The sequence below is a fragment of the Pelophylax lessonae genome (assembly GCF_965119305.1).
Source record: "Pelophylax lessonae genome assembly, chromosome: 7".
Taxonomy (NCBI): Eukaryota; Metazoa; Chordata; class Amphibia; order Anura; family Ranidae; genus Pelophylax; species Pelophylax lessonae.
Window position 1 is genome coordinate 132,414,447 of NC_138774.1, and position 72,089 is coordinate 132,486,535.

Below are 72,089 nucleotides of genomic sequence, written 5' to 3' on the forward strand. Positions count from 1 at the left end.
AATATGACTGATAACCAGTCCACGAAGAATCCGCTAGTGAATTACGAATATTCATGGAAACTAAACGATGTTCCATAACTGTGGAGGGCATAGGAGTCTGTGACGATCCACAGATGGCAAAAGGGAAAATAAATGCTCCATTTGCAAACGAGAAAGGGCATTGGCAACCTCATTCACCTTACCCAGAACATAGGTAACCTTAACCAAAATGTTTAAAGAAAGGCACTTAAAAACTAGGTGACGTAATAATGCAATAACAGGTGGAGATTTGGATGACAAACAATTTACCACATATAAAATCCCTTTATTATCAGTGCTGAAAAGAATCCGCTGATTCATAAATTGTTCACCTCAAATTTCAATAGCCACAATTAAAGGGAACAATTCCAGTAATACAATATTCTTACAGAGACCCTTGTTAAACCAATGAACAGGCCACACATTAGCACACCAACGGTTTCCCCAGCAGTGGAACTGTCTGAGCCTGCAGCGTCAGTAAATAAACAAAAGTCTTTGTCCAAAATAAAATCAGATTGCCAAAAAGACCTCCCATTAAAAGCATTTAAAAATCTGAACCAAACCAACATATCTTCCCCCAAAGTAGCTGTAATTCTTACATGAGAAAAGGGGTTTTTAAGACCAGAGATGGCAATATATAATCATCTCAAAAAGATCCTGGCAACAGGTAAAATACGAGTAGCAAAAGCCAAAAGCCCCAATAATGAGTGCATTTCCTTCAATAAAACTTTCTTATGGCATACAAAAGAGCTCAACAGACAATGCAGTCTATCCAATTTTGCAGGGGGGTAAACAAAATTCTTTAATCACTCTATCAATAGTGATGCCCAAAAATTCAAGACATGTAGTTGGCATAACAATTTTTTACAGAGCTAAAGGTGTACCAAACTCACAACATCAAAAAGGAACTTAAAACCGATTCGCAATTCGAAGAACCCGCAGGACCTAAAAATAAAAAATCATCAAGATAATGCAATCAAAATGGAGACCCAGACCTAACTGACACCACTCATTCCAAGAAACAGCAAATTCTTCAAAATAGAAACAGGAAAGGGAACAACCCATACGGAGACACCTATCAAAATAAAACTTACCCATAAACTGAAAACCCAAAGGATGAAAACACCGTGGATGTATAGGACGATGCAAGAAAGCAGATTTAATGTCTGCCTTGGCCTACAAAGCCCCATCACCCAACAATCTAATCTTCTGTATTGCCATCTCAAAAGACGTGTATGATACAGAAGCCAATCCATCATCAATATGATCATTCAAGGAAGTACCAAGGGGAAAAAATAAATGATGGATTAAAGGAAAAGAATTAGGTTCCATTTTAGGAACCAGACCTAAAGGCGATAAACGAACATTTTTGAAAGGAGGATAATCAAAAAGACCAGACATCCTCCCTTCAGAAATTTCAATAAATAATTTATCATGAACAATAGAAGAAAATGTTGAAAAATTGTTTACCAAAGTACAACCAATACCACTATATTCAGGGATGAGAAAACCGTCCGAAAAAACGTCAATGAGAAGGTCCACCGTCCGACGGTTTGGAAAACAACAAAGCCAAGGAAGCATGCTTGCTATTTTCACCGACGTTACTGCTTTTTTAAAATTCTCCCGTAAAGATTGCTGTTGATTAACTGTGGATAATATACGAAAACACTTAGATATAGGATGAGCACCAGCACAGCTTGCACATTCATGTTTATATTTGCAAGTGTTAGGCCACCTGCATTGGCTGTCATTAAACGCAAAACATATACCCTTTTTATATAAAACATTAGGAACTGAAGACACATTACCTGAAAGTGGCTTTGTGAAAGCAGGTTTCTATGGAAGGAAAAGGTTAAGCCAACGACCCACGTCTTTTGAACCCCACATTAAACCTGGATAAACAGACAATTTTTGCCGGAAAGCCTCATCATAAGCAAACCAAGAAAAATTGCCAAAATTGCGATAAGCTTCTTGAATGATATCAATATGTTGAAAAAGACCCGTACTCTTGTATGGATATTTTTCACACAGTGCACTAGCGTAAATACAAAAACCTTGTAACCAATTAGAAAACGACTTGGTCGCAGGCTTACGTTTTTCATCATCAAGCTTATCTAGCTTATCAGATTTATTTAAAAACTCTCTAGATTAAGGCAATAAAGACAAAACCTCTACAAAATCACCTTTCCAAATTTTATCCTCGACACTAGAAGGCAAATGGAAACCTAACGGGGACAATAAACAAGGCATAGATCCTTTTAAACAAACATCTGGAACAGAATTAAATTTACTAGATAGAGGAGGCTGTGTATTAGAAAGCTGTGCAGATAGAGGTGGACAAGAATTAGTCCAGGCAACTGCTGATGAGTCCCCTGCAGAAACACAGACTGGCACATTACTATGAGAAGAAGAAATAGGTACAGAGGGAGGAGCAGTGACATATTTAGATGTAAAATCAGAAATACATTTTGTAAAAGAAGAAGACAGCTGAGTAAGCAAAGCCACATGCTCCAACTCACCTCCAGCCGTTTCCAACCATTAAACATTCGTGCTGGGCTGTAGTGAAGTGCAGTGCACAGGGATAACGGCTGCTGCAGAGTCCTCAGCTGTAGATGAAGATGCAGTTGATGACGCAGGAACTTGTCTAGCAGAAGCAGTTAAACTGCCATCACTGACAGCGGACTAAACCGAAGGCTGTGCTCGATGTCCTGGAGGGGGATGGGAACGTACCGGTGGCCCGCCTCGGGTAGAATTTGAATATTCGCCAACTGAATATGATCCCCTATGGGTCCTCTTGTTAGACATCCGAGCCGGAGCAGATCTGGCCGGAGAGGGGCTGTAACGATGGCACTGGAAGAGCATCCTCTTCACAGGCAAAGCTTCTGAGTCAGCTGCCCCGGAAGGAATTGATGAACTTCGACCTGAAAGCGGAAAAACTTCATTCAGCTCCGCGTCAGATGCACACAGAGTGCAAGACGTTGAAGCTGCCGGTTCCTCCACGACATTCTCCGCCACAGGAAAAGGCAGTCCCAGTCCAGGGGGCAGAGAAAGACATGACCCAAGCCAGTCCTCACCTCCCGCTGACTCAGCCCATTCAATCAGCAAATGCAGGAGATTTTCCATTAGAAGAAAGCCAGCTGAATCTAAGACAAGCACTGAAAAGTACCAGGTACATATAGCTCAGCACTAAGAAGTGCTGCTGGCGGTCTTCTTCCAATGACTCTCAAAAACCCTGGGGAGCTGTTCCTAGGGGTCCTGGGATTGGGATAACTGAAACTGGATTGGCTTATTAAAACTAACCAATGTTATGTAAGTTAATAACTGAAATGTTTGCTCTGACTATTATAACTGCCACGATCCCATAAGGAAAAGTGGGGCCTATACAGGCATACCCTCCTTTTCCTCCTTTTCTTTTTGCTAAACCTATCAGGGCCTGGAGGTTTATAAAGCGGTAAATTAAGGGAGACTTTACTGATTTCTGCATCAGAAAATGGCAAAGACAAACCCTCAAGCTGATCTGGGGTCACAGTTGGGAGGTGTATAGTGTTGAGGAAATGTTGGATGTCTTCAGAATATGGAACTAATTGTGGATTGAGATCGTTCAGCTTGTACAACCAAGCATAGAAGTCACTAAATCGATTAGCAATATCATGAGGGTTTTTGCCAGTGCCAGTGGTTTTGTATATAAAATACATTTTTTTATTTATAATACTATAGCTATTGGCTCCCGCTGCTGTCAATTACAGTCAATCAAGATAGAGCAGGGGGTGGTGCTGAGCTGCACTTTCTGTGTCTTAAAGACACAGAAAGAGAGGGCAGGCATGGGAATGAGCATGCATGAATGCCCCATAGAAAGCAGCTTCCTATGGGGGCATTCGGGAAGGGGGAGGGACCCTGAGCGCCCTTCAGGGGACCCAAGAAGTGGAGGATCAGGGTTGCTCTGTGCAAAACCACTGCACAGAGCAGGTAAGTATGATGTGCTTGTTTTTTTGGTTTTTTTTCCTTTTACATTTTTCCTTTACAAACACTTTAATAACTGCTATCCAGCTGTCAGAAAGCCTGATAGGAGGATTGGTGCTTGGATGTTGAGCAGAAGGTTTAAGACCCCAGTTGAAGTTGTTTGATTCCATCTTTTGGGGGTAAGAATAGGAATCATCTTTTTTTTGGTACAAAATTCGAATTTTTCTCAGCAAGCCCCTTTATTATGGTATTTTCTGATGTCTGAGGACCATGGTGATTGGAAAAAATGACTGTCTCCTCTAAGCTTTATGTGCTGAAATACCGGTAAACAAGGATAAGTGTGCATATGGATCTTGGAACTAATTTTGAGAGCTAGCAGCCAACAATAATCCCTCTTTAATAGGAAAAAGTGTATGTGTGCTAATACATCTCTGGGCACTGAAGCAGGGTGATGTTTGGGCTTAAACTCTGTGAGCCTGATTGATTGGACTCTGTGAGCCCAATCAATTATAAAATATTGAGGATTTTGTGAGGGCAGCAGCATTTGTAGCAATTGTTGAAGAAAGAGTACCAGTTCATTGTTAGTAATTGACTCAGGAAAACCCTTAAACTTTATGTTATTTCTTCTGGCCCTAATGTGATCTATTTGGGATTGTATATATATATATATATATATATATATATATATATATATATATATATATATATATATATATATATATCACTGATCTGTGTAAATTCATCTATAGATCTTATTTTAGTGAGAGCAGCATTTGCTTCAGTGTGTGCTCTGAGGCAGGGTTGTCAGACGTAGGAAGAGAATCCAGGGAGTCTATGGGGGTTATTTACTAAAGGCAGATTCACTGTGCACAACAAGTGCACTTCAAGTGCCCTTGGAAGTGCAGTCGCTGTAGGTCTGAGAGGGACATACAAGGACAATAAAAAAACAGAATTTTTGTTTAAACATGATGATACGTGATGCTTGCACACTTGACAGAAATCAGCAGTGCTTCCCCTCATTTCAGATCTTTCCCTCAGATCTATAGTGACTGCATTTCCAAGTGTGCTTGCAGTGTACTTATAGTGCACAGTGGATTTGCTGTTAGTAAATCAACCCCAAAGTCTGTCTCCTCCTTGTCAGCTCCTGAGTGTGTAGCCCAGTGCTGTTTTTTACATACAAGTACCCTGTTGCTTAGAGAGGAGGAGGGGGAGTGTGCTGATCGTTATTATCTGTGCCTCATGTTGGTCTGAGGAACAGATGTTGTCCCCTCAGTGTCAGATGGCAGATCGAGGCTGTCTGGTGCTGAAGGGTTGTAGAGTGGTATTCCATTCTCTGATGCAGCTCTATCTTGGAACCCCCTCTCTAAGGCTCCATGCACGCAGTTCTCCTGGCAGAAAAAAAACACTTATATAGAGCATTTTTTTGTACAGAGTTTAGATGAGTTTAAGAGTTTTGTGGGGGTTTTTTGCCAGTAAACTTCAATAAGAAATGCAAAACAGAAATTTTTTTTTCCTGCCTCTAAACGTTGAGCTTAACCACTTCCAGACTACCCGCCGTCGATTTACGTTGGTACTTTGACGTTAAATACCAGGGTTATGGCAGCAGATAGCTGCCATAACCCTGGTATTTTTTTTAAATGGCGGGCGGTTCTCTTTCGGATAAGAGTGGTCCTAGTGGCAGATTCACCGATTGATCACCCTTATGGTGTGGCGGGAGAGGTGCCACCCCCCCTCCTGGCGCTTCCCAGTCGTTTTCCCCGTTTACCAAACCCCCAGGCAACGGGGAAAATGATCCGGTCCATGCTCCTCCCAGACAGGAAGTCAAGTGAGGGCAAGATGGCCCCCACTCGACTCTATGGTCTTGGAGGACCGGAGTGACGTCAAACGTCGTCTCCTAGCAACCAATTTAAAGAGACAATTTTTTTTCATCATGAAAAAAATGACCCTCTTTTTTTTGTTTCTTCTTTTTTAGTGTAGATGTGAGGTCTGAGGTCTTTTTGACCCCAGATCTCACAATAAAGAGGTCCTGTCATGCTTATTTCTATTGCAAGAGATGTTTACATTCCTTGTAATAGGAATAAAAATAATCACAATAAAAAAAAACTGTGTAAAAATAAAAAATAATAGATAAAATAAATATGAAAAAAAAAATAAAGCGCCCTGTTCCTGTTAGCTCGCACACTGAAGCGAACGCATACACAAGTCCCGCCCACATATGTAAACGGTGTTCAAACCAAACATGTGAGGTATCGCAGTAATCGTTAGAGTGAGCACAATAATTTAAAGCCTTATACCTACTCTGTAAGGGTCCATGTACACTGCAACTTGTAAACGGCCGTTTAGGAGCAGTTGGGTGTTTTTTTCAGAAGCCCCTGAACCCACCCTCATGTTATCTTATCTGTCCATGTACACAGGGTCATTTACAGTCATTTGCAGGCAGGTGAGTTCAGTGACATTTTTTGGAAAGCAATTATTTGCGTTCGAACATTTGTTTCCCGGCATTTCAAATGCAAAAACGTGACCAAACGCGATGACCCGCGTTTAGCGCTCGCGTTTTTCCATTTTAAAGGGGAATGATTTTTTGACCTCTAGAAACGGTTCTAAACGCAAACGCCCACTAAACGCGGGTGCAAACGCGACACAATGGACGTTTTAAACGTCCTTTAAATTCCAGCATTCAAGAAACTTTTTAAAACGTCCCGTGTACATGAAGCCTTACTCTAAACTGGTAACCTGTAGAAATTTTTAAATTGTGGCCTTTCCAATTTTGTCGCCATGCACAATTTTGAAGCATGACATGTTGGGTATCTATTTACTCAGCGTAACATTAACTTTCACAATATAGAACAACATTGGGCTAACTTTACTGTTTTCTTATTTTTTTAATTCAAAAAAGGGATTTTTTTTCAAAAAATATTGGTTTGGAAGACCGCTGCGTAAATATGGTGTGATAAAAAATATTGCAACAATCTTCCTTTTATTCTCTAGGGTCTCTGCTAAAAAAAAAGTTATAATGTTTGGGGGTTCTAAATTGTTTTCTAGCAAAAAAAAAAATGATTTTAACTTGTAAACAACACGTGTCAGAAATAGGCCCGGTCTTAAAGTGGTTAAAATATGCCTGTAATCGTCCTAATGTGCATAGACACATAGGATAACTGAGCTGCTATTGTAGGCAGAACACAAAACTCCTGTAGAAGCGGTGATTTTTTTTTTCCAAAAGCGGTGATTTTTAAGCATAGAGCCCTATGCTAGCCATACACAAGCCGATCCGTTCAAAGCTGGTCCGTTCGTCCAGTTAATGGGCACAAATAGAAAATCGGTTTTAACTTTTCAGAGCTGAAAAATCAAAGGAACCATTTGGAAAATTATGCCGAATGAACGATAAATTGAAAGGTTAATGTGCTTCTTGCCCGAACGAATTGCCCTAGGCATATGTGACAAAACAGTATGCAATAGGGTGCAGCACCAAAAAATGAAAATACAATAAAGAAACTCAGTCCAATAAAGGAATGTCCATGGATAAAAGAGGTGATCCCCACACCAAATGCCGTGAATCTTGAGAGCACATGCCATCCCTGTGTCAGGAGAAAAACCAGATTACCAGAATTTATAGGCTTTCCACACACAGTTTCAGACACAGTGGTGATGTGTGCTCTCAAGACTCATGGCATTTAGTGTGGGGATCACTTTTATCCATGGACATACCTTTATTGGACTGAGCTTCTTTTTTGTATTTTCATTTTTTGGTGCTGCACCCTGTTGCATACTCTTTCTTTGTGGGTCACAATCTTACCTATTGCTGCTAGCTGCTTTCATTTTACTCATTTATCAAGAGCAGATATTATTTTTGTTTTATTATATGTGACAAAACTAACAATAAACATATTAATTTATGTCCATTTAATGATTTATCGATCAAAATTTGGTCATTACATAATGGCAAAATGGTTTGCTCTCACGGCCGAGTGCTCGTTATTCAAAAATGGGTTTTAACGATTTTTTGGCTAGTGTATGGCCAGCATTAGACTTAGGGAAGATATCTGTATGGTTCCAGCTGCTTGTTTTTCTTTTGTGACATACTGGGCAGGTGACAGTGGTATTCCTCTGCGGTCTGGAGATGCTGTGAGGTGACAGGTGCTGAAGTGAGTTGCTGTTTCCTATGCAGCACAGAGATTATTTTTATTAAGAGTTATGACTTATGGTTAAGTTAGGGTCTGGTGCTTATGAAAACATTTTAGTACTATCTTTTCTACATAAGGCTTTTTTTTTATCTGAGAGACCATGTGAATAGATTTTGCAGATGATGAGCAAAGGGATAGAGACAAATCTGTAAGCATCTTAAGGTTAATCTTTCTGTTTTTACTATACTTTAGTAAACTTTATACTTTAGGATTTGCTCAGTGCACTTAGCCAGGGTCGCTGCATTGATCCATGCTAAGCAGGTGGGTAACAGGTCCGTCTCTGCTCACTATACAAAGACGGACCTGTCAGAGTTCCGCTTTCTCTATGGAGAGATCGGATGAAAACAGACAGCATGTTTGTTTTCATCCGATCCCATCCGATCCGACCCGCTGGACGGATGACGAATGTATCACCATCAGTCTGTTTTAAGCGGATCTTGTTGGATCGGATGACAGACGGGTGTTAGCGGACACATTTCCACTGACATCTGCCTCTCCATAGCGGAGAATCGGTGGCCCGATCAGGTCCACCTGAAAAACGGACAGGCAGACCTGATCAGTCTGATCGTGTAAAAGGGGACTTATACTTTAAAGTTTAACTCCACTTTTGTTGAGAAAAAAACATTCCCCTCTGGGTGAGCTATGTACAATACAAGGATTTTAACAAACTTTTTACAGATTCCTACCTTTTATTATTCTGAAGATATTACTGTTTGTTCCTCTGTGCCTGTGTGCTGAGTGGGTCTATTGGGAGTAATTTCCTAATTATCTATCAGCTGTGGCAGCTGCAGGGCTCTAATGAGAAAAATTGCTGGGCCTGCATCCCTTTAGACGTGTTCCTATTGGGAGTATCTCATCAAAAATGACATTTTTATTGCAGGGATGCCAGAAATCTGACTTGTATCTTAGGCAGACTTCTGGGAAAATTGGTGAGCTAATCACACAAGCAGGAAATTATGTTTCTGGGGTGTGGTCAGTACACATTCTGCACAAATTAGCCATATTGCATTGCATTTTTAGAAAATTACAACATCTGCAGATTGAATAGGAAAGGTAATTTAAAAAAAAATTCAAATACAATATGATTTGTGTCCCAGTTGTATACGCTATATTGTTTTTATCTTTATTTGATATTTTTTTCCCTATGAAAGTGGAGCTACCCTTTAAATCATGAATGCTAACAGCAGTATGCAGGCAGTATATGTGGCAGCTCTGCGTTAAAGCCATCACTTTGCTCTTGCATATACAGTATGTGCATAGCCGGCAGGAAGGTATTAAAATATAATGAAAGGCTCCTATGTGACACTCTAAACAAGCATGAAATCCTGTTTCTTTGCATTGCAAAAACATTATAACATACGAAGGAAACTGTTTAGTGGCTCTAGAACATATATTCAGAACATACATGTCATTAAATGTTTACATTGTATATGAGATACAGCAAGTTGGTGTTCCAGCATCACCTGCAAGTGTGTTCCAGGAACATTACATTGCATAGCATGATGGAGTGGGAACAGCTGGTGCAGTATGACAAAATCAGGTTTAAAAACAGAACTTCAACTATAGCCACAGCCTATCTGTAGTGTATGCTCTCTGTATCCAGGTTTTATTTTTCCTATTTATATAAAATCTTTGCTTAGGAATAAAGTGTATATCAATGGCACAATACTGACAGAGCATACTCATTTTTCTAAACAAGATTCATCATTTGCACAAGACAAATTAATATAACCCATAACATTTGTAATATGTCAAGAACAGCATATAGCATAATACTGGGCTTTAAAGGTGCAAATCAAAACAACATTTTATTTATACAAAGATTTTTATTAATATAAAATTTTAAAAAGACATACATATAAAATGGGGCATTCACAAAGCATTAATTGGGCGATTTCTCCATATAAATCTCTACATGTTTTTCTGTATCAAAACAGCTTCCTCAAGGAGAATTTGGAAAATGCTCTCCTATTTGGAGAAACACATATTAGTAATAATTACAATCGTAGCAATCGCCATTTACTACAATAGTTATATATCAAAATATTAATGGTGCTTCCATGTATGCAGTCCTCAAAGGAAACCAATCCACTTGGCAATTTGCAAATAAAGAGAGTTTTGTAATATGTGTGCACCATCAGTTTCTATTTGATTTCTTTAATCAATCAAATGTGATATTCCCTTAGTATCCAATCCAAGATAAAAACAGCCATTATTTTGGAAAAAAAAAAAAAAAAAAAAACAGCCATTAAAATTATTTGACCATAAGAGTTAAAGATCATTTGCCAATAAAGAAAATAGCCTATAAATACACTGTAATCTGAGAACATTCAACCAAAAGGGTAAATATTACAAGGGAGACATCTGCAATGTGTACACATACTATAGAGATTCCTGTGAAAATGTCAAATGAATAGGTGTTCTGCCGAGTGAACCTACTAATTGTTGGGGAGCTGACACTTACCGATGTTCTAGCAACTAGTGGCTCATTCCTGCTTTGCACATTCAGCTGACAGGTGAATGTAAACAAAGAGATAATGATGAATAAAAAAAACACAAAATAAAAAAATGACATGGGGGTCTCCCCCAAATCCCATACCAGACTCTGATACATATAAGACTGTGATCTGAGCATGCAGCCTTGCTGGAAATCCAGGGGAACCATTGTCAAAGCACCTTATTCCAATGTTAATGAGAAGAAATATGAATGGGAAAGCAGGCAGCTATTACTCTAAATAATAATAATAAAAAGACTTCAAGAAATATCCAGAGACCTTGTTTGGATAACTATTTGGCCACGGCCTTTATTTATTGGTTTTCAAACAAATATATCAACAAATAGAATATCAACTTCACCATCAAAATTTTTCACATAACAACATATTGAAACAAATAAAACCAAAACCCAGCTATCGAAGCTCGGGTTATCTTAAACATTAATAATTGACCATAAACTTGTCCCCCTTTATAAAAGGTGACCCACCACATAAATCTTAGGCCGCCACATAACTAAGGGAGGGAGGGAGGGTCGCTCCGCTGCTGATAGCCTCCTGAGGTAACTGGCTGCCCCAAGCCCGCGGAGCCCCCTTTTTATAGGGTTTTACCCCTTTCTAGAATATTCTTCTATTACAACCAATCAGATTAAGAGTACCACACAACCGACCCTTTCAAGTCCCCTCCCACCCCAACTGGGAAAAGGGGGGAAACTTGAAACTGTCTAAAGCTGCCCATGAGGAAAAAAGGGGAAAAGGGGAGTTCTTGAAACCCCTTCCCCTTTTTTCCCATGTATTCCCCACAAATATTACCCAGTGGTTGGTAGGGTCTTTAGATGGGGAAATTGGAATCTGAAACCCCCCTTTAACAATAAGGAGCCCCCAGACCCCCCCCATGTGAATAATTATGGGTAAACAATATCTTTACTTATTTACATTATCCTTACTTATTTACTAAGTCACCTGACCTAGTTATTATTCATTTCACATATTTATGTTTTTGTTTTTTTTTATATATTTTTTTCTTTAGGATATATACTTTATATTGTCGTGAGATATTTGACTGAGCAACGCCTAAATATGTACCTTAAGTTCATAAGGGTTTATAGCCTTATTAGCGTAGCAGCTGGTCATATTGTACACAAAGTTAATTTAAATTGGGTTTAGATCCTAGCATTGGTACACAACATCTAATTGTCAGACCTCTGCCACTAAAGTAAATAAGGCAGCAGAGGCTCCTCAATGATGTCATTGACCGAATGTGGATATGACCTTATTTGGTCAATGCAATGGCGCCATTGACTATGGTCATTTCTGTGTTTGGTCTATGATGTCATCTAGGAAAGGCTGCTACTTAGTTTATTTTAGTGGATAAGGGTCTGGTATGGATTTTGGGGGGCAGACCCTACACTTTTTTTTTTTGCTTTTTGAGTGGGTCTCTTTCCTAAACTGTAAAGGGTCTGGTATAGAATTTTGAGGGAAACCCCATGCAATTTTTTTTATCAACACTATCCTCACCTCTTTGTTTATATTCATCTGTCAGCCAGGAATCACATGCTGACAGCTGATTGTGCTCAGCAGGGATGAGTCGCTGGTTGCTGGGAGCAGGTGACGGCTACCTAACACACAGGAACCTCAAGAGCCATAAGCAGGAAGCTTTCACATTTTGCAGCAGTAGTAACACAACTACTGAATGTTTCAGCTCCTGCTGCAGCAACCATTTATTCAGTCATTCCCTAAACTTCCCCAAACAGTATATAAATCTGCAGCTTATGAATATTATGCACACTACAGAGATCTCATATTATTTCTCTTTCTGGTCGATTTTTTTAGCCTACAGAGTTAGGCTCTTTTCTCTATTGATAGAATGTGTGTTAACTCTTGTGATCAATCATTTTAAGACTTTTGTTTTAGGAATCACTGCTCATACAGAAATGTGCAGACTTCAGCTTAAAAAGCACATGAAAAGAATCTTAGAGCTCCATATACTGTCTGTATATAAAAACACTAAATATTTATATGCAATATTTTGTAACAAATATTTAAAAAAGGTCCTTACAACTAAGCAGCTGTGTCTGAAATGTGTCAAGGTTTCTTATCTTTTTAAAAATTGAAAATAGGTGATACACTCATTAGTGAGGTCAGGCACTGATGTTGGTCGAGAAGGCTTGGCTCACAGTCTCCGCTCTAATTCATCCCAAAGGGATTCTATCGGGTTGAAGTGCAGGCCAGTCAAGTTCCTTCACCCCAAACTTGCTCATCCATGTCTTTATTGACCTTGATTTGTGCACTGGTCCAAATCATTTGGTGGAGGGGGGATTACGGTGTGGAGTTGTTTTTAAGGGTTAGGCTTGACCGCTTAGTTACAGTGAAGGGAAATTCTTAAGGCGTCAGCATACCAAGACATTTTGGACAACTTCATGCTCCCAACTTTGTGGGAACAGTATGGAGATGGCGCCTTCCTGTTCCAACATGACTGCACACCAGTGCACAAGGCAAGGTCCATAAAGACATGGATGAGCGAGTATAGATATATACTGGAATTGTTATTTATTTATCTATTCCTTTTTACAGCGCAAGAAAATATTTTTTCAAACACTGCAGTTATAAGGTACTACTATGGTAAATTAAGATCATAAGTAACACTGCACAATACAATGTCATGTATCTTTCCAATGTATTCAGCATTCTTTCTTGCTCAGCTAATCCCCAATTCCCCCGCTCAATTTTTAAAAACTGCTTTATTTGTTATAGACAAAGAAAAAAATGGTTAAAGATGATTCAGGAGACTAAAAAGACAGGTAGCATCATATGCATTTATCATCAAGTTCATTTGCCAAGCTGTGCAACAATCCTTCTTCTGGGGTTTAAGAGTGGCTCTGTGACCAAATTCATGTTTACTTTTACCATTCTTCTCAATATTAAATGTTCTAGGACATCTGTAGCCGAAAATCCCCAGCATAGACAAAGGCTTAGAGAATAGCTTCTTCTTTTTTGTTCAGAATAGATTGAGTATTCCTTTTTTTTTTTTCATTGCTACCTTTTATGTCATGGTGAGAAAAAAAAAAGATGGAAGTGGAATTTAAAAAAGTGTCACTTGTCAAGTAGCATAATTCTTAGAACCACTTGTCAGCTTCTGTGACATCTTTCATCAGATTCTCTCCGGGAAGCAGAAGTATATAGAGGTTGCAGACGCTTGCTTAAAAGAACCTTTTTGCATATAACAAAGGCTACAAGTACAGCACAGGAAGGAAAATGACAAAGAGAATAAGTGCAAATATTAAATTCAAATACATAATAAACTGGAAACATTTGCTTAGAGAAAATAATGCTTGTGGAGTCCTAAAAATGAACTTACACCATTGCTAAATGTGCTGAGAGGCCAAAATGGCAAAACATCTATCCATATTTTTGATCAGATGCTATATAGACCACGGTTGGTCTGCAATTTAAACGGTCATCAATGAGAAATTAAAACTGTAAAGCCATCGCTTAGCAGAAAAAGTAAAGAAAACAGCAGCTAGTACTAAAAGGTCAATAAACCAAACTTTACTTTTGCTTTGTTTACTTTTTTGTTTTTACTATTTTAGGTCATCAATGAGTACCAGCAATATTGGATAACAGAAGAAATGCATTTCTGTGAAGTTATTCCTCATGCGATAGTTTCACAGATTTAACCACTTAAGCCCCGGAGGATTTTCCTGCTAAAAGACCAGGGGGTATTTTGCGATTCGGCGCTGCGTGACTTTAACGGACAATTGCGCGGTCGTTCGACGCTGTACCTAAACGAATTTGACGTCCTTTTTTTCCCACAAACAGAGCTTTCTTTTGGTGGTATTTGATCACCTGTGCGATTTTTTGATCACGCGCTATAAACAAAAAAAGAGCAACAATTTTGCAAAAATAGCAATATTTTTCACATTTTTTTATATGAAATTCCCCAAAAAAAATGTAAAAATCAAAATTTTTTAACATTTTCAGCCAATTTGTTTTATCCTACCTATGTTTGGTAAAAAAAAATCACAATAAGCGTATTTTGATTGGTTTGCGCAAAAGTTATTGCGTTTACTAAATAAGGGAAAGATTTCTGTCATTTTTGGTGTTTTTTTTTAACGAGTAATGGCGGCGATCTGCGATTTTTTTGCGGGACTGCGACATTGTGGCAGACAGATCGGACCCTTGACTGACATTTTTGACACTTTTGGGGTTACCAGTGACATTTCTACAGTAATCAGTGCTATACATATGCACTGTTACTGTAAAAATACACTGGTAGTGAAGGGGTTAACTTTATTTGGGAGGGAGGGGCTGTGTGTGTCCCTAGGGGCGTGCTTTCTACTGTGATTGGCTGTGGCTTGAGCTGTAAGGACACTGATCAACGGATCTACATAGTAGATCCATGTGATCAGTGTCTTTACAGCGAGGAGAATGACAGAGGGCTTGTTTACACAAGCTGCCTGACATTCTCCCTCTCCCCCGCCGATCGCCGAGTGACCGGCGGACATCGGGTCCGCTGGTCACACGCGCGGGGGGGTCCGTGACCGCGCGGGAGCGGGAGCGCGCCTCCGCGGGCGCGCGCTCGCTCCCCAGACCCTCCCAGGCTAGTGACGTCAATTAACGTCACTCTGCCTGGCAGGGGCTGACCGCCGCAGTAAATTTACTTGCGGCGGTCGGCAAGCGGTTAAGATAATATACGGCCATATGGGACTCCAATGTTTGAAACTATTAAATTTGAGTTTATGGCCTCTTTGATCATGTAGCAGAGCCTTACGGCACTCTTTATCTTTTTCAGAGCCATTGTCATTATGCTTGTCTACCTTGTTATTCCTAATATGCAGACCCATGTATGTTATATCTTTGTTATGAAGTGCAACCACTGTATATCTCTAAAAAATATATATATTTTTTTTTTTTTCATATATATGTTGAAAATGATCTGTACTGTTTTTCATGACTTTCTAATAAAAATCTTTTGAAAACAAAAAGATAATATACGTCCGCATTTTACATAATATTTTTTCCAGTATAACATGTTCGGGTAAAGAAGGCCAATAACACATCCCTCTAGACTAAACAAATATTTAACCATTGCAGTATAATAGGGCCCCCACTGCAAGGTTTGTTTTGTCACATTTGACTAGCTTTAAATCAGTTCTCCTGGTATAAAATAATTGTGCAGAGGAACTCACTACTATACTTATAGACCCTTTCTGCTGTAAGAGGTCTATTTATGAAGACGAGTGATGAAGGCACAAAGATTTGGGAGAGCACCTTCTGAATATTACCTCTAGGTTTGGAGAATCTTACTGAAGAAAGAATTTAAATACCCCATTCCAAAATGAAAAAAAAAGGTGTGGGCTCCCCCCAAAAATCCATACCAGACCCTTATACCCTTATTGCAGCCTGTCAGGTCAGGAAGGGGGGATGAGCGAGCGCCCCCCCCCCTCTTGAACCATACCAGTCCACATGCCCTTAACATGGAGGGATGGGTGTTTTGCCCCCCACCCCAAAGTGTTTTGTCCCTATGTTGATGGGGATAAGGGTCTCTTCCCCACAACCCTGAGCTGTGGTTGTCAGGGTCTACAAAAAGTGGGCCCCAGGATCCTGTCCCTCTCGCTATGTGAATGGGTATTGGGTACATAGTACTCTGCGCATTCACTAAAAAATTGGCAAAAAGTAATAGACACAGGAGACAAGTTTTTGACAATTCCTTTTTAAAAAAATTAAAAATAGTGTCCCTTGGCGTAAATTCATTGTCAATCATGCCGTCTGCCACATCACCGACCAGAAAAAATTACAAATAATTTGAAACTCTCCTGCCTCCTGGGAGGCCTCCCGCAGAATGCATCCTCTGCGCTTTGGCATTTCTTATATAGGTAAGGGACGGGCCACCTGGCCAGGTCACCCAGTGGCTCTGCCCCATCTGATGTCACATGCCCAGCAAGCACTAGTCTGTGACATCAGACGAGAGTGACAGAAAAGACAGTACAAGCCGAAGTCCCGGGGAACGCTGTTCAAGGGTCATGTGAGAACGTCAGCTGCGCGCTAATGAAACACGTCTGGGACGTCTGATCGCATCACGCAAATACGTTGCCACATAATTTCCGGGCTCCGGGTGAAACGCAATCACCGTAACACGGAAGCGGCGTTCCCCGGGACTTTGGCTTGTACTTTCTTTTTATCGTCTGTATCAATAAACCACACTGTAAGTGTTACTCTATTAATAAACTACATTGTACCGATATACTTCACTATGGAGTTTTTTTATTGTTTGTATGATCTATGGGAGCTCTGCATGCTGGTATTAAAAGACTCCAAGGTGGACGGTTCATATACGGCTGGATTAACACAGTGGAAATCGTCTAAACCCTGTCCTGCACTTGTGTAATAAGGCTTCTATTGACCCCCTTTAATTTGGGGGTCTACCATTTCTGGTAAGCAGTTTGACTCACCAGGTGGTCCAATTGGCTGGTGGAGGTGTTGCTATCGGAAGATGCAATTTCTTAGGACCCTTCAGATATTCCACAACTAATTTTTTGGACAGTGCTAATTGGACTGCTTCCTGTGGTCCAATACTATCTATTGTTGGGACTTTTGCTTGCACATTTACCCTATTAGTCACTTTTGCACTTTATATTATTCTATATTCACTTATTTAATAATTAATCTATTTTATTATTACTACTCATTTATCAACACATATATTTGCATATCTGTGCACTTCTAATTTTATTAGTGTTGTTTAATAGTTATTGCACTTAGTATTTATACTCATCTTTGACATTAATATTTTGTTTTGCTACATGTGCTTTATTTAAATTAGTGGTGATAGTCACTATAATATATTATTCATTTTAATTTATTTAATCGGTTGAGCACGGCTATTATATATAATTTTATAATTGTAAATGTGTGTGTAATAGCACTGGACTAATAGTGAGGCTTAGCTCTGATGGATATATAATGAAATGCATCTTCCTTCAAAGGAGCTGATATGTAACAAAAGTATAATGTAAGTGCACCTTGCTTTGGTCCTAGCCTGCTACCTCTCTGATAGTGACAAAAAGAACACTCAGCAAACTTTATTAAAAGTATAATCACTCATAGATCTTTTTGAAAAATGTATTGGTTGAGAGCATCAAAAAAAGCAAATGCATTTAAGGGGTAATGTCTCCCCCTTCCCCAAGGTTGATGGTCTCTGATTTACAAGTCTTAGACAATTTGATGTTTTCACACTCATGGAATAATCACATCATGAAATCTCCATAAAATCCATTTTAATTTTAGGTTGTAAGAATATAAGCTATCAGAGATGTATAGTAACGAAGTAGAACTACTTAAGTACTGTACTTAAGTACCGAAATGCGGTATCTGTACTTTCCTAGAGTAGAATTTTTTTCTCCTACTTCTACTTTTACTTCACTACATTTTTTCGATGATTTCGATACTTCTACTCAAGTATTTTTTTTTTGTGCTGCATAGTTACTCGTTACTTTTAAAAAAATTACCACTGCCAGAACAGTAGATGGCAGGTTGCATAAAGCTCAAAAAAATGTGTATAATGTCATTTGTAAATCAGCGCATACGAAAATAAAGGCTGTGTATAATAAAAGCTGCTATACCAAATCTTTCCAATAAAAAGAAAATATGAAACAAACAAATAAATGGTGCTACAGCGCTTAAAGTGCATCAAGAAACTGCTAACAAACACAGGTTAATCATTTGAATAAATCATTTGAAATAATAAAAACAATATGATGTTCAAACTTTTGACTTATTTCTTTAATAACTACATAACACAGTACTTCTACTTCTACTTTCAGTACTTGAGTAGAAATTTTTTTTCAAAACTACTGGTACTTTTTACTTTTAGTACTTAAGTAGCAAATTTTTTGAAAAAACTACTTGCAATACTTAAGTAAAAAAAATGTTGAATACTTTAGTACTTCTACTTAAGTAACTTTTTCTGCAAGCACTTCCACTTCTACTCAAGTAATTTTTTGATCGAGCACTTGTACTTTTACTCAAGTAGAAATTTCGAGTACTTTATACAAGTCTGTAAGCTATAAAAAGATTTAAAAGGGCAATATTAAATATAGTATGGGTGCTGTAATCATCACTATCAGATGTCTGTCCACCCGACATGCACATTTGCATCTGTGTGTGTGTGTATGTGGGTGCAGAACATTTTTAAAATGTAGGGGGTGTTTTCATTTGTTTTATTAAACTTTTTTTTTTAAATGCAAAATAAATAAATAAATAAATTATAAAGTAAGGCGTTGTAGGTTTGCTATACAAATAGTGATCATCAAACCCATGAATACACAAAATATATAATAATTCAGTCCACTTGTGAAAAATACTACAAAAACATGGAAAAAAATTGTGAAAAAATATAAAATACCATCCGCATTCGATGAGTAGTGCTTTTCCATTTAGAGACACCAAACACTTTTGCACATGCTTGTTGAAAACCATCTGTGTGCTCCACCACATGAAGTAACAAATAAATATGCTCACCAAATTTCCCTGGTCCAAAAGGACCATAAAGCCTTTATCCAGTAGGGGTCCCCCAGGCTCTCTGAAAGTTCTTCTCACAATGTCACCATTTACTTCACTCCCAAATTCCTCTCCAATGGCAAATATTATATGCACAAAAGGCAAAAGAATATATAGAATAATAGTGCAACTCTGTTTATTAAAATATATTTCTCCTAACACAAGGACACATTGTTGGCAGCTTACATAATAGGTGCCCTGACCACCACAGGCTCGAGTAGCATATTGTTGTATCCAACAAACAGACTCACTAGATCCATCAGCCCCTGTCGCTCCGCTCGGCCGGCCGGCGTGCGTTCCACTGGGAGACTGGATTTGACGTCAATGATTACCAGATCTCAGTGCATTTTGCCGATCAGTTGGTATCATCACGAAAATCCCTGGACAGCCTGGGGAACCCCTACTGCATAAGACTTTATGGTCCTTTTGGACCAGGGAAATTTGGTGAGCATATTTATTTGTTACTTCATGTGGTGGAGCACACAGATGGTTTTCAACAAGCATGCGTGAAATTGGTCAGGGTCACTGAATGGAAAAGCACTACTCATCGAATGCGGACTGTATTTTATATTTTTTCACATTTGGTCTGAACTGTTACATATTCTGTGTATTCAGGGGTTTGATTATCACTATTGATTTGTATATTACACCTACAGCGCTTTACTTTATATATATTTATACTTTTTTTGCACTTAGTTTAATGTGATTCACATTTAATGGGGCAGCAGTTGGTGATTATTATTTTGGGTTGGCAACTTCAACAGGTTATATCATGTCTTTTTTTTTAAATGTTTTACATTTTTTTACTTCACTTTATTGCAATCACAAGGGGGCTGAGAAATGCATCCGGTATGCACATTTACATTATCATGGGTGTATACAGTATGTGGGTGCAGAGTTGGTGAAAATTTGGGGTATTATTTAATTTTTTATTAAACTTTTTCTTTTTTCTTTTTTTTAATTTATTGCCACAGAAGGGGGCTGAAAAGTCCCCTTTTGATAGCATAGTGTAGGTGACAAAGAGTCGTCAAGGAGACTTTAGGGATCTATTGGACCAAACTGTGCTCAGTCAGCTCTTTCCCCATTTAGAGCATTAAGGGTTAGATAGCTCTGAAATCAGAAGCACTCTGAGCTCCCAAGTTCATGCTACCCTAGAAGGATCAACAAATGGATTTTCATTGATCTTCTACTCCTCTATAACCTGGGAGAGTGGCACCCCTTTACTCATATGCATAAGTGATTGAGTGGAATAACAGCTGGCAAAATCCCTTCTTCTGCATAGCCAGAAGCCAGGTGTGAAAAGCTAAATAAACTCTGGGTTGCTGCAGTGGTTGGGAGTTTATTTATGTACTAGTTCTGCTGCCAATGCAATAGTTATAGTGAAGATAGTGAAGGGTTTGAGACTTCAAGAAAGCTGTGCAAAGATTACTGAAAGACATGAAGATAGTTTGTAAAAACCTGCTGATTTGCTGTACATATCGATGATGACTCTGTATACATGGCCTAAAAGTTTGAATCTGCTGGGTATATACAGAAAAAAAAATAATATATATACTGTATATATATATATATATATATATAGTATCTCATGAAAAGTGAGTACACCCCTCACATTTTGTACACATTTTATTATATCTTTTAATGTGACAACACTAAAGAAATGACACTTTGCTGCAATGTAAAGTAGTGAGTGTACAGCTTGTATAACAGTGTAAATTTGCTGTCCCCTCAACACACAGCCATTAATGTCTAAATCGCTGTCAACAAAAGTGAGTATACCCCTAAGTAAAATAGTCCAAATTGGGCCCAATTAGCCATTTTTTCTCCCCGGTGTCATGTGACTCATTAGTGTTACAAGGTCTCAGGTGTGAATGGGGAGCAGGTGTGTTAAATTTGATGTTATCGCTCTCATTCTCTCATACTGGTCACCGGAAGTTCAACATGGCACCTCGTGGCAAAGAACTCTCTGAGGATATGAAAAAAGAATTGTTGCTCTACATAAAGATGGCCTAGGCTATAAGAAGATTGCCAAGACCCTGAAACTGAGCTAAAGCATGGTGGCCAAGACCATATAGTGGTTTAACAGGACAGGTTCCACTCAGAACAGGCCTCACCATGGTCAACCAAAGAAGTTGAGTGCACGTGCTCAGCATCATATCCAGAGGTTGTCTTTGGGAAATAGATGTATGAGTTCTGCCAGCATTGCTGCAGCAGAGGTTGAAGGGGTGGGGGTCAGCCTGTCAGTGCTCAGACCATAGGCCGCACACTGCATCTGATTGGTCTGCATGGCTGTAGTCCCATAAGGAAGCCTCTTCTAAAGATGATGCACAAGAAAGCCGCAAAACAGTTTGCTGAAGATAAGAAGACTAAACCATGTCCTGTGGTCTGATGAGACCAAGATAAACCTATTTGGTTCAGATGGTGTCAAGCATGTGTGGCGGCAACCAGGTTGCGTACAGACAAGCATGGTGGTGGGAGTGTCATAGTCTGGGACTGCATAAGTTCTGACCGCACTGGGGAGCTACAGTTTATTGAGGAAACCATGAATGCCAATATGTACTGTGACATACTAAAGCACAGGATGATCCCCTCCCTTCAGAGACTGGGCCATAGGGCAGTATTGCAACATGATAGCAACCCCAAACACACCTCCAAGATGACCACTGCCTTGCTAAAGAAGCTGAGGGTAAAGGTGATGGACTGGCCAAGCATGTCTCCAGACCTAAACCCTATTGAACATCTATGGGGAATTCTCAAATGGAATGTGGAGGAGCGCAAGGTCTTTAACATCCACCAGCTCTGTAATATCATCATGGAGGAGTGCAAGATGACTCCAGTGGCAACCTGTGAAGCTCTGGTGAACTCCATGCCCAAGAGGGTTAAGGCAGTGCTTGAAAATAATGATGGTCACACAAAATAGTGACACTTTGGGCCCAGTTTGGACATTTTAACTTAGGGGTGTACTCACTTTTGTTGCCAGCAGTTTAGAGATTGAGTTATTTTGAGGAAACAGCAAATTTACACTGTTATACAAGCTGTATACTCATGACTTTACATTGTAGCAAAGTATATATATATATATATTTATTTTCATTTTTTTTTTAATAACTGCTTAGACACCAACTTGAAGGTGCATATACTTACAGTATCTAAACTACAGTATCTAAGAAGAGATAATTCAAGAGACAGATTAGTCTGAGAGGGAAAAACATTTTGTTCCAGCACCTAAAAAGTGCTAGTAATTTATTAGGCCTGCTTTACCATTTTTAGGTATTTTATTTGTTTATTAACCTCTATAATTGTTGTGTAGTTGAAGTATCTGTCCAATCTATTACCTCAGTGTCAAATGCTTTATTCATTATTGCTTTAATCACTGAGAGCATTTCAGAATTTTGCTTCATGTCTGTTTGTAGAAGGAATGTGATAAAACAGGCAGTGAAGTCACTCAGCTTTCAACAAACATGTTCACCAATATCTGAACTTGAAAAGTCTTTGATATATGATTCAACTCTTCATGTATTCAGTTTAGACATCAAATAATGTTACATACTGCAGTCTCAAATTCTGACACATTTTATCTCATGTCCAACTACACACTGAATTGGACAAAAAGTTGGCTAGTTAGGCCTGAACATTATAAAGTTTGTTCTAAAAGCCAACGACTTTTTAACAAAAAGAATGTATTAATTAACAGCCTCAGGGAATCTGATTGAGGTCTAAGATCAAATCTTTATTAAAATGTGCAATGTTTTACCTTGAATCAATTTTTATTTGAATTATCTATTGAAGTATCAGTACAATTTATCACAGTTATGGTGGGAGGATTACTTTATAATGATAGAATTAACTGTGAGCATTTTCTAAAAGACCTAAAACACAATACATTGATTAAAGTTTAATATTAGATATGCCAGATGGCAGAAATATTATTGAATTAAAAATGGCACTGCAGTTATAGAGTGAGATTATACTTTAATAATATGTTTTTGGACATAAGTATGTCTGTAAGTTTAGAAGCCATGAATCCATGCTTTGTGTGAAGGCTGAACAAAAACTCATTTGTTCTGAATTTTTTAAAATAAAGTAATAACCTGCATTTAGGCACATCATTTTTTTAAATTTACATTTTTTACGATAAACGAAAATGAACAGATAAGTGATTTTAAGCACTATAGATAAATATATTTGAGGTCTATTGAAAAAGCTCAAATGGGTCTGTATTTATCTGTCACAGTTATTGGAACAGTTTAGCATGTATAACGTGTCTGTGTGAAATTTTCCTCACTTTATTGTGACTAAGGCAGAACTTATTAAGCTAAATCCATTTGTAGGTAGACATTACAACATCCTAAATTTTGCACAGTTCATAATTTTCAAAAAAGATAGAAGATACTGTCTTTAAGGGAGAATATTTTTTTTTCAATTTTGCTGGTTTTACCTTTTTTTCACCAGTTTATGTAATTTTAATAATCACTATTTTTCATTGTTTTGCCCTACAAACATTAAAGAGATAAAACAGCACAAACAATTACATTTATTTTCATAAAATTTACTCCCCATTGTAATATAAGAATTCAATAGTTTTGGCCAGTAAAGTGGGGTACAGGGGACACTGTGATATAAAGGGGACTGCACTTTAAAGAGGCACTGTAATGATTACAATGCCTCTAGGAATCATGTCCCCCCTTTTAATCTCTTCTTACTGTGCAGATATCCATTTTCTCCCACCCCTGCTCCCTTACATCAGAGTCCGCACAGAGGCCCCCTTATATCAGAGTCCACACAGAGCCCCCTTACATCACAGTTCACAGATCCCCGCTTACTCTAAAGTCTGCACAGAGCAACCCCTTACATCAGAGTCCGCACAGAGCCCCACCTTACATCAGAGTCCTCACAGAGCCCCCCTCATTACATTATAGTCCACTCAGAGCCCCCCCTTACATTAGAGTCAGCACAGAGCCCCCCCTTACATTGGTTTTATATACTGAGGCAGGAGGGAGTGTGAGCTTACTTACCCCAGAATAGAGGCTCAGGCAGAGGCTGTCTGAAGCCTTTCTCCTCCGGGTTTAAACTTCCTGCTCACACATCCCCGGGGAGTGTGGGCGGGGCAGACCCAGAAGGAGAAGAGGCAGAAGGAGGAGGAGCAGATGATCTATCCCTCCTCTCGCGTCCCTGTAAAGAGAAGGAGGGGGAACTGTTAGCGGCGGCTCAGAGGCTGAGCTGTGTGAGATGTAGACTCCTGTGATGAGACACAGGCACGGCCACACAGAGGAAGGTAAGTGGTGGCGGCGGCCTGTGTTAACCCTGTCCAGGCCATGGTCATCGCTTACCTCCCGCTGTGCGGCATGATCATCAACCGGCCATGGAGCGAGTGGTCCCCGCCCACCGGGCAAATGCCCGGTCTGCCCGATGGCCGGTCCGGGCCTGGTTTTGGCAATACTGCTCTTCCTCAAGTTCAGAAGTGAAGAACTGTTGCCATAACCTGTTCTCAGTTTTGAGTAACATGAAACTTTGAATACAAAGAAGCAAAAAGACCAGTGTTCCATCCCCTTTATTTGTTGTATTATACAGAGAGCGATATGTGGGAGCCTTCTTGATCACCTTTAATGATTTATTTTTTTTTTTTACACAGTTATTACAAAAGACATTACACATTATTCCACAAGAAAGGCTTTACAGAGCACTATTAGTTATGTGGAGAGACAGCACACCTGCTCTTGACATTTTATTTGACTGATTGAAACCTCAGACTCAGGCACCTAATAAAAGATAAGTCACTGTTTTGATGACTCATTCAAAGACTGTAAACAAGGTTTTTTTTTTCGTTTTTTTTTTCTTAGCAAAGCTGAAAAGTAATCATTCTGATGATGCAAAAAAGGGGACTGCAGCTCCGACACTTGCATAGATAGAAGTCTACCTAATATTAATATTCTTTATATCATATTTGTCAGGATTAAAAAAAAAAAAAAAAAAACTTCTGGTCATAATAAACAAAGAAAAAATATAAACAAAACCATATCCCATGTAATTATCTTCGTAAAACAAAATGAACTTGTCTTTATGTTGCAGTTGCTAGCTACTGCACCAAACACTTTCCTGATCACAGCTGAATTCTGGGCATCTAAATAAACAGATGGAACATATATTGTATACGGGAACTGCTTTACCTGTCCAATGATTCCTGTTTATGTTATTTTAGTTCTAAAGCTGGATACACACTATACAATTTCCTTTAGATTTTTTCCTTTAGATTTACCAAAAACATATAATATGAGGTCAGACCTAAACACTTTCAATTTATATGCAATCAGGCAGGCCCTTACAATGCATAGTTAAAGGTAAATCTAAAGTATGTAAATCTAAATGTAAAGTGTGCATCCAGCTTCAGGGCCCTTTCACACATATGGTCCATTCAGTTCATCAGTTCAGTCATGTCAAAATTTATCAGTTTTCCATCCATTTTTCATCTGTTTTTCATCCGTTTTCGTCCGTTTTCATCCATTTTTCATCCATTTTTCATCCATTTTTCATCCATTTTTCATCCGTTCTTCATCCATTTTTCATCCGTTTTTTTTTACATCCACTATCCAATGCAAAAATGGATGAAAAACTGACCATTTGTCTGTTTACATCCGTTTTTCGTCCGATCCGTTTTTTGACGGATGAAAAATATGGCATTCATCCGTTCCAAAAAACGGACATTGACGGAAGCGGATGAAAACGGATGTTAACAGATGATCATACGTTGTCATCCGTTTTTATATAGAGATGCATTGATGTCCGTTTTTCATCCGTCAATGGATGGATGAAAAACGGACAAACAGACCGTATGTGAAAGTTGGCTTATAAGACCTTGTCCTTCCCACACTCTGGACACTGTAAAGAGAAGCAGTACACCAATTACTTCATCACTCTGTCATTCTGCTCTCTCCTTCCATCAGCATCTCTATCCCCAAGTCTGAGCTCCGCTGTACAGGAACTTTAAAAAGGCTGATACAAAGTCCAATTCAGGTACTTACCCTGACTGCATTACCAAACATACATTTAATGGCGTATTAATGAATACAGAGCTTCATTATTTGTGTAATTTACATTTGGCAGAAATCTGCTTTAATGTAAGTCACAGCTAGAACTGGCAAAATATTATGACATGTTACACCACTATCTGCACATTCGCTCTGTAATGTCCCCTCCTTCAGTAACCATACTTTCACATAAATAAATAAATAAATAAATAAATCATCCATATGTGTCCGACCATGGTTTTCTATCCTTGAACTTAAAAGTCAGAATTTTTTTCATTATCACAAAAACAACTTTTCACCTATTCTAGAAAGAAATGTTAGCACACATCACTAAGCCTCCATTCACGTATTGTTTTCAGGCGGGTTTTTTTTTTGGGGCTTTTTTCAGGCGTTTTTTCAGGCATTTTTTGCAGGTGTTTGGAGGCAGGCATTGACATCTAACAAAAATGCTGGTAATCTGCCAAAAAAGAAGCTCATGTACTTTTTAGAGCTTCAGGTGTTTTGCTTCAGGCTCATATGTGAACAGGAGCCATTGAAATGAATGGGATTTTGCTTGCTGGGCGTTTTGAAACTTCAGAGATGAGCATTTTATGAGCTGAAAAACGCTCAAGTGTGAACAGGGCCTAATCTTGCAGCACATTTCAAATAAAAGAAAATCAAAAACAATTTTGCCACAAAAAGTTAATGTTTATTAAATAGAATAGGAACAGTAGTGCAATTGCACATATCTGCTGGCCAAAAGGTGCTCAAAAGCAGATAATAAACAACAGAATTCTAAAATGATCTTTGTTTACTAGTAATTACTTCATAGGTGAAGAGATAAAATGAATAATTAGGCTGGTAAATGGGTTATAAGTGGGAATAATGAAAGGGGAAATGGTTAAAGTGTTATTGCACTTTTGGTGCTTATACCGTATGATTTTTTTCTAAATGGATTTTGAGTTTCCATTTACTATAGGGTTTATCTGAACACAGCATTCCCAGTACTCTATGACGTTTCTAAAGCCTCGTACACACGCAACGAATTTCCGCCGACCGGTTATCCGTCTTTTGTCCAGAGTGCGTGTCTGTTGGTTGGAATGTGCTCTAGACTGCACACAAATTTTCCCGCACGACAGAATTCTACTTCAGAAGTGATGTAATGTGTTGGATTTCTTTCTATGTGTTCTTTCATCTCTGAGCATGCCTAGCCTTGCTCATAAGATTTTTCCCCATCAAAATCTGTACTAATGAGACAAAAATCGGCCGTGTTTTGACGGTCGGCAAAAATTATATAGCCTGCACACCAGGATTTTTTCGGCCGAAAAGTCGGAGTCGGTTGTCGGAAGCACCATACTAACAAGCCGAAAATCGGCAGATCGGTCGTCGGACGAAATTTCCCGGCCAAATTTCTTCTTGTGTGTACGGGGCTTTAGTTTCTAAAGAAATGGCACTGCATTATTTTACATACCCTGTCTCTTTAAACAGTTCTAACCCCTGCACCTACCAAATATATCCACAGTCCCTCCTCATTCTTATTGGTGAGTCTGTACATATACTCCAAATAAAGAACACAGCTATCTATAGGGCTGAACAGGGACAGAGACTGATCTTGGTTGGTGCTGTTTTTAGGAAAAGGCTACGCCGCACAGTGAAGACTTTTAAAAGTGGGGTTTCAGAGTAATTACCTATGGGCTCAGTTTTTTTAGGCGGATCTGATTGGATGCCCCATTCAGCCCTATGTAGCAGCGGATGTCAGCGGTGACATGTCCGCTGACACCCGCTGCCATCCGCATCCGATCCTGTCCGTGAAATCCGGACGGATGGAAACCCTATTTTCCATCCATCCTGGGAATCGGATGGGATCAGATGAGAGCGGACAGGCGGTCCGCTCTCATCTGATTCCCCATAGAGAGCAGCGGGGCTCTGACACCTCCCTCTCCACACACAGTGCAGAGACGGAGCTGTCATCCGGCAGCTCAGCGGGGATCAGCGGATCAATCCCTGCTGAGCAGAGCACGGTCCGCAACAGAATGCGGACCGTGTGAAAGGGGCCTATAGGATAATCCATTATGTGGGAGGGGTGTCCATAAAGGCTAATTTATTTTTTTGACTTTTTGAGACATGCTTATTTGAACAATATAATTGAAACACCTTTTAAGGTCTTTACTCATATTAGGAAAATCTTGACTGCATATATCGGGGTTAATTTACTAAAACTGAAGAGTGGAAAATCTGATGCAGCTCTACATAGAAACCAATCAGCTTCCAGGTTTTTTTTTTTTTTTTTTTTCAAAGCTCAGTTGAACAAGCTGAAGTTAGAAGCTGATTGGCTACCATGCACAGCTGCCTCCGATTTTGCACTCTCCAGTTTTAGGAAATCAACCTTATAGTTTTTAAAGCAGCATAAACCCCAAAGCAAACATTCATTATATTTCAGCTTTTCAATTGTTTGATGTGATGGCTGTATTAGTTACCTTTTTTAGTCTTTCTTTCTTTCTTTTCTTCTATTTCTGTCTGGTAATCTGGCCTGTAAGTCTGTTTTTCACAGGCTCAAGCTCTCCAGTAGAATGTATCAGTTTACATGGGAGAGACAAACCACTGAACTGACCAATAGGCACGGCTGTTTTCCACGTGATCGGCTGTGTTCCATTGACACAGCCGATCACAATAGAGGGCGGCAGAAAATGACCGCGCATGCGCGATCAGGAGCACGCAGCGCGGTCATGTCGGTGGCTATGTGTTCCCTAGGAACACAGCTAGTCACCGACAGTGTAAAACAGCCAATGACAGTGGCTGATTGTCATGTGATGGGCTGTGAAGTCATTCACTGCCCATCACAAATGTAAACAAAGAGCAGTAACTCACTGTTACTAGCTCTTCTACCCTCACACACCGTTTCCAGTGTGAGGAGAGGAGAGCCAGAAACAGTGAGTTACTGATCTGTGTACCTGTCCTGTGAAAATCAGAAAAAAAAGTGTCATCAGCCCCCCCCAATTGCACCTGTCACCCAACAGTCACCTGTCACTATCACTGCACCAAAAATCACTACCTATAAAGTGCACCTGTCACCAGAGACTGCCATAAGTATCGCGAGCGGTGCACCTGTCACCCATCGGTGACCAGCGCCCGTCACTTGTCACCCCATCAATCACCGTCACCTGTCACCACATCAGTGATCGTCACCTGTCACCCCATCAGTGATCGTCACCTGTCACCCCATCAATCAGCGTCACTTGTCACCCCATCAGTGATCGTCACCTGTCACCCCATCAGTGATCGTCATCTGTCACCCCATCAGTGACCGTCACCTGCCACCTATCCGTCACCTGCCACCTATCCGTCACCTGCCACCCATCAGCCAGAATGTCAAAAAGGATGTTCAGCAGCGAGGAGGCGTTTGAGATCATCTCTATGGATGATGAGGGCACCGGGGAGCTCTCATCAGTATCCGGGTCCAATTCCGAATCCGATTCGGAATTTGAAGTCGCCAATAGTAGCGGATCGGAGATGGACTCGGAGGAAGAATGGGTCCCTCCCAAAAGGGCACGGCACTCTGGAAACCGGGCAGCCACAAGGGATACACCCCAGGATCCTAGGCCCAGTACCAGCACTGCCACCAGCGATACACCCCAGGAGCGAATGTCCAGGCCCAGCACCAGCGCTGCGGCATCACTCCCAATTTCTAATCCCCCTTCTACCAGCACTGGAGTGTCACATCCCCCAAGAGCCAGGGCCACTATCCACCTCCCAGATGCTCTTGCCAATCCAAGATGGCTGCCCTCCAACTCAGGATCAGCAAATATTCCCCCTTTTACCGCACAGCCAGGTGTGCAGGCCAATACAGAAAATTTTTCTTTTATTGATTTTCTCCATTTATTTCTGCCCAACGATTTTCTGCAATACATTGTGGACCAAACAAATCTGTATGCCCAGCAGTTTATTGCTAACAACCCCCAATCTTCCTATTCCCGTCCGTTTGAGTGGAGAGAGTTAACCTTGGAGGAGTTCAAAATGTTTTTGGGCCTCACCATAAACATGGGGGTTACAAAGAAAAATGAAGGACATGCCTATTGGTCCACCCAACCCATACACAGTATGCCCATATATTCTGCCCAAATGCCCAGGTCCCGGTATGAAATTATCATGCGCTTCCTTCATTTTAGTGACAACAGCCAGTGCCCCCCCAAAATCATCCAAATTTTGACAAGCTGTGTAAAATTCGCCCCCTCATAAATTTTCTTTCCCAAGGTTTTGCAGAACTTTACGTCCCTAATCAAAACATTTGTGTAGATGAGTCCCTGCTACACTTCACAGGCCGGCTTGGAATAAAGCAGTATATTCCAAGCAAAAGGTCCAAATATGGGGTCAAATTCTATAAATGTAAGGGCTAAGTTGCACTAATGGGTACTAAATCCACAGGTAAATGTAAGATGAAGCACACTAATGATAGTCCAACATTGGTGACAAGTCCGTATCCAAATGAAAGGCACAGTCCGAAATAAACGATTCCAGTGGCAGATGATTAAACCAACATTCAATTCTCCTTACCAGAATGCAGAATAGAGTTCGCCCAAAACTCAAGTCAGATCTGAACGCTCAGCCTTCGGTCGATGTGATCAATTAGTCCTCACATCCACAAATGGTGGTCATATGCAAAGAAAAAATAGACAGTCCATAGCGTAATACTGTTGAATACTATTTCATCACCCAGAGGAGTGCACACCGTCACCAGATGGCTGATAGTGGAAAGCACCAGTAACCTTAGGTCCCAAGTCCTCACCAGATAATAAATAATTAGGGTGATAGTTAGAAGTGGAAGTGACACACAGAGATCTCTCCCGATACCACTGCCTCTTACCAGATTATGGATAAGTGAGAGCCACACAGTCTGAAATGGAAGTGACTAGAGCTGCACGATTAATCGTATGAAAATCGCGATCTCGATTCACCCCTCCTGACGATCTAACCCTGAAATATGCTCGATTCTTTGCATAGCAGAGAGAACAGCTTTAAAACTGCCTCTATCAGCCGCTATGCCGCGGGACTTCCGGTGCTCCACTTCCAGTTTGTTTGTTTTTTTCAAAGTTTAATTGAACAAGCTTAATTCAGAAGCTGATTGGCTACCATGCACAGCTGCACCAGATTTTGCACTCTCCAGCCTTAGCAAATGAACCCCTGTGTGGCTCCTTGCTGCAGTGCTTCTGTCTTGCCTCCCTTCACATGTGGTGTTTGGGCTTCTATAAACTCTGCGACAGAGCTACGGGATATCTGTATGCATTCCGCATATACGAAGGAAGAGATTCCCAGCTCAATCCCCCTGACTGCCCGGCCTACATGGGCACAAATGGAAAGATTGTATCGGACTTGGCGTACCCACTGCTGAGGAAAGGCTACCACCTTTACCTGGATAATTTTTATACCAGCGTGCCCCTCTTCAAACATCTGTACCTTGAAGGAACCTTGGCCTGCGGAACCACCAGGAAGAACAGGAAGGGCTTCCCACAGTCCTTAGTAAATAAAAGAATGAGGAAGGGGGAAATAGCAGCCCTGAGAAACAACGAGGTGCTGGCCTTGCGATGGAAGGATAGCCAAAATGTGTACATGATGTCCACCATTCATGACGACACCACAGTGGAGGTTCGGAGAAGAAGAGGTCCCATCCAAAAACCATCATGTGTGCAGGATTACAATCTTTACATGGGGGGGGTGGATTTTAACGACCAGATGATTCAGCCCTACTTGGCCACAAGGAAGTCCCGATTCTGGTATAAGATGGTTGCAATTTATTTATTTCAATTGGCCTTTTATAACTCTTATGTCATTTACACCAAATCCACTGAAAGCCCCATCTCCTTCCTAAAATTTATTGAAGAAATTATCACGACCCTCATCTACCCACAAGGACTCCCCCAAGAAAACCTTCGCTCTGAGGCTGTTAGCCGACTTAGTGAGCGCCACTTTCCAGACTACGTTCCACCGTCTGAATCAGGCCGAAGACGGCAAAAAAGATGCCGTGTATGCAGCAGAAGGGGGTTTCGTAAGGATACCAGCTTCTATTGTCGGTACTGTCCCTCCCAACCTGGCCTGTGCGTTGGAGAATGCTTCACGCGTTACCATACATTGGTAAATTACTAGCCCATTTCCCCGTTTTCATCTGTGCTGACCAATTTTCCTCATATCACCATGCCACTGCCTTCCACATAAACTGACCCTGGCCTGTTTTTCCACTATGTCTCTGCCTACTGTTTGGACTGCTTTCACGTGAACTGACCCTGGCTTGTTTTACCGATAACGCTACTTTCTACTGTTTGGATTGCTTCCCTGTGAACTGACCCTGGCCTGTTTTTCAACTACTCTTCTGTCTGCCGATTGGATTGCTTGCACGTGAACTGACCCTGGCTTGTTTTACAAATTACGCTACTTCCTACTGTTTGGATTGCTTCCCTGTGAACTGACCCTGGCCTGTTTTTCAACTACTCTTCTGCCTGCCGATTGGATTGCTTGCACGTGAACTGACCCTGGCTTGTTTTACCGACTATTCTTCTGCCTACCGCTTGAACTGATCTGTCGCCCCCTGCTACTGTAGTACACAGGGGTCTCACATATGTGAGGGGCTCCAGAGTTGTTTTTCCGGATGGAGAAAACCAATTTTTTGGTTGTCTCTGGGTTTCGTAAATTCCGGATTAGGGTCTGGAGTCCGGAGGCTTCAAAGAGATTTGGGTGGGAGAAGCCTCTACCCCTGTCCCCAGGTCTCACCTGACCAAGGCCCTCAGCTTACTACCATCATGACTCTGCCTGCTGCATGATATTAGCTGGAGAGTGGTACAATCATTGTCTGCAGTGTACCGGGACCAATATTATGGCTGTGCTGACCATGTCTCTGCCTAGAAAATTCATTTGGACAAATGCTGCGGCTGTGCTGACAATATCCCAGACTATAGACTATATTCCTGCCTGCTGCCTGGAAAATTGCTATTGTAGTCGCTAAGCATATCCCTGCCTGCTGCCTGGACTAATGCTCTCCTCTGTGGACAACTGCACTACTACAACCACAGGTAATAATTTTTTTTACACTTTCCTTTATAGAATGTATTTTGTAATGTATTTCTTGGTATGTACATGCTATGTGTAAAAAATATGAGGGGCCTTCAAAAATGATAGGTTGTCATTTATACATTGGCCATTAAAGCTAAATACTGGGGTTATGGCAGCAGATAACTGCCATAACCCTGGTATTTTTTTAAACGGGGGGCGGTCGGCTTTCAGATAAGGGTGGTCTCAGTGGCGGATTCACCGCGGAATTACCCTTACGGTGCAGGGGAAGAGGTGCCCCCCTCTCCCGCCGCGTCCTAGACGTTTTCCTAGCTTACCGGACCCGCCGTCAGCGGGGAAAATTATCCGGTCCCGGATCCTCAGAGACAGGAAGTCAAGTGAGGGCAAGATGCCCCTCACTCGACTCTATGGTCTTGGAGGACCGGAGCTACGTCAAAAGTCGTTGCCTAGCAACCGGTTTAAAGGGCCATTTTTTTTTCCTTTTTGTTTTTTTTTTCAAATTTTTTTTTTTTTTTAGTGTAGTTGTGAGGTGTGAGGTCTTTTTGACCCCAGATCTCACAATAAAGAGGACCTGTCATGCCTATTTCTATTACAAGGGATGTTTACATTTCTTGTAATAGGAATAAAAATGATCAAAACATTTTTTTTCAAAAAACCGTGTAAAAATAAAAAATTATTAAATAAAATAAATAGGAAAAAAAAAATTAAAGCGCGCAGAAGCGAACGCATACGCAAGTCCCGCCCACATATGTAAACGGTGTTCAAACCACACATGTGAGGTATCGCCGCGATCGTTAGAGCGAGAGCAATAATTTGAGCCCTAGACCTCCTCTGTAACTCTAAGCTGGTAACCTGTAGAAATTTTTAAAATGTTGCCTATGGGGATTTTTAAGTACCAATGTTTGGCGCCATTCCGCGAACGTGGCCAATTTTGAAGCATGACATGTTGGGTATCTAATTACTCGGCGTAACATTATCTTTCACATTATGGAAAAAATTGGGCTAAATGTACTGTTTTCTTTTTTTTTTATTAAAAAAAGGAAATTTTTGTTAAAAAATTGCATTTGGAAGACTGCTGCGCAAAATGGTGTGATAAAAAATATTGTAACAATCTCCATTTTATTCTCTAGGGTCTCTGCTAAAAAAAAATATATAATGTTTGGGGGTTCTAAGTAGTTTTCTAGCATAAAAATGATTTTAGCTTGTAAACACCAAGTGTCAAAAATAGGCCCAGTCTTAAAGTGGATAAATGGACAACTTTGTGTAAAGCGCTACTTGGATGTTAGGCCTATGTATGTGGCCAGGCTGTGTAAAAGTATTACACATGTGATATCGCCATACTCAGGAGGAATAGCAGAATGTATTTTGGGGTGAATTTTTTGCTATGTACATGCTATGTGTTAGAAATATTGCATAAATGGACAACTTTGTGTAAAAAAAATGCGTTTTCATTTTCTTTCCACATTTTCCAAAAACTTGTGGAAAAAAAATGACATGTTCAAAAGACTCATTATGCCTCAAAATTTATACGTTGAGGTGTTTGCTTTCCAAAATGGGGTCATTTTATGGGAGTTTCCATTGTCCTGGTGCTCCAGGGCCTTCAAAAGTGCGATAGGTTGTCAGGAAATTATATGTGTAATTTCTGCTTCTAGAATGCCGGACAGGGCTACTTGAATGTTGGGCCTCTGTATGTGGCCAGGCTGTAAAAAAGTCTCACACATGTGGTATCAGCATACTCAGAAGGAGTAGCAGAATGTATTTTGGGGTGCAATTTTTGCTATGTACATGCTATGTGTTAGAAATATTGCATAAATTGACAACTTTGTGTAAAAAAAATGCATTTTCATTTTCTTTCCACAGTTTCCAAAAGCTTGTGGAAAAAAATGACAGGATCAAAAGACTCATTATGCCTCACAAATTATACGTTGGGGTGTTTGCTTTCCAAAATGGGGTCATTTTATGGCAGTTTCCATTGTCCTGGTGCTCCAGTGCCTTCAAAATTGCGATAGGTTGTCAGGAAATTATATGTGTAATTTCTGCTTCTAGAATGCCGGACAGGGCTACTTGAATGTTGGGCCTATGTATGTGGCCAGGCTGTGAAAAAGTCTCACACATGTGGTATCAGCATACTCAGGAGAAGTAGCAGAATGTATTTTGGGGTGCAATTTTTGCTATGTACATGCTATGTGTTAGAAATATTGCAGAAATTGACAACTTTGTGTAAAAAAAAAGCATTTTCATTTTCTTTCCACATTTTCCAAAAACTTGTGGAAAAAAATGACATGTTCAAAAGACTCATTATGCCTCAAAGATTATACGTTGGGGTGTTTCCATTGTCCTGGTGCTCCAGGGCCTTCAAAAGTGCAATAGGTTGTCAGGAAATTATATGTGTAATTTATGCTCCTAGAATGCCGGACGCTGCTACTTGGATGTTAGGCCTCTGTATGTGGCCAGGCTGTGAAAAAGTCTCACACATGTGGTATCGCCATACTCAGGAGGAGTAGTAGAATGTGTTTTGGGGTGTAGTTGCAAGTATACATGTGCTGTGTGAGAGAAATAACCTGTTAATACGGCAATTTGTAAAAAAAAAAAAAAAAAAAAAAAAAAAAAATTTTGCAAAGCATTGTGGGAAAAAATTACAACTTCAAAAAACTCACCATGCCCCTTATTAAATACCTTGGAATGTCTACTTTCCAAAAAGGGGTCATTTGGGGGGTATTTGTACTTTCCTTACTTTTTAGTGTCTCAAGAAATGAGATAGGCCTTCAGTACATCAGGTGTGATCAAGTGTGATCAATGATTCGCACCATAGCTTGTGGACTCTATAACTTTCACAAAGACCAAATAATATACACTTATTTGGGTTATTTTTACCAAAGATAAGTAGCAGTATAAATTTTGGCCAAAATTTGTGAAGAAAAATGACTAATTTGCAAAATTTTATGACAGAAACAAAGAAAAATGCGTTTTTTCACAATATTTTCAGTCTTTTTTTATTTATAGCACAAAAAATAAAAACCCAGTATTGATCAAATACCATCAAAAGAAAGCTCTATTTGTGTGAAAAAAAGGACACAATTTTTGTATGGGTACAGTGTTGCATGACTGAGTAATTCTCAGTCAAAGTGTGAGAGCGCTGAAAGCTGAAAATCAGTCTGGGCAGGAAGGGGGTGAAAGTGCACTGTAGGCAAGTGGTTAAATGGGTTTTTTATGACCCTGGCCATTTCTTTACTATTTGGCTTCACAAGTATATATATTTTTATCTCATATAAAAAATATATGGGGCTGGGGGTCCTCTTTTTGGCACTTTGGACATGTTTGGTTCCCTGTCCAGACTTTGCAGTAATTATGTGATTTTTCATTCAGCAGATTTGCTGTCACATTAGGTTTCAGCCGCTCCCACCCAGCCTCTAATTGAGACTGGCTAGCATACAAATTCTGAACACCTTACTATCTAGGACTCTGGTTAAGACCCTATCATCTTGAAAACGGCACCCTTGATGGACAACATCGATATGCTGACCATTTGTTTTTAACTGCCAGGCAGGCTACTCATACCTACCACTACAGTGAACTATGTAAGTTGTTGTTAAACACTTTTTGAAATGTATTGGATAATCATATGTGTAAAATGTCGAAACTAATTTGTTATGTATTGATTACCCACAGACCACCCTCCAAGGGTACCCCTGAGGAAGGAGTTCAATTATACTCCGAAACGCATCGGGTAACAACCCAGGGGTCGTGTGGTCTTAAGTTCGACTGTCAGATGTGAAGTATTTTACAGCTTGCCTCCATGCTTTTATCTTTTTTTTTGTATAAATTAATAAAGAATTGATCTTATATATACTCGTTGTTTTTCATATATTAATTTGGTGCCTAAAAAGTCCCACCCAAGGGGAATTCCTTTTTGGTCTTGTAGTCACTTTTTGGGATGTGGCACCGTGGGGACACATACAACATGAGCAATTATTTATTTAACTGATTTTTTTTTTGGGACATTAGTTCCTAGACTTCTGGATTGTCAGCAACTTCAGATCATGCGCGGTCTTTCGTATCCAATTTTTCACGGACGTACTGCATACACATTAAACGAAAATTGGTCGTCTGGGGACAGACGATAAAACATTTTGGTGTTTGTCCCTCGGGTTTTTTTTCGTTGAAAATGTCGGCATCGGCTGCTGAAAGTTGTATACACACTAGCCGAAAATTGTACGATTTTACCTCGGACGGGAATTTTCGGCAGATTTTCTACAAGCGTTTACCCCACTTTACTGACCAGATCACCAGGTGAAAACAGAGGGGAAAAAGCCAAATATAAGAAACTGGTGAAGCCAATAATAAAGGTATATGGAGCAGTTATATGTTTTATTTCATGTGTATTTTTAGCATCCATCTTAATAATACAGTTATTTAAAAAAATGTATGAAACAGTCAAATATTTAGAAAGAGAGTGTTAATAAGAATACAAAGAGAACACCCTTTCAGCTAAGTACTTCAATTTTTCACCAAGGCACAGTTCTTTGTAAACACAAGTCCCTTTTTTGGTATATGCAGTGATCTGAGAATCTGTTTTGCTAGCCTATTTTTACTGCAGTAAAGGTGTTCTCAAACACACCTATTGCACCTATTACAGACTCCTTGCTATCTATTATAGACAGAATGAGTGTTGAAAATCTCCAATTAGACTAAAACCTCTTGTGGAAGCTTGAAAATGATTGGTAATACAGGAATAAGAAAAAGAGAGGAAGTTATACAATACATGTTTCAGAGAACACTTTCCTAATTGAACATATCAGGATCCGTATGAAAAATGTCTCCAGGAGATGAGAGAGGACGGGGGACCCTGTTGAACTGTTTAATAAATAATATGACTATCTTACTATTTGCATTCACTTGCTGCCCGTAGCTGCTTGATGCAAATCTATGAGTCAGTTTAGATGTGCTGCCAACAATATAGCAACTTCAAGCATCTCCTATCTTAGCGGTTGCTCAGCAAGGATGCTTTTTGCATAAATCTGATATACAGATTACCACTAGAGGGAGAATGTATGATATCTACCATATATGAAATACTCTCATGAATGTATTGAAAAGAAAGCATATACAAGTCATATCAAATGTAAAAAACAGCTTGTGTAAATAATCTTACCAGTGTCATCTTGTATTTAGTTATTAGGATTGGAAATCATAAGGATGACATCATCTGTAAATAGATTCAAATTCTGTTCTAGACTATGTAGCTTTATACCTGAGATGGTTGGGTTAGTTCTTATTCTAGATGTTATGGGTTCTATTATAATGGCAAATATTATAGGTGAGAGGGGACAGCCTTGTCTAATTCCATTGTAATATGGAATTCCTTGGATAGATTCCCTGCTGTGAGTACCCTCACTGATGGGTAGGAGTACAGAGATATGCCAGCAGCTTGCATTGCAAACACCCGGTTATACAGAATTTTTGGAGAACAGCCCTAAGAAAACCCGAGTGAACCCTGTCTATGGAGAGGAGAAGAGACAATGCTTTTTGAAGCTTTATGCCTCCTATAATGGTGATTAAATGTCTAGTCACGTCAGGAGCCTGTCTCCCTGGCATGTGTTTCACTTGGTCAGGGTGGATACGTTTTGGGAGAATAGGTAAAAATCTATGGGCTAAGGCTTTTGAAAACATTTTGATGTCAGTATTAAGCAGGGATATGGGTCTATAGTTATTAGTGAAGGTTGGATCTTTCCCAGATTTGGAGATTGTAACATTTCTTTAGGAAGAGAGCCAGAGGATGTAGCCATATTGAAGATGAGTACCAATTGGGGAGACAAGTAAAACATTTTTTATAATCATTGGTGAAGCCATCACACCCTGGATATTTATTCTTTCTTTTTTAAAACAGTGAGGTTTATTGAAACTTTTGGTACAATACAAAAATAAACCGTGCATTGAAACTTCGATCAGATTCATAACACACAGGGGTACAAAAATACAAATATACACAGTGATTAACACTTAGAAACAGAACAGACATAGTAAAAATAAGGCAGTAGTCAGTTACTTTCCTTCGGCCCAACACTCAAGCAGACAATATTGGTTTAACAGGGGCGGTCAGCATAAAGTAGTTACCCACTTCACTACTGAGCCGTATCAGGGCACTGCACCCATTTGTCCCAAATCTTATTGAACTTCTGAGGGCACCCCCTATGTTTATATAAAAGTTTATGAAATGGGATGACACTATTAATTTCCTTAATCCACAATCCTAGAGTAGGAGGAGTAGGTCTCATCCACCGCCTGGCTATCAATTTACGTGCTATAAACAAAGTTTCCTGAAGAAATATGACAGTGGATTTGGGCATCTCTACATCCGGACAGACCCCCAGGAGACACTCCTTGGGAGAGAGCTGTAGAGGAGACCCCATTTTGTCATGCAGAAATGTGACTACTTGTTGCCATAGAGTCTGCAATTGGGGACAGCTCCACAATAGATGAAAGAAGGAAGCATCAGGGTCTCCGCACATAGGACAAGAGGGGACCAAGTCAGGGTGATATTTGGACAGTCTAAGTGGGGTGAGATAAGCCTGGTGTATTATAAAGGTCTGGGTTAGGCGATCCGACAGTTTTGGCGACACTCTGCGGCACGTCTCCAGGGCATCCTCCCATTCCTCATCCTCCATGGCCCCCACATTGCGCTCCCAGCGGGTCTTAAGCGCAAAAGCTAAAGTGGTCGAGGAAGGTGTGTGAAGCTCAGAGTAGAACATGGAAATGAGGTGACTGGGTTCTGTACTTTTAACAATCTCAAGGGTGGTAACCGATTCTATCTCAGGAGGGCCGTCAGGGAATTGAGATCTATAGGCATGGGAGAGCTGTAAGTATCTGTAGTGCATGGGGCCCTGGAGCGCAAACTGGTCTCGCAGGGTCTCGTAAGACCGTAGACCAGTGGTCGTGGAGATATGGCTAAGGAGAAGAATACCCCTCCCACTCCATACCGACAGGTCAGGGATGGAGAGGAACTCACGCAATGTACTATTATGCCACAGAGGGGTGAATGTGTGGAATGGAGGGCACCGAAGCCTGGACGCTACCACCTCCCAGATCCGACAATAGTGATATAGAAGAGATCTGGGGCACAGGGGCTCCGGCGAGCCCCTGACGCCCCTAAGGATAACTAGGAGGGGGTCCCCGAGGGGATGAGCCCACCCAGGGCAGAGCAGGGTCAAGAAGCGTTCTCTATCCGTTTTATCTATGTGAAAGAACTGGGACAACTGAGCTGCCAGATAGTACAGATTAAAATCCGGCAGGGCCAACCCCCCTAGATTTGTAGGATTCTTGAGTTTGCGCCAGGAGATCTTGTGCCGGTTAGCACCCCAAACAAAGGTCTTGAGGAGTGATTCCATCTGCTTAAACAGCCTGAGTGGCAGATAAATAGGAGAGTGCCATACAACATAGAGAATTTTGGGAAGGAGAATCATTTTAATTAAATTGACTCTACCCATCACTCCCAGAGGTAATTTGGACCATACTTGAATTTTAGCCTTAAGCAGAGGGAACAAGGGTTGAACGTTATCCGGGACATAATCTGCTGAGCTAGCTGTCACTTGAATCCCTAAGTATTTAATGCGGGATACACATTGTAGGGCCGGGTTTGCGGGGGCGATCGCCTGCGGGCTCTCGTCAAGCGGGAGAATTTGTGACTTATCCCAGTTTATCTGAAAACCGGAGAATCGTCCGTACCGTTCAATTAAAGAAAGGGCTGTGAGCAGGGATTCTCGAGAGTCTTCCAAATATAACAAAGTGTCATCAGCATACATGCTGATTTTCTCCTCCAGCGGTCCCTTACGTAGGCCACGAATCCCGGGATGTGCTCTAATGGCCATCGCCAGGGGTTCCGCGGCCAGGGCATACAGCAGTGGGGAGAGGGGGCACCCCTGTCGAGTGCCACGGGATAAAGGGAAGGCGGTCGACTGCCAGCCGTTGGCCAGGACCCTAGCTACCGGGGCGCTATATAGAAGTTTGACCCACTTAATAAAATTAGGTCCAAAGCCGTATCGGTCCAGGCAGGTCCATAGAAATGGCCACTCTACCGAGTCGAATGCTTTAGCCGTGCCCAAGGAGACCACCACCCTGCCACCCATTCCGTCGTGTTGTGCCTGGAGATTCATGAATAACCGGCGAAGGTTAAATGAGGTGTTCCTCCCAGGCATGAACCCGGCCTGGTCCGAGTGTATGAGCGAAAGGATCACCTTGTTAAGACGGAGGGATAAAATTTTCGCAAGGATTTTAGTGTCTACTGGGAGCAAAGAGATGGGACGGTAAGACTCTGGGGCGTGTAAGTCCTTGCCCGGCTTGGGAATAAGCACAATTAGCGCCTCCCGCATAGAAGGGGGCAGGGCCGCATCCTTGAACAGAGATTGAAACAAAGCCAATAATTTAGGAGAAAGGAGTTCCGAATATTGGGAGAAGAATTCAATCGGGAGGCCGTCTAGGCCGGGGGCCTTAGATCTAGGGAACTTGGACACGGCCGCTGCAATCTCCTCCACAGAAATGGGTGCCTCGAGGGTCGCCAACTGGTCGGGTGTCAAAGTGGGAAAGTCAATAGAGTCCAGAAAGTCATGCATGTCAGTGCAGTCAGCGGGGGCCTTAGAGGTGTAAAGTGTACTAAAAAATGATCGGAAACACTGTGTCACCGCAGCAGGATCAGTGATCTCATTACCCAGGTCATCCTTTAAAGTAATAACTACCGGGGGCCTATCCTCACAATGGACTAAATATGCGAGGAGTTTCCCCGCCCGCTCTCCATGTGCAAACAGATTCTGCTTCTGAAAAAACATCTTAGATTTCGCTTTCTCATATTCAAGTTGGGAAAGGACTTTAGAGGTCAATTTATACTGGGATTCATGTGTCGGAGTCGGGTCCGCCATAAAGGCCTGTTCAGCTTCAATTAGATTTGTCGTTGCCCTGGAGATCTCCTCAGCAGCCCGCGCTCTAACAGCTTTGATTTTGGAAATCATAGTGGATCTGGCGAACAGTTTAAATGCCTCCCACACTGCAGCCGGGGAGGCAGTGCCCTCATTATCAGAAAAGAATTGTGTCCAGGTCCCCTCAATGTCGTTCCCATCAGACACCAAGGGGAGCCAGGCGGGATTCAGGCGCCAGGCCGGGGGAGGTCTATTGCAGGGCAAGGACAACAGTATCCAATAAGGGCAGTGATCAGACAGAGTCCGTGGGGCGAAGCCTGCCGCCAGTAACCTGGGGAGCAGGGTTCGAGACAACAATATCAGATCAATGCGCGACATAGAATGGTGTGCAGCCGAGAAACAGGAGTACGCACGCTGAGCGGGGTATTTGCTGCGCCAAGAGTCGGCCAAACCAAAGCTCTCCAACAATCGGGAGAACCTGGTCGGGGACGACCCCGGCGGCGCCTGGGAGGCGCCACCGGATCTATCCAGACCCGAGTCCATCACATTGTTAAAGTCGCCCAGCCAGATCACCGGGGCCCCCGGGAATTGTGCCATAAACGCCAATCCCTCCATTATAACCACAGCAGAGTAAGGTGGGGGGCACATAGAAAGCCATCAGCAGCATCAATTCCCCATAGACTGACGTTTTGAGAAAGACATATCTACCCATTGGGTCAACCTGAGATCCTAGGAGCTGGAAATGTACCGATTTGGCCACCAGAAGCGCCACACCCCTGGAGTGCGAGCTATATGCAGAGTGCTGCACCCAGCCAACCCAGGGCCGTTTGAGAGACTGCTGTACGCGGCCCTCCAAATGTGTCTCCACCAGTACTATAATGTCAGCCCGGACACGGCGTAAAACATTAAAGACAGCCGTCCGTTTAATCTTATCGCGCATACCCCTGACATTCCACGTCAACAATTTCAATGCGGCCATGGCAGGGGTAATACGGAGCGTGGAGCGGAGGCTCCCAGGATCTCAGGCAATAAGGCCACAGAACTAACAAGTCCACGGTCATACACTAGCATTAATAAACGGCAGCAAAAGAGCAGGCAGTTATTACTTGAGGTCAATGTGCATAGAACAGAAACAGTATAGAGATTGTACCAAATATAAACTGTAAACAATGGTAATACCCCAATCCCCCCTCCCTGCCCTGCACCAACCCCAACTTGTGCGGGCATGTTCCCAAACAAGTGCCTCAACCAGAACAGGCCCACATGCGACTGGTAAAGAGCAAGATCAGGAGGCCAGGGACCCCCAGGATAGTCAGCAAAAATACAGCAAAATACAACTAGGACAAGCAAGGGGGCCCGGGGGCCCAGGTCCAACAGAAGTCGCAGGGGGCAACAGGGGAGTTGGGCACAAACACACACCTGAGCGGGTGTAGGGGGCGAAAACCAACAGGTGTATCGCTGGGTAGCAAAGCCTATGGGCAGGTGGAAATCCATAGGAAGAGAACAGAAAAATCAGTTCCATCTGTGGAGCTAGGGCGCTCCGCCGGTCAAACACAGGAGCAGTAGTGCAGGGAAATGAGGGGGGAGGGGGGGGAAGGGGGATGCAAAGTCTTGAGTTCCGCAGGATCTACAAAACCCCCTCCACCTCTGCAGCAGCGTAAGGCATAGGCAATCAGGGAGAAAGTATCATGAAGTCGCCAGGGCAAGGTGGTCAGGCTCTAGCTTCCAGTCCTTCCAACCAGGAGATGGCGGCTTCCGGATCCTCAAAGAAGTGGGCTCGGTCCTCACCCTCCACTCTAAGACGGGCCGGGTACAACATAGAGTATTTGATATTCTTGATACGCAGCCTGCGTTTGACCTCCAAAAAGCTCTTGCGGCGCCTCTGGACCTCAGCAGAGAAGTCGGGGAAAATCGCTATTTTGTGATTTCCAAATGGAATGTTCCCCTTAACTCTGGCCAGGCGTAATATGGCATCTCTGTCCCGATAGTTCAGGAATTTAGCGATGAACGTGCGGGGGGGTGCACCCTGAGGGGGGGGACGCCCTGAGAGGCGATGTGCACGTTCCACAACAAAAGTGGGTGAGAAGGATTCTCTGCCATATGTCTGAGTGAGCAATTGTTCCAAATAAGATGAGGGGTCTGCACCTTCAGAGCCCTCCGGGAGGCCAATGAACCGCAGGTTACAGCGGCGCAGCCTATTCTCCATGTCATCTTGTTTTTCAAGGATAAGGTGTACTTGTTGCTGCAGCCTGTCTGAGGAGCTTTGCAATGGGGGGAGGGAGTCTTCCACCTCGCTAATTCTGTGTTCAGCCTCACCAACTCTGTCCCTTAGCTTCTGCATATCCTGACGCATCAATGATATATCTACCTTCACCTCCTCAATTTTAGTTGTCAGCATGGTCTGGCAAGTGGCAATCGCTTCCAATACCTTGGATGTAGCAGGGCTCTCAGGCTCCTCCACCACAAGCGACGGGCCGGCGCCATCTTGGATCGGGGCCTCCTTCTCCAGCCTCCGGAATGCAGCTAGTTTAGCCGCAGCTTCAGAGCCTTTCTTCGGCGGAGACATGCAGAGGTCAGTGCCGCGGGTGTGCGGGAGGTGAAGGGAGGATTATCGTGCCCGAAGGGCTGCAGGATTAGCGGGAAAGGATATCGGTCCGGCGGAGCTCCTCTCACACATGTCCTCTCACATGCTGCGCCAGGCCACGCCCCCCTGGATATTTATTCTTTTAGACACTCTTCATAATGTATTGAATTTCACAGGTTGTGAATGGTTGAGACAGTGACCTAAAGTTGTTTTAAAGTCTCTGTTTTTTTTAAAAAAAATACCAGACATGTTATACTTACCTGCTCTGTGTAGTAGTTTTGCACAGAGCAGCCCTGATCCTCCTTTTTTAGGGTCCCTCTTTGGTGCTCCTGCCTCCCTCTTGTTGAGTGCCCCCACAGCAAGCAGCTTGCTATGGGTGTACCAAACCAAGCCACAGCTCCATGTGTCCATTCTCTCCTCATTGACTTACGGACTTGATAGCAGCAGGAGCTAATGGTGCCGCACTGTTGCACCAGCCAATGAGGGAAAAAGTTAAATTGTATTATGTAATCAACAGGAGTCTGACATATTGAACAGACACAGTACGTACCGTGTAAGTTGTTTTACTAGGTCACATTGGACAGTGGGGCAGTTGTTATTGTGAAACACATATTTAGAGTGTATTCTTCTATTCTGCAAATTTTAGTAGGCCTTTTTTGTCCTATACACATCCCAATTTAGTATTGGAAATAAAAAAAAACAAAAACAAATTAACCACTTACAAACTGGAGGATTTGGCTGCTCAATGACCATGCCCTATTTTGCAATTCGGCACTGTGTGAATTTAACGGACAATTGCGCTGCCGTGCGACACTGTACCCAAACGAAATTGATGTCCTTCTTTTCCCACAAACAGAGCTTTCTTTTGGGGGTATTTGATCACCTGTGCAATTTTTATTTTTTGCACTATAAACAAAAAAAAAAGAGCAACAATTTTGAAAAAATAACAATATTTTTCACATTTTTTATATGAAATGTTGAAAAAAAAAAGTAAAAATTGATCGATTTTTTAACATTTTAGGCCAATTTGTTTTCTGCTACATATTTTTGGTAAAAAAAATCGCAATAAGCGTATTTTGATTGGTTTGCGCAAAAGTTATTGCATTTACTAACTACGGGAAAGATTTATGTCATTTTTATTGTTTTTTATTTTACCTAGAAATGGCGGCGATCTGCTATTTTTTTTTTTTTGCGGGACTGCGACATTGCGGCAGAGAGATCGGACCCCTAACTGACATTTTTAAAACTTTTGGGGTACAAGTGACATTACTACAGTAATCAGTGCTATAAATATGCACTGTTACTGTAAAAATGACACTGGCAGGGAAGGGGTTAACTTTACTGGTGATCAAGAGATTAAGTGTGTCCCAAGAGGCGTGATTCTAACTGTCAGGGGGCGTGGCTTGTGAGATCATCACAGAGACATGCGATCCTATACAGCAGGATCACATAGCCTATGTGATAATCTAAGGGAGAATGACAGGCGGCTGTGTTTACATCAGCCATCTGTCTTTCTCCATCAGCTGCGGGAGATCGTGAGTGACCGGCGGCCATCGGAGCTGCCCGTCACACACGCGGGGGCAAGAGCACGCCGGCGGCGGTGCGCGCTCGCCCCCTACAGTCTCCTGAGTGAGCGACGTAGTACTACGTCACTTTGCCCAGGAGCGGCTGCCTGCCGCAGTAAAACCACGGCGGGCAGTCGTTATGTGGTTAAAGGTGATATTTTTCTCATTTAGGCCCCTTTCACACTTGTGCGACTTGTCCTGCGATTTGGGACTGCAAAGTCACATGACAAGTTGTACTCCATGATTTCCAATGAGTACCATTCATATCTGTACGACTTCAAGTCGCAACGACTTCAAAGTAGTCCCTGCACTACTTTGGGCTGATGTTAATGCGTTTTGAGGTCCAAAGACATAGGCATTGCTTCAAACCAGTCAAAATCGTTGTAAAATCACGGCAACAAAACTTTTAGGTCGCACAAGTGGGAAAGGGGCCTTAAACAGAATGTGTTATAGACAGCATAAATAGCATTTATACAATTTCTTGTAGTACTCCTTGCCTAAACCACATCCCATTTTAGTTTTAACGTAAAAAAACGAATTCAAGTTACTATTTTTCAAACAAAACATAGGCAACAGACAGCATTCACAATATTTCTATAATTTCTAGTAGGCCCCATTGCCTACTCTACATCCTTATTTAGCTTTATAAAAACATTATATAAATCATATATAAGATCATATAAAATTTATATTTTTTTACATGCAAACAAATTATATACTACAGACGGCATATTTAGTGCCGGTTCACACTAGGGCAAACTGTGAGGCGACCTGGTCGCCTCACAGGTCGCCGCAGATCGCCTCCCATAGGGAAGCTGCGGACCCGTTCTAATAGGAGCGACACAAGTCGCTCCGACCTCGAAAAAGGGTCCGGAGCTTCTTTGGGGCGACCCGGAGGCGACCCCCATAGACTTCAATGTTATGAAGTCCGTGGCGGCCGCTCCGAGGTCACGGCGCGCTGCTCGCACCGTGACCTCGGAGGTCGCGGTGCGAAGTAGCGTCGCTGCAGTGTGAACCGGCGCTTATTATATGAATGTTTTCTTTTAGGTCAAAACGTATAAGTGTTAAAAAAAAGTCTCAATTTGGCTTGAAGGTAAAAAAAACAAAAAAACAATATAAAGTAGATTTTTTTCAGATTATAATGGTAATAGTGTGGGGGAAATTACTAAGACTGGTGTGCACGGAATCTGGAGTAGTTGTGTTTAGTAACCAATCAGTTTCCAGGTTTTATGTTTAAAGCCTAATTGAACAAGCTGAAGTTAGAAGCTTAGTGGTGCATGAGGCCTTACTCAAATAATGGAACTTATCTGCACAAAATAATGTTTTTGTTACAAAGACTACAAATTACATTCTAATAGCATAAATAAATTGATTTACAGCCAAAAAAGTTACTGCAGCTGTATTATTTTCAATAAAAACAAAGTCCCAGTATTAGTATAAATTGTAGCTAAAACATAACCAGTGATGCATGATATCCAATTTAGTGGACAGATGGTTAATTGTAATTTCCGCCCAAGATAAAATTGATTCTAGTAAAATTTCATTACAATATGTTTCTTTAGGTGTTACTTGATGTTATCATTTTTTTTTATTTTTTTTTTACCTCAGAGGGTCTCCTCCTATAGAAGTATTGGCAAGATATTCCGAAGCTGCTCATCCTTTCTGGATTTCCATCAGCCATCTTGGTTTTGAGAATTTGGCTTTTGAGAATTCCAGTGGGTGGCAAAGTATGGGGTGACACACTAGTGTCCACTGTAATGGGTGATATGAAACTATACAATTATAACCCATGCATTTAGAAGAAAACAGCTTTTAACCACTTCTGGACCGGAAGATTTTCTCCCTTAATGACCAGGCCATTTTTTGTGATTCAGCACTGCTTTACTTTAATGGACAATTGCGCAGTCGTGCGATGCTGTACCCAAATAAAATTGATGTCCTTTTTTTCCCACAAATAGAGCTTTCTTTGGTAGTATTTGATCACCTCTGCGATTTTTTTTTTTTTGCGCTATTAACAAAAAAAGAGTGACAATTCTGAAAAAAATATATATTTTTCACTTTCTGCTATTTAACATTCCAAATAAAAAAAAAAAATCAAATATTTTCATGATTTTTGGCCGATTTGTATTCTGCCACATATTTTTTGGTAAAAAAAATCCCACTAGACGTATATATTGATTGGTTTGCGCAAAAGCTTTTGCATCTACAAACTAGGGGGAAAGATTAATGTCATTTATATTTATTTATTTTTTTACTAGTTATGGTGGCGATCAGAGAATTTTAGCGGGACTTCAAAATTGCGGCGGACAGATTGGACACCTAACTGAAATTTTTGACGTTTTTGGGGGGACCTGTGACATTACTACAGTAATCAGTCCTAAAAATATGCACTATTACTGTACTAATGACACTGACAGGGAAGGGATTAACACTAGAGGTGATCAAAGGGTTAAATGTGTCTCTAGGGGGTGCTTTCTAACTGTGTGGGGGTAGACTTATGGAATTAACACAGGGACCTGTGTTCCTAAAAAGGAGGAACACAGGAGCCCTGTGTTCATTGCTGACAGAACAGCGGTCTGCCCTGTTTACTGTTTGATGAAAAACAGACCAGCGGACCTGATCAAACCAATTGTGTGAAAGGGACCTAAAGCTACTTTCACACGGATGCACTGTGGTTTACCTGCAACTATACTGACCTCAATCTTCACTTCTTCCTCAGGATTAGTGATCAGCCGAACACCCCCCTGTTCGGTTCGCACCAGAGCATCTCTAACAGGGAAAAAGTTCTAGCGAACATGCAAACTCTATTAAAGCCTATGGAACACGGACATGAAAAATCAGAAGTCCTTATTTTAAAGGTTATATACAATTTATTGCCATAAAAAGTGTATAGGGGTCTGGGTACTGCCCTGGGGGATATGTATCAATGCAAAACATTTTTTTTTAAAAAACAATAGTTTTTACAGGAGCAGTAATTTAATAATGCTTATAGTGAAATAATAAAAATTAATTCCTTTAAATATCATGCCTGGGGGTCCCCTTAATGTGTCTGTAAAGTGGCGCATCTGCAGGATGTACTGTATGTAGTCTGCTGCAGCAATACTGACATTTCTAAAGGAAAAAATGTAATTTAAACTTGATCGCGGCTGTAATGTATTATCGGCTCCTGGCAATACAGATAAAAAAAAAAGAAAAAAAATGAAAAAAAAAAAAAAAAAACATCCAGTCCATACCAGGCCCTTCAGGTCTGGTATGTATTTTTCAAGAGAAACCCGGCTCCAAAATAAAAAAAAAACAGCGGTGTGGGGTCCCCCCCAAAATCTATACCAGACCCTTATCTGAGCATGCAGCCTGGCAGGCCAGGATAGGGGGGATGAGTGAGCTTCCCCCCCCTCCTGAACTATACCAGGCCACTTGCCCTCAACATGGGGAGGGTGCTTTTGGGTGCAGGAAAGTTGGAAAACCATAAGATTCCCTCTACCTGTGATTACATCGCACTCACCTGAAATGAAAAAAATAAGCGCTTTCCCTGAAAGGGTTAAACATCAAGGCAGATTCCTTGCATCCACGGCGTACACAGGGGACTGGTCAGCTCGTCAAATTTGGACAATATCCGCTCACCAATAAGCATACCATGCAATAAAAAGACCGATCTAAAACTTTTATTCAAACCATAAATAAAAGGACCGCACTTACATAGGTATAAGCAGTAAAAGCGTGACAACTCTGGAGACACAGTGCTGCTGCAAGAAACGCAGCTCCCAAGCACAACTGATCCGAGGATGGAGGCAGGGAATGAGCTGCTCCACCTCCCGTACACGTATTGTCCAATGAGGCATTTTATCAGCGGGGGTGGAGTCTCGCCATCACCCTGTTCCTTAAATAACATCAAGTAATCATAGCAGTGAGTATGGCTGGGACATACAAAGCCTCACACCGCCATCTAGTGGCCAATTTAAAAATAGCAATGCAGAAAATTGCTTTTCTAATTCAGATAGTAAAATCTACTACAGATTATAAAACATATATTAAACATAATCACCCGCCGCCATCCCTACTAATCTTACACCCACATTGAAAAACAATAAAAAATATATAATATAAAATACAAGAAAATAAAACGCCATAGAATAAGTAGACCTCTCAAATTTATCTGTCAGAAATGAAGCAGTTGAGGTCAAACTCCACGTTCAACCCCAATGGAGACAACACCCCTGTTTCAAAAAATCCAAAAGGATTCTCGCTTGTTAAGCCTCCTAACAAAATGACCTCCTCTCCAGTGCTTCTTTACACGTTCTATGCCCCAGAATTTTAATCTTCTGGGGTCTCTATTATGATGCATACGGAAGTGCTTGAACAGACTATCTGTTACTTTTCCCTTCTTGATGTTACCAATATGTTCCGCCACTCTCACACGCAGGGCCCTTGATGTCCTACCAACATATTGGAAGCCACAGTTGCATTCCAAAATGTATACAACACCTTCTGTACTACATGTGATGAGGACCCTGATGTTATATTGTTTACCTGTGCTATAGGCGGTAAACTCCTTCAGTTTTTTTATGTGGTTGTGGGGGTCTGTGGGTGGGGGTTTATTGGAATCTGAAAGCCCCCTTTAACAAGGGGGGCCCCAGATCCCACCCCCCCCATGTGAATGTGTACATCGTTCCTCCACCCATTCACTAAAAAATACAACACAAAAGACAAGTCATTTGACAAGTCCTTTATTTGACTTTTGACAAGTCCTTTATTAAAAAAAAAAATAGTGCCCCTCGATGCCAATCATGACGTTCGCTGCACCCAGAAAATAGAAAAAATTCAAAGACGCTTCCGCCCCTACTGAGGCCTCCTGCCACATACCGCTCTTGAGCTTTGATAGCTGTTTTTTAGGCAAGGGGCACAGCCACCCAATTACGTCACTAGGGGGCACTGCCCCCGCCTGGCTTCACGTGACATTGTATGACGTCAGAAGGGGTGGTGCCACCCTTGTTAAAGGGGGCTTCCAGATTCCAATAAGCACCCCACGTGCAGATGACCACGACCACAGCCCAGGGTAGTCGGCAAGAGGACCTTGTCCCAATCAAAGAACCCTCCCCGTGTTGAGGGCAAGTGGCCTGGTATGGTACAGGGGGAGGAGCACTCGCCTGTCCCCCCCCCTTCTGGCCTGTCAGGCTGCATGTTCAAATAAGGGTTTGGTATGGATTTTGGGGGGACCCCATGCCATTTGTTTTTTTTTTTACATTTTGTTGTGAAGTTCCCCTTAAAAGTTGTACCAGATCCAAAGGGCCTGGTATGGATTTTTTTCTTTTAGGGGGGGGGGGGGCCCACACCATTTTTTTTTTATTTTGGTGTGGAGGTCCCCATAAAATCCATACCAGCCGGCACTACCTACAAGCAGTACCCACCAGCAGTACCTGCCAGCAGTACCTACCAGAAAAACCAGCCCTGGAGGACAGCCAGAAGCAGCCATCAGCCATACCCGCCTGGGGGACAGCAGCAGCCAGCAACACCTGCAGGAATTCTGAGTAAGGATGGGCTGGATGTTCGAGTCGAACATAAGTACGACTCAAACATCGGGTGTTCATGTTTTAGCCAAACCCAGGGCGCTCGCGACAAGTTCGCCCGCCAATGAGCACCCCATAATGCACTGCGCGATTGCAGTGCATTAAGTGCTTGTGATTGGCCAGATCGCTGACATCGCTTATACAGCAGGCACGGCTGAGTGCCCAACAAATGTGAGTTGATCTGCCTTTCTCTAATAAAGCACACCCTTATTAGTAAGCAGAGAGCACTAGATTTCTTCATCTGTTTTTTATATGTCCCGGGATCCCTCGAGGTGCAATACAGTGTGGCTCTTTCCTGGAAGTCTGATCCATGATACATGTGATTGCTGGCCCGTTTGGGTCCTTTAGGAAGGTGAGAGGCTAATTCACCTGGTGGAGGGATTCACTAATTGGTGTTTACAACTTGTTTTCATCACTGGATTTTCTTCAATTGGATACGGGGACACTCTTCATATCACTTTATTGGAAGCACACACATTGCTATGTGCCTTATGAACTGGATATGATTTATTGTATTTAAAGTCATCACTTTTTTATTATATTTCTGGCGCATCACATTTTGGTAGGATTTATAGTTTATTGTGATTTGTGAAACCCGATTGGTGTATGCTGCCGGATACCACTTATATACTTTCACACACCTGATTTATGCACAGTGAATTGAGGTTGAGTTATTTTATCACATATATTGGGTTTGCGCTGATAGTTTTTTTTTTGTATTTCATTTGATTGTGTCTTTCACTCACCTATTAGCAGCAACCATGGATATATTTGATTATTTTGATAATAGGAATATTATAATTGATGACATCTTCTCAGGAGATAAAAACAGAGGCAGATATGAGGAAATTACACAGTCCTTTAAGAAATTAGGTATTCTTATGGAAAAGAAAACCAGGGCTTGGTGGGATATTGTGTCATTTGAGCAGTATATAGCCCACCAACTCACCCCAAGACGTCTAAGGTGGGAAGTCCCCCCTAATGACGGACTTGAGGATGAGGAGTCATTAGATGAGTGGTTTATCTTTTTCAATTCTAAAGGACAAGACCTCATGAACTTCCTGCTTACTCGCAAACGCAGGAAACTTGCGATAATTGAATCGCATATAGCTGAGCTCAAAAAGAAATTGGAGTCACTTAAAGACTCTCCTGAATTTAACCAACTAGCAGGAGAACTAAAGAAAAAATTAGAAAAAACAGATAAAGAAACTCAGGAAAAAAAGAGAAAGAAGTTCATTAGGGATATGAATGATTATAGAGGGAATGAAGTCTTTAAGTGGCAGAAAGATCTTCAGAGTAACTCTATATTACCATCCCGTGACAGTACACCGGAGAGAGTAAACATGACACCCCCTGTATGGAGCAGAGCGCCGCCTGCTCCTGCAAGGCGGGAATCTAACAACACTCCTGTACCCACCTACCATGCACCACAAAGAGGTAATGGAAGGGGGAGGAGAGCAGGAAGAGGTGGACCAAGAGGAAGAGGTAGAGGTCAAGGGAGGAACAATGGTGGCCCTTATTATCAAACACAGGGAAATGGCGGCCCATATCAACAGGCACCAAGGAATAGTAATGGCCCGTATTTCCCAACACAAGGGAACAGGAATGGTCCCTATCAGGCAGTACAAGGGAATTGGTACCCCCAGGAACCAAGGGGCACCCTGGATCAACGACAAGACATGAGGGACGAGTCAATATATGACTCCCCTCGCCCGTCTACTTCATATAATATCCCCACCATGAATAGGTTCACCCCACTCTACCCGCCAGCCGCAAACAACAATCCCCCGGATGTTTTTTTAGAGAAACCCGGTGCCCTGTGGGGGTACAAGGGTCCAATTGGAAAACAATCTGGGGAAAAAAGAAAAGGAAAAGAGGACGACGAGCAGGTCGACGCCTCCAAAAAGAGCAAAACCCAATAGGAGCAGGCATATTCAACATCAGTGGCATACCTTTGACCAAGGAGGAGACGAAAGTCTTAGATAAAGGGTTAAAATATGCCCCAGTGAAAAAACTAAATAAATTCGACACATATGTTAGCTTACAGAAATACATGAGGGGTTTAAATCAGAAGAAGTATTTCCTATCCAAACCAGACCATCGCCCCATGAATAGTGAGAGAACACACTACTCGATGTTGAAAAACAAATCTGTGTTCAACCCACCAAATAAAGATAGCAAATATATGGAGGTTTTTAAAAATCTGGTGTCACAAGATATCGAGCAATTAAAAGTTAGGAAAATTCAAGACCCCCAATGGATTAAAAATGGTATTACTAGCCTGGAAGCTAATAAACAGCTGGTGATAAGACCAGCGGATAAGGGGGGGGGGGGGGGATTTTGTTGTCATGAGTAAAGATTATTATAATAATGAAATGGAAAGACAACTTTCAGACCTGAATACATATTGTTGCTTGAGGGGTAACCCACTCAATGTATATAAAAAAGAACTGGATGTACTAATTCAAAATGGGCTGGATGACGCCATTTTGAATAAAAAAGAAGCACTTTATTTAAACCCTACCGCCTGTCGAACCCCTATTATATACTTTCTCCCCAAAATCCATAAGTCTGTGGAGAAACCTCCGGGGAGACCAATCATTAACAGTATTGACTCCCTGAGCTCCAGATTGGGCCAATACATTGATTTTTACTTGCAGCCATTGGTTACCCGGACACCAGCATATACAAAAGATACCAAACATATCATTCAGGACCTACAATCCCTTCCTATCTCAGAGAACTGCATTCTGGCGACTGCAGATGTAGGCTCTCTGTACACGATCATCGGGCATGATGCCGCCATGAGGGCCGCATCATGGGCCCTGAATGAGTCGGGATTGGATGGTGATCATATAGAATTCCTGTTAGAAAGTTTGGATTTTTGTTTAAAACATAATTATTTTTGGTACTCAGGGGACTTTTTCTTACAAACCAAAGGCGTGGCTATGGGGGCTAGATTTGCCCCCAGTGTAGCCAATTTATTCATGGCCCAATGGGAAGCAGAAGAGGTTTTATCCAACAGACCCCCAGAACTGATCTTTTACAAGAGATTTATAGATGATCTGATCATGATTTGGGAGGGAGATTTGAATTCTTTTAATGATTTTAAAGGTAGAATGAATTTTAACAATAGGAACATTGTTTTATCATGGACTGAGAGCAAAGAAAAGATACAGTTCCTCGATCTAGAGATTTTTGTTCTAGACGGCCAGTTACACACTAGGAATTTTTTTAAACCTACTGACCGTAACTCGTATTTGTCTATGGACAGCTGCCACCACAGGAATTGGCTTTTTAATATTCCGAGGGGTCAGCTGATCCGTATTAAGAGGAACTGTTCTAAGGAGGAAGATTTCAAAGCACAGTCCCAAATACTGGTAGACAGGTTTAAAATTAAAGGGTACGATATGAAAAAAGTGTCTTCTGATTTACAACAAGTATCCAATCTGAATAGAACAGAACTTTTAGCCAACAAGGCTGTTGCGTCCAGGGATGATAATAGAAACAACAGCAACTTTAAACTAGTGCTAGATTACAACGTTCAGCATAAACAGGTTGAACGCATTGTAAGAAAGCACTGGGGGGTGCTCAAACAAGATGGAATTTTAGGACCCCACCTCCCGGAGAGACCTGGCTTCATATATAGGAGAGCTCCTATTTTGAAGGACAGGCTGGCCCCGGGAGTGATAGATCCCCCTAGACCCAAGAAAAATACAATTTTTCAGTTCTTGTCTGGATTCCATGCGTGCGGCAGATGTGGTGTTTGCCAGCAGACTAAAAAGAACACCAAAAAGAAGAAAAGTTTTATTTGTAATAGCACAGGTAAAGAATACCAGATTAAAGACCTAATAACATGTACCACAATTGGGGTTGTTTACATGATGGAATGTGGGTGCGGACTCCAGTACGTAGGACGCACCTCCAGAGCCCTAAACGTGAGGATAGGGGAACATATCTCTAACATAAAGAAGGGGGAGGTTTCACACAACGTATCCAAGCACTTTAAAATGTTTCATGATAAGAAACCTCATTCCCTGAAATTCTGGGGAATTGAACATGTCCAACCACACTGGCGAGGGGGTAATTATATTCGCCAGCTTAGTAGAAGGGAATCCTTTTGGGTCTACGAGGCCAAGGTGTTGGCACCCAGAGGTTTAAATAAGGATTTCGATCTAAATTGTTTTATTAGTAATAGATAACACCCCATCATGCATTATATTTTTATCTGAGACCAAACATTTTTATATATATATTTTTTTTAAAAAAATTTTTATATAAATATATGTATTTTATAACATCAATTTTAATTGCCAACATTTATTATTCCAGGTTTTAGCTTATTGATGTACTTTTAATATTTTTAATATTGTTAATTATGGTATGAGATTTTGTGAATACGTGTTTTAGTTGTTTTAATGTAAACCAGAGAGGTATCTGCGCCACCACGCGATCTCCGCAATGTGCAATAGTAATTTGATCAATGCCCATACATTAAAATTGCCCCATTAGCGTTATGAGCCAGTGACACCGCCGTAAACATGCCTGGTTCGGAGGTTCCGATGTCCTGTTGTGAGCTATGAGCGGGGGGAGGGACTGAGATCTGCTGGCCAATCCACCTGAGTGTTGATGTATTTAAAGTGAGGCTTGGCACGCACTAGCCACCCCTACCGAGGAAGTCAAAGGAGCATTACGCTCGACGTAACGCGTATAGGGGGGCAGAGCGTGCGTGGCCGACGCAGAGTCTCTCTCTGGTAACAGATCGCTGACATCGCTTATACAGCAGGCACGGCTGAGTGCCCAACAAATGTGAGTTGATCTGCCTTTCTCTAATAAAGCACACCCTTATTAGTAAGCAGAGAGCACTAGATTTCTTCATCTGTTTTTTATATGTCCCGGGATCCCTCGAGGTGCAATACAGTGTGGCTCTCTACTGGAAGTCTGATCCATGATACATGTGATTGCTGGCCCGTTTGGGTCCTTTAGGAAGGTGAGAGGCTAATTCACCTGGTGGAGGGATTCACTAATTGGTGTTTACAACTTGTTTTCATCACTGGATTTTCTTCAATTGGATACGGGGACACTCTTCATATCACTTTATTGGAAGCACACACATTGCTATGTGCCCTATGAACTGGATATGATTTATTGTATTTAAAGTCATCACTTTTTTATTATATTTCTGGCGCATCACATTTTGGTAGGATTTATGGCCAAAGCATGCACCTGACCTGTATTCTTTGGCCAATCACAGCACAAAGTCCTGTCAGAGCGATGATTGGCCAAAGGCAGGGTGCCTTTAATCAATCATGGCTCAGGGGCTAAGTCCACGCCCCACACTATATAAGGCTGCTGCTGACACGGCAGCTGTGTATAGTGTGTGATAATAAAGAATAGGCAGGTAGTTAGTGGATAGTGTGTTGAGTTTGTTTAGTACCCCACTTTTAAAATGTATTGACATGTTGTAGTTCTGGGTCCCCTCTCGGTACTCCCCAAGTTTTGTGTCCCTAACCCTGTCACTAATAGTTTGTGCCATGCCAATAGCAGTGCTATGCCAAGCTGACCGAAATTTCCCATAGATGCCAATGTTAAAGTCAGGGAGCAGTGCCATGTCAAGCTAACCAATATTTCCCATAGCTGCCAATGAGCACTGAAAGCTGAAAACTGGTCTAGGTAGGAAGGGGGTAAAAGTGCCCTGTATTTAAGTGGTTAAGGGGAACCCTATGACAGAATAATAAAAAAAAAAAAATGACGTGGGGTCTTCTCCAAAATCCATACCAGGCCCTTTGGGTCTGGTACAGATTTTAAGGGGAACTCAATGGCAAAATTGAAAAAAAAATTGCTGTGGGGTCCCCCCCAAAATCCATACCAGACCCTTATCTGAGCAAGCAGCCTGGCTGGCCAGGATGGGGGGGGGGCGAGTGCCCCCCCCCCTCCTGAACAATACCAGGCTGCTTACCCTCAGCATGGGGAAGGGTGCTTTGAGGTGCCAGTCTCTTAGTGGCCTTGTATGAAAAGGTATAACAATCAATAATGTATCATATGGTGCTCCCTTATCCCATAAATCTGTGTGAAAAATCATTGTACAATAAATGTGTATATACAGTATATACAAAATATAAAACATTTCTATATACCTGATAACAATATCCTTACATCTGTGCACATAACATCAAATGTTCAATACTTCCAATGCATAAAGTCCCATAAATTCTTTATATATCCATAAAGTATCTTCCTCCACTCTGCTCAGTAGTATTAACAATTCACACCCGTATGCAAGTGGTTCCCATGGAAGGATTAACCTCCCTGGCGGTATGATTATGTCAGGAATTACATACCAAAAGCGGTACAATTGTTTTCATGGAAATTTGGCGTTATGTATTATAGGCCTACAATTCTTAGTAATTACTGACTTAAACCTGACCAAAACAAGACTCTAGTAGACATCCCAGATGTGATAAATTTGAAACACAAACGCATGAATTATAATCAAATCAATAATATTATTTTATTATTTAATATATAATATATATAATAAAATTATATTATTGATTAGATTATAATTCATGCATTATATATTATATATAGATATATGTGTGTGTGTGTGTGTATATATATATATATATATATATATATATATATATATATATATATAATATATAACGCATGAATTATAATTGAATCAATAATATAATTTTATATATATATATATGTGTGTGTGCATATATATATATATATATATACATATATATATATATATATATATATGCATATATATATATATATATATATAATATATAGAAATTTTTTGAATTTCCCTCCCTAGTTCCGCTCCCATGCAGCATTGCTGCTGCAGGGAACGGAACTAGGAAGTGATCACACCGACGGAGGACGGAGGAGCGGCGGGACTCTCGGCTGGCGGTCACAGCAATGAGAGATCATCGCTGGATCACCAGGATAAGGTAAGAGAACACCGCTGCGCTCTCTGCAATCCACCCCGAGCGTGACTCGGGGTTACCGATCCTGATATGAAAAATCCACCCCGAGTCACGCTCGGGATTACCGCCAAGGTGGTTAAATAATTGTATACAGCCTGAAATATAATTCATCATTATATTAGAGTGCTACTTTAGGTTCTGTTTTGAAGCAGTTTGTTCTAAGAACATTTGATAAAGTAATATATTAAGTGTGAAACTTAAATGAGGAACTTTTCAAGAATAGCCTAGCACTGAGACAGCCAGAGGAAGCTGTCTAATGGAAATGTTTAGCTTAAGGTATTTTATAAGTCATGAATAATCAATAAGTTCTAATATGTGTATTTCTATGATTGGTTGAATTGAAACAGGAGTTTTTTTTCCTTATAACAAAGGAAATATGTCATCTAATGCACTTATCTTAATATGCATTATATTTGTATCAGATTGGTGGGCAGAGAGTTCACCTCCCACCTGTTTTTTGTATACCTAACATGATGAGCCACGCCAAATAAACAAGTCTCTGCTCATCACTGTAGTGTGTGTGTCTGAATAATCAGGACTTCCAGGGCCCTAAAGGTAAGGGGGAGGCAGACGGTAAGAATTTAATCCCTACACCCGCCACCTATGCTTTTATGTGCTCACTTCATGTAATGGACCTTAACATACCTTATTACGTTTAAATGTGCTTTTCCCTCCATGGGGTATACAAAAAATATGGTGCCCACTTTCTTCCTGGAATCCCTTTCAGATGGGTCTTCTTCCCTTTAGTAAACACCAGGTGTCTGTCTCTTTAAGAGACCACTGGTTTCTGTCTCCTTCATTGTCAATATACTCAAATAGACATAGAACAGCCTCTCATGGTGTAGTAAAATGTACACCAAGTACTTATTAAAAAAAATGCACTTACAGTACAAGCAAAGTAAAAGTGCCTTTAATAAATCTCCCTGTACAGCCGCAAACCGTCACTCCTGCGGCATCAGTGTCACCCGGTGCAACAAAGGCAACAAATCTCTTCCATATGCTGAGATAGGAAAATATTCATGTATTTCGTGTCACTTTACAATAAAAACAAACAAAGAAAAAAATTTAAAACAAAATAGTTATTTCCTGGTGTCGATGTTTTAGAACTGTTGCAGGCTTTTCATCACTGTTTTCCTTGACAGATGAAATATGGTTCATAAAACAAAACATACAATGTAAAAAGGCCAAGATTTGTCTTTAATTTCATAGGGATAGATAATGCACCAATGAAAGCCTGAAATTTGCTGCAAGCATTACATGAACTTGAAGTGATGGTTTCATTTTAAAAATTTAAAACCCAACTACTAGCTCCCCCAATCGCTCATTTCCCTGTAAATGCTTGCTAGCTTATAAAAAATATATTTTCACTTACCTAAAGCCACAGCCACATGAAGCACCTGTCTGGAGTCTCATATCCTCTACTTTTTACGTGAGGCAAGGTACTCCTTCGGGTGTCATGATGAGTACACTTCCTATGGGCTTCTAGGAGGCAGGATGCTCTCAGGATGCAGAAGAAAAGTAACATCAGCATTAGGCGGCTGTAGCAGTATGTAGCATGGGTTAAAGGGGGGTACAGGAAAAATACAATTTGTCCAGAAATGGGCTTTAAAAAAAAAGAAAAAAGACTGAAGTGAATAGATTGATTCTAAGGGAAAAAAAACAATGGAAACAAAATAAAATGATATAAAAAGCCAGACTCCGTACAGTCCAAACTTTAGCTCGTCACTGGTGGTAATCCTCTCTTTGCCCAGTACAAAGATGGTAAAGGCTGTAATTTCTGTCCTCAAACCAGTACACCTACATTAAAAGCAGTCGTTTTTGTCCCCCCAACCCGTACACAGACATTGCAGGCAATGGTTTCCTTTTCCCACTAATCATTTATTGGCATAGATCTGACATGTATATCACCCTCACCCCACAAAAAAACGTGACTTTGTATAGCACCTCTTCACCGCATACACACAAACTGCAGCAAACCATGCTAACTCAAATTACAAATGTATTTGATCACAGAGCTGTGGTTCTCTGACTAACTAGATCTGTATTAGTACAGTTTCCTGTGGGCAGCTTCTAGAAACCATCTGCTCGATGACTTAATATGACGTCACTCCCCAACATGCAAGCGCTTAGCACAGACAAGAGAGTAGGCGGTAGCAACTGGGCTCTGCAGGAGCTCCATAATAAGCATGCTTACAAATTGGGTTCCATGCAGTGCCGGAGCTCATAGTCAATAAAAACAGATATAAAGAAGTGGTTTTCTTTACAATCATTCAGCACAGATTATTTAAACATGAATCACTAGATCAGCAGGTAACTTTTATTTCTCATGCGACATCTTCTTTAACTGTTTTTTTTCTTTGTTTATACCTATACAATTTCTGATTTGGAAATTAAAAATGATTTAATGGCAACAGATTATCGGATACTATGAGTTATTGAAGAGACAGCAAGGCAGAAGCTCCCTATCCTCAAGATCAGTCTGTGTTATTGAAACATTAAATAGGGCCATTTGATATGGAGCAGTAACTCCTTGGACCCATTATTTTGTATGGGGAAATTTGACTTGAGATTTTGAGCTCTATGAAACAAACTTTTTTTTTTTTTTGTTAATGATTAGCTAAAGAGGTAGAATAAGACATGAAAATTATACAAACGTTCAAGTTGACTATAACAAAGAGAGACAGTATTTACCAAACCAGTAATTGGTGCATTGCTTATTTGTTACATTATATCTGTTTTAAGGTAGCCGAAAATTATAACACTGGTTTACCTATGCTGGAAAAGGCCCCAGACTAGTCTCACCCTGGACTGCTGGGCATGTCAGTATGGGGTGCTAAAAAAGTGCAAATAAAATAAGTTCCTTATTGAAGTCAAATAAGGGCACTTGAACTGTTTTAGTCATCTTTCAAGAGTTTGATGTTTTTGCAAATAGACAATCATACCCTTGTGTTTGGTCAACTTTAATAACACCAGTGATATGTTTTGCGAGACATCCTCTTTGCTACCTTCTATCCACACAGCAAATAATTACAATGCAAAAAGATTGTTACCAAGAGGGCACATACAGCAAGTTGTTAGGTCTCTTGATTGAAAAGTCACTGTCTCAGAAATCTAGCCATAGAGAATAATATTATGATGCCGAAATGGTCTACCTTCCTATTTATTGCAGCCTGTAAGTTCATATATTATCCAGCTATAAGTATATTCCATGGAGTGCCCATACGTTGTTATAGATATTTTATTTTCCACATCATAACATTTACCATTTAACATATAAAAGGAAAGACAAACTAAAACTATTTTATTTACGCTATATGTTTTTTTTTTTTTTTTTTGTGGGACACAATCATTTTTTTAGAATGCAATTCAGAGTAATAAAAACTTTAGTAAGAGAAATGTATCATTTTAAAGCTTACTTTGCAGCAGGAAGATGCTTTTAGTGGTCTCTATTGTATTAAACTAAGTAAACCCATTACACTGCAGATACTTCAGGTTCAGCACAGTAGTGAACAAGGAAAGGAATATATCTGCAAAACAAGTATGAAACAATATTACTAATCACTACTGACAAGTTGCATAGTTCATTTTACTTTCTTATTTAATTCTATTACACGGTTTATATACTCACGTTTATTTTGTAATGTAAAGCTTTGTTTTTCTTAATTAATTTATTGGAATTGTGGATATCCTATGGTGCTCCACTCTGGCTGCAAAAATAAGTAGGCTTTGCTGTTTGCAGCCTCTAGTGTAGGTGATTAGAATCATAACTGTACAGTATATGTGCATTTATGGTTAGATGTGTTTCTTTCTTTGTGTTTAGATAAAGACCACTAGCTATATACTGTACATCTGCTGTTTTTTTTTTTTTTTTTTTTTTTTCACTTTTTAATTTCAATAGGTTTTTATTGAATATTGCAGAGTACAACAGAGAACATGTGCATCGAAAATAACATACATAACACAAGATGCTCTATTCGTATCAAGGAGCAATGCGAGTCACATTACAGCCGTGTGTTCAATCCAAGAGCCAATGGGAGGGGAGGGCGATAGGAGGACCCAACCCGGCCGGCGCCAACCCCGGCCCTGCCCGGATCCCTCATCAATGGTCCGGGGGTGGCCGTAGGCCCGCACCAACCCGGAAAGCGCCCCCCCACCCCCCCCATTCCTGGTGTCCCCGCCCCCGTCCACAACGGCCCAACATTACCAGAGGTAGAGCATCAACAACATTAAGGCACGAAGAGGTAACAAATGAGAAGAAGAAAAGAAAAAGGTCAACAAAACATACTGTGCAGCTTATTGGCATAACAGCTATGACTAAAGATCCAGCTTATTCAGCAAAAATGTATACCCTTGTTAGAATACCATTGCATCCATGGATCCCACAATTTGTATGCTCGATCTGCCGTATTCACTGAAGATGCGAACATCAACTCGTATAAAGCATGAGTGTGCGTAATGCGAATCACCTCAGAGATCCCAGGAATCTCGCATTGCTTCCAGTGTCTGAGAATAGCAAAACGAGAGGCCAGTAGGATATGGACAATTGGTGTCCTGCAGTGGGCCAAGACGCCCTCTATTCCCAACGAACAGACCGCTAGTTCAGGAGTCAATAATACTGGGGAACCCGTTACTTGATTTATGATTGCCGATACTTTGTCCCAAAGCCTTCGAGCTTTCGGGCAGTCCCATAGAATGTGGATTAATGACCCTACTCCTCCGCATTGTCTCCAACATAGGGGAGAGGCCTGGGGTGCAAAACTAGCAATGCGTTTGGGGGTCATGTACCACCTCAGGTTGATCTTTTGCGTCATTTCCCACATGTTAGAGCTCTTAGTGGCCGCAAACGTATGGGAAAGAGACTTCTGCCATGACGCGTTGGAGAACGACTTCCCAAAATCCGCCTCCCAGGCGACATAAGGAGGAGACTTAAGGAATGTGTCCTTATCCTGTAGCCTACTGTAGAACAACGAAATCCCCTTCAGGGTAGTATTTTTAGCCGTTAGGAACTGCACCACTTGCCAGGGCAGGTGCAAGGGGGGCACTATTTGGTGACGTAGAAGATGACTGATTTGGGAATATCGGAAGTATTCCTCGGGGGGAAGATTAAACTCAATTTGAAGCGATCGGAAAGTTTTAACCGCCGGGCCCACCATAAGATCATCTATATGGGATATGCCTTTCGCTTGCCAAGAGGCAATGTGTAGGTTTGGGATCATTGACGGGAGACTGGTTATGGGCACCAATATAGGAGCACACAAGCAACCCCCCACATCGAGCTGTGCGAGCCTCCGCCAAGAGGTCGTCGCAGCCACCATAGTCGGTGGAAAATTACCGGCTAGACGTGCTCCAAGTCGAGTTGCTAATAGAAAGCTACGCAGGTCCCTATTAGGCACATATGAGCTTTCCATGTGAACCCACAGTAGATCCCCATTGTGGTGGAACCAAGGCCTAAGGGAGGAGAGAACCACAGCATCGTAGTAGTCTCTAATAACCACCATCCCCACTCCCCCTGCCCTCTTGTGACGAAAGGATTTGGTGAAGGAGCAGCGCGCCTTCTGTCCCTTCCATAGATACTTACTCAGCAGTGATTGTGCAGATCTAAACAAGGAGGTGGGTACCGGGATGGGGAGGGTTCTGAATAAATATAGTAGCTGGGGTAACACTATCATCTTGAAAGAGGCAAGTCTCCCTGACCAAGAGAGTTCAGTACGCCCCATCTTATTGAGCCTACTCTGCATATCCTCGAGAAATGGAGTATAGTTGGCCTTAACCAAACCAGCTGTATCTGGTGTAAGGGTAATTCCCAAATACTTGATCCCTTTCTCGGCCCACTCATATGGGAAAGAGGACATCAATCTAGCCTTCACCCCCCGAGGGACACCAATCGCCAAGATATTTGACTTGGATGCGTTGACTTTGTAATATGAAATACCATTGAACACATTCAATACGGAGTGCACCGAAGCCAGGGAACGTTCCACATCAGTCAACATTAGGATGACGTCATCAGCGAACAAGCTGATTTTGTGCATCCTGCCGTTGATACATATGCCTGAGATTGCAGGGCTCGACCTAATATAGATCGCCAGGGGTTCCATTAGCAAATCGAAAATTAGCGGGGAGAGGGGGCACCCCTGCCTCGTGCCATTGGTTATGGGGAAGGCGTCGGACAGAACCCCGGAGGCCAGCACTCTAGCGCTGGGGGAAGTGTAGAGCGCCATAATTGCAGAGTAGATATGTCCCGTGAACCCGAACGCTTGCAGAGTCCTGGCCAGGTACACCCAGTGGATTCTATCGAACGCCTTCTCTGCATCCAACGCAAGGAGCAGAGAAGGCGTTCTAGTAGTGCCCATCGCATGAATCGCATTCAGGAGCCGACGAGTGGCGTCGTTTGCCTGGCGGTTCTTGATAAATCCAGATTGGTCTGGATGGACAATGGATGGCATTATGTGCATTAGTCTATTCGCTATGAGTTTAGCGTAGATTTTTAAGTCACAGTTTAGTAGCGAAATAGGACGAACATTTTGGGGAGATACGGGTTCCTTCCCCGGCTTCGGCAGCGTAACAATGGTGGCACTAAGCATTTCTGTAGGGAAGGTCGAAGAGGCAGCGGCAGCATTAAATAATGATTCCATGTGTGGGGCCAGGAGGGTAGGAAAGGTTTTGTAATATTCCCCCGAGAAACCATCTGGGCCTGGGGATTTATTGGCAGGGAGGGTAGCTATAACCTGAGTGATTTCAGGGACGGTGAAAGGGGCGTTCAAGGAGCTTAGCATGTCAAGATCTAACTTGGGAATGTTTAATTTGGCCAGAAATTCATCTATCAACGGCTGCGTTGGCTGAGGGGTTTCCGCGTCTGAGCGCAGATTATATAATGAACTATAGAACGATTTAAATTCTTCCGCTATGTCCCGGGGGTGTTGTATTCGCTGTTTGGTGCTAGGGTGGAGTAGATAAGGGATTTTAGTCTTATGCCGTAATCCCCTCAGCCGTCCAGCCAGCATCCTACCGGCCTTATTACCGGAGGCATAATATGTCATATTCAATCTTCTATTGGCCAGTTCAAATCTGTCCAGCAGGAGGGATCTCAGCTCCAAGCGTTTCCGTGCCACCTCCTTTTGATTGGAGGGAGAGGGAGAGGCTATGTTTGCCGAGTCCAGTTTGCGGATGTCTCTAGTAAGTTCGTCTATACGTTGGGTCCGCTGCCTCTTCGCCCTAGCTCCCATTTTAATAAGGAGCCCCCTAAGCACCGCTTTGTGGGCATTCCACAATAGAAAAGGGTCTGACACATGAGAAACATTATCCTGAAAATAAGCAGTCAAGCCCTTCCGCAATAAGTCAACATTTCCTTTGGTTTGGAGCAATTTAGCATTTAGTCTCCATGTAGTCGAGCCAGGTGCAGAAAAAGAGTCTTCCACAGTTAGTTTAACCGAAGCATGGTCCGACCAGGTTATAGTGTTAATAGAGGCTGCAGAAGACCTCAACATGAGATCACGATCCAACAAAAAAAGATCAATCCTGCTATAACAGTTGTGCGGAGGAGAAAAAAAACTATAATCCCGTTCGGTGCCATGGAGGCAGCGCCAGCAGTCATATAAGTCGTTAGCATCAATAAATGGTTGCAAGGCCGGAGGCTGTCTCTTAGGGGTAGACGAAGAGTCCATGCGAGGATTAGGCGTAATGTTGAAGTCACCCCCAAGAAGCAAGGATCCTTTTTTGCAGTTACGCACTATCTTCATCAGTTTCGTAAGGAACCTTCTTTGGCCTGTATTTGGTGCGTATACGTTAACGAGCGTTAGCGTAGTTGCATTAAGCTCGCACACCAGGATGTGGTAGCGGCCCCTGGAGTCCTTAATTTCCCTGATAAGTTTAAACGCTACCGTGTCTCTGATGGCAGTCAACACCCCACATTTTTTGGAGTCCGTTGCAGCACTAAAGATATGCGGGAAACTCTTATGAACACAAGTAGGGGGGTTCAAGTTGAGAAAGTGTGTTTCCTGCACCAGCAGGACATCGCATTGGTGGGACATGGCCTCCTGCCACAGGGACTTCCGCTTTACTGGGTGGTTAAGCCCCTTAGCGTTAACCGTAAGAAAGTTTATCCCCATCTTTGCGTGTAAAAATGTGCTGCGGTGGGCTAAATTCAAATAAAACTGTACTCACTAGTGTTTGCCGATGCGGAGACATACGGAAAGAGCTGTGTGTCAGGCCGCTGTTGAAGTCCTGTATGCGAATTGACCTTAAATGACAAAAAAGAGAAAAAAACAAAACAACAGAAAAAGAATAAACTGTGCAGAGCTGTCCGAGAAATCCTAACGTGGATTGGAAAGAACAGCAGCAAGGTGCGGCATTCGTGCCGCCCCAAAGGAGGCAAAAAGCCATTTCAGGCATAATGTCCATTGCCCGAAGGGAACATTAAGTGCTCCGCCGTTACCACGGAGATAATGCTGCTATCCCCACTTAGGTATGGGTGCGGGAGTTGTTTTGGGTGACTAGGCGCCACTCGGGGTCGCCATTGCCGTTACCCCCAGCCTGAGATTCCCCTCTTCTATCGTCAGGCAGGATGCGCCATTGTTTGAGGAGAGCGATCCCTTTTTCCAGAGAGTCGATCACATGGGTATTGCCAGCATGGGTAACTGTTAGCCGTGCAGGGTATCCCCAACGGTAAGTGATGTTGTGGTTTCGAAGTGGCTTAGTGATGGTGTTGAGGGCCCTTCGTTTCTGCAGGGTATACTGCGACAAATCAGCGAAAAACTGGAGGTTCGCGTATTGAGGGGGCAGGGAGCCCAGGGTCCGGGAAGACCTCATAAGCTGATCTTTTATGTGGAAGTAGTGCAGCCGTAAGATAACATCCCGGGGAACAGCGTCGGGTAAGTACGAGGGCTTGGGCAGGCGGTGGATCCTATCAATGGTCACATCAAGGTCAGCAATTCCTGGTATGATGGTTTTAAAAAGCTCTGTGGCGTATTCACGGAGATTGTCCTGGGACACTGATTCGGGGACCCCGCGGATTTTGAGGTTATTGCGCCTCGATCTGTCCTCGATATCAGCCAATTTCGCCTTAACCCACTCCATCTCTTCATCCCTGCGGTCATGGGCGTCTACAAGGTCGTTGATCGTGGTGGCAAATTCCCCCATCTTGGTCTCCACATGGTCCACCCTGGTATTCACTGTTTGTAAGTCTGTATTAAACTTATGCATGTAAGCTGCCAGATCTGTCTGTAGAGAGCTTCGTAGTGACACCAGCATGTCCTTCAGAACAGTGTCTATAACTGGCTGGTTGTTAGTGGGGAACGCCATTATATCTTCAGGGAGATCCCTAGTGTCATCCCCAGGGTTGCTCCCAGGACTCACCTCCGGCCCAGAGTTGCGGTCGTCCAGCCGGAACCGAGCCTTAGCTGGGCTGCCTGACTGCGGTGTGGAGCTGAGGGTGAGAGTCACTCCCGTCGCTGGCTCCCTGGATGCCGATGGTGAGGGCTGCTGCGGACTGCCGCGTGAGCGGGAAGCCTCCGGCGCGGAGGAGCCGGCGCCATCTTGCCTTCTTCCCGGGGTCTGCTGCGTGAAGAAAGCAGTCAGCTTTTGCTGCCGCGAGCCATCTTTTCTTTTCCGCGACATCTCCCCCGGTGCCAGGGGGATTGGGTCACCGCTAGTTCGGGTCTCAAAGATCCCTGGGGAAGCTGTTTGTGCCGCTACTGATCCGAGGTCGGCGGGAGCTAAAGCACTATGCGGCCATCTTGGTTCCCAGCCGGACACGCCCCTCTTTTTTTTTTTTTTTAAGCAGTGCAAGGAGCAGTAACCCAAAACAACAAATCATATTTCTGATTGTTGAGGATAACTGATCTATGATTATGGTCATTAATATTTACACCAATGGTATAGCTTTAGACCTAGGGATACCAATTGAAAATGTGACCTGACCTTTCTCTTTATTTTTTTTTTTTAAAACAGTGAGGTTTATTGAAACTTTTGGTACAATACAAAAATAGACCGTGCATTGAAACTTCGATCAGATTCATAACACACAGAAGTGCAAAAAAAAAAAAATACAAATATACACAGTGATTAGCACTTAGAAACAGAACAGACATAGTAGAAATAAGGCAGCAATCAGTTACTTTCTTTCGGCCCAACACTCGAGCAGACAATATTAGGTCAATTGGGGCGGTCAGCATAAAATAGTTACCCACTGCACTACTGAGCTGTGTCAGGGCACTGCACCCACTTGTCCCAAATCTTGTTGAACTTCTGGGGGCACCCCCTATGTTTATATAAAAGTTTATGAAATGGGATGACACTATTAATTTCCTTAATCCACATTCCTAGAGTAGGAGGAGTAGGTCTCATCCACCGCCTGGCTATCAATTTACGCGCTATAAACAAAGTTTCCTGAAGAAATATGACAGTGGATTTGGGCATCTCTCCATCCGGATAGACCCCCAGGAGACACTCCTTAGGGGAGAGCTGTAGAGGAGACCCCATTTTGTCGTGCAGAAATGTGACTACCTGTTGCCATAGAGTCTGTAGTTGGGGACAGCTCCACAATAGGTGAAAGAAGGAAGCATCAGGGTCTGCGCACATAGGACAGGAGGGGACCAAGTCAGGGTGATATTTGGACAGTCTGAGCGGGGTGAGATAAGCCTGGTGTATTATAAAGGTCTGGGTAAGGCGATCCGACAGTTTTGGCGACACTCTGCGGCACGTCTCCAGGGCATCCTCCCATTCCTCATCCTCCATGGCCCCCACATTGCGCTCCCAGCGGGTCTTAAGTGCATAAGCTAAAGTGGTCGAGGAAGGTGTGTGGAGCTCAGAGTAGAACATGGAAATGAGGTGACTGGGTTCTGTACTTTTAACAATCTCAAGGGTGGTGACCGATTCTATCCCAGGAGGACCGTCAGGGAATTGAGATCTATAAGCATGGGAGAGCTGTAAGTATCTGTAGTGCATGGGGCCCTGGAGCGCAAACTGGTCTTGCAGGGTCTCGTAAGACCGCAGACCAGTGGTCGTGGAGATATGGCTAAGGAGGAGAATACCCCTCCCACTCCATATCGACAGGTCAGGGATGGAGAGGAACTCACGCAATGTACTATTATGCCACAGAGGGGTGAGTGTATGGAACGGAGGGCACCGAAGCCTGGATGCTACCACCTCCCAGATCCGACAATAGTGATATAGGAGAGATCTGGGGCACAGGGGCTCCGGCGAGCCCCTGACGCCCCTAAGGATAACTAGGAGGGGGTCCCCGAGGGGATGAGCCCACCCAGGGCAGAGCAGGGTCAAGAAGCGTTCTCTATCCGTTTTATCAATGTGAAAGAACTGGGACAACTGAGCTGCCAGATAGTACAGATTAAAATCCGGCAGGACCAACCCCCCTAGATTCGTAGGATTTTTGAGTTTGCGCCAGGAGATCTTGTGCCGGTTAGCACCCCAAACAAAGGTCTTGAGGAGTGATTCCATCTGCTTAAACAGCCTGAGTGGCAGATATATAGGAGAATGCCATACAACATAGAGAATTTTGGGAAGAAGAATCATTTTAATTAAATTGACCCTACCCATCACTCCCAGAGGTAATTTGGACCATACTTGAATTTTGGCCTTAAGCAGAGGGAACAAGGGTTGAACGTTATCTGGGACATAATCTGCTGAGCTAGCTGTCACCTGAATCCCTAAGTACTTAATGCGGGATACACACTGCAGGGCCGGGTTTGCGGGGGCGATCGCCTGCGGACTCTCGTCAAGCGGGAGAATTTGTGACTTATCCCAGTTTATCTGAAAACCGGAGAACCGTCCGTACCGTTCAATTAAAGAAAGGGCTGTGAGCAGGGAATCTCGAGAGTCTTCCAAATATAACAAAGTGTCGTCAGCATACATGCTGATTTTCTCCTCCAGCGGTCCCTTACGTAGGCCACGAATCCCGGGATGTGCTCTAATGGCCATCGCCAGGGGCTCCGCGGCCAAGGCATACAGCAGGGGGGAGAGGGGGCACCCCTGTCGAGTGCCACGGGATAAAGGGAAGGCGGTCGACTGCCAGCCGTTGGCCAGGACCCTAGCTACCGGGGCGCTATATAGAAGTTTGACCCACTTAATAAAATTAGGTCCAAAGCCGTATCGGTCCAGGCAGGTCCATAGAAATGGCCACTCTACCGAGTCGAATGCTTTAGCCGTGTCCAAGGAGACCACCACCCTGCCGCCCAATCCGTCGTGTTGTGCCTGGAGATTCATGAATAACCGGCGAAGATTAAATGAGGTGTTCCTCCCAGGCATGAACCCGGCCTGGTCCGAGTGTATGAGTGAAAGGATCACCTTGTTAAGACGGAGGGATAAAATTTTCGCAAGGATTTTAGTGACTACTGGGAGCAAAGAGATGGGACGGTAAGACTCAGGGGCGTGCAAGTCCTTGCCCGGCTTGGGGATGAGAACAATTAGCGCCTCCCGCATAGAAGGGGGCAGGGCTGCATCCTTGAACAGAGATTGAAACAAAGCCAATAATTTAGGGGAAAGGAGTTCCGAATATTGGGAGAAGAATTCAATCGGGAGGCCGTCCAGGCCGGGGGCCTTAGATCTAGGGAACGCGGACGCGGCTGCTGCAATCTCCTCCACAGAAATGGGTGCCTCGAGGGTCGCCAACTGGTCGGGTGTCAATGTGGGAAAGGCAATAGAGTCCAGAAAGTCATGCATGTCAGTGCAGTCAGCGGGGGCCCTAGAGGTGTAAAGTGTACTAAAAAATGATCGGAAACACTGTGTCACCGCAGCAGGATCGGTGATCTCATTACCCAGGTCATCCTTCAAAGTTATAACTACCAGGGGCCTATCCTCACAATGAACTAAATATGCTAGGAGTTTCCCCGCCCGCTCTACATGTGCAAACAGATTCTGCTTCTGAAAAAACATTTTAGATTTCTCCTTCTCATATTCAAGTTGGGAAAGGACTTTAGAGGTCAATTTATACTGGGATTCATGCGTCGGAGTCGGGTCCGCCATAAAGGCCTGTTCAGCTTCAAGCAGATTCGCCGTTGCCCTGGAGATCTCCTCAGCAGCCCGCGCTCTAACAGCTTTAATTTTGGAAATCATAGTGGATCTGGCGAACAGTTTAAATGCCTCCCACACTGCAGCCGGGGAGGCAGTGCCCTCATTATCAGAAAAGAATTGTGTCCAGGTCCCCTCAATGTCGTTCCCATCAGACACCAAGGGGAGCCAGGCGG